The 72,089-nt window shown below is 35.5% G+C and overlaps 5 protein-coding genes across 5 annotated transcripts; 3 read left to right on the top strand and 2 right to left on the bottom strand.

The window, feature by feature from the left end:
- Positions 1-29,904: 29,904 nt before the first annotated feature.
- Positions 29,905-33,656, top strand: LOC144437619 (uncharacterized). The gene is made up of 2 exons (XM_078126600.1): positions 29,905-30,113; positions 31,529-33,656. The coding sequence occupies exons 1-2, from the start codon at positions 29,963-29,965 to the stop codon at positions 31,756-31,758; spliced, it is 381 nt and encodes a 126-aa protein (XP_077982726.1). The 5' UTR covers positions 29,905-29,962; the 3' UTR covers positions 31,759-33,656.
- Positions 33,657-35,326: 1,670 nt separating this feature from the next.
- Positions 35,327-36,505, top strand: LOC144438245 (uncharacterized). Its single transcript, XM_078127292.1, has 2 exons — positions 35,327-35,562; positions 36,133-36,505. The coding sequence occupies exons 1-2, from the start codon at positions 35,409-35,411 to the stop codon at positions 36,360-36,362; spliced, it is 384 nt and encodes a 127-aa protein (XP_077983418.1). The 5' UTR covers positions 35,327-35,408; the 3' UTR covers positions 36,363-36,505.
- Positions 36,506-37,639: 1,134 nt separating this feature from the next.
- On the top strand, positions 37,640-39,496 carry LOC144437402 (uncharacterized). The gene is made up of 2 exons (XM_078126332.1): positions 37,640-37,793; positions 38,990-39,496. The coding sequence occupies exons 1-2, from the start codon at positions 37,640-37,642 to the stop codon at positions 39,217-39,219; spliced, it is 384 nt and encodes a 127-aa protein (XP_077982458.1). The 3' UTR covers positions 39,220-39,496.
- Positions 39,497-41,041: 1,545 nt separating this feature from the next.
- On the bottom strand, positions 41,042-45,723 carry LOC144437401 (uncharacterized). The gene is made up of 2 exons (XM_078126331.1): positions 45,573-45,723; positions 41,042-41,262 (listed from the first exon to the last, which is right to left on the bottom strand). The coding sequence occupies exons 1-2, from the start codon at positions 45,721-45,723 to the stop codon at positions 41,042-41,044; spliced, it is 372 nt and encodes a 123-aa protein (XP_077982457.1).
- A 1,212-nt stretch (positions 45,724-46,935) lies between these two features.
- LOC144438257 (uncharacterized) lies at positions 46,936-49,363 on the bottom strand. The gene is made up of 2 exons (XM_078127307.1): positions 49,190-49,363; positions 46,936-47,707 (listed from the first exon to the last, which is right to left on the bottom strand). The coding sequence occupies exons 1-2, from the start codon at positions 49,338-49,340 to the stop codon at positions 47,487-47,489; spliced, it is 372 nt and encodes a 123-aa protein (XP_077983433.1). The 5' UTR covers positions 49,341-49,363; the 3' UTR covers positions 46,936-47,486.
- Positions 49,364-72,089: the final 22,726 nt, after the last annotated feature.

Raw genomic sequence — 72,089 nt, 5'->3', positions numbered from 1 at the left:
AAACAAATTCGAGTGAATTCAAAGCTCCCTACAGACAATAGCAGCTAGTTCAGTAAATCATCCACAAATCAAAGACACAATACGATCCATGCCTGCTTTTCAATCATTTTCCTAGAGCGGAGCATCACTTGATTGTCCATCATACTTCATCATGTATAACATATATTTTGCATGGATCTAATCATAGGGGTTCTAGTCAGGAAAAGCACTCACCGCTCAAAAATTACTCTTCGTTCGTGTCGGTCAGCAACTTTGAGCTGTCAACGGTTTAAAGGGGGCTGGGTAATGAATATGTTTACTATGGGATCACTACAATTCACTTTTAGTGAAAGGCAATAAATGGCCAATGCTAGCTATCTAATTTTCTGCATGGCTGCTTGGCAAAAGAAAAGATGACTTTCTCATACACTCTTGACTTTTTTATGTGATATTGCTATTGCAAAATTAGCGGTAAAAAAAAGGACTGAGTGATTATTTTCCATCAGTTTGTCGGTTTGGGATGATTCATTGTCAAAGTAGGGATGACAATAGAAAATAAACAGGGGGTGGTGAGAATGAAGATGAAAAAATTAAGAAGACCAGCAACGGGTACAAGACAGGTTTGACCTAACATATTAGTTTCATATTATTTTTAGCTTTTGAACCAGTCAGGTTAAAAAAATAACATTTTGTTGATACCTGAGGACAGATTGCTGACTGTTATTAGCGCTCACAGTACTCCAAGAACATGGCATAGATCACTGCCAGGAAACACAACCAAACAAACAAGCAAGGCACACAAAACACGATAAACAAATAAACAAAATAAAATGATATATTTGAAAATATTGTGGAACAGAAATTGTGGGTCATACTTCAACACGATGAATTGAATTCCATATCCATCAAGATCTAAAGACAAGGTATTAGCAATTTCATTTAGAGAGGAATCTGATGTGTTAACTAAACCATTTAAAATGAAACCACTTACTGGAATAAAACTAACATACATACATATACATTTAGTCTTACTCCTGCTACCCACACACAAACACAACGAGAATCTTAAATAATAACTATACGAGAACAAGATCAGGTGACATTGAGTGATGTCTCTTTCCAATAGATGGACACGCTGTTAATCACATGGGTTTGGAATTGACCAATCAGGGGGGTGGCTGTGACAGAGATTTATAGTTCTTTTGGCTGATTGGATTCTTTCAAGTGAAACTTGTTACAGTGTGATCACAAAGTAACAGAGTTGTAACAGTAGTTGTAAAGAAAACTTTTGTCTGTGTTCATGGCATCAGAACTAATGTTAGTAATAGTTTAACAACTACATGTTGACAGAAAGTGACGTTGTAACAGCAATGGGTAAAAAAATGATACTACTTTCACACATCTAAGTCATAGAATCGTGAGTTCCACAGAAAAAAAATAAAAATAGTATTTTAATATACTTTAGTATTCTGTACAAGTTATACTTGAAGTTGGGCAAATTTTATCCTCACTTACAAACAGTCATTTTTTACACTTTATTTTTGATGTTATTCATATATGATATAGTATTTTCCATAATCATATATAATATTTACATTATAATAGTAAAATTGCCTTCCTAGCATTCCCCTAACCCAAACCTGATTCAAAAACTTTTTTAAAAAAACAAATATTTTTTTTATCCATGTACTTTCCTATCACTTTTGTTCTTGAAATTCCACGTACATTCTACCCTATATCCTTGTCCTCAAGGTCTAACACTAGAAACAGCAAATAACTTTTTTTTTAATTGAAAAAAAAAGGAAAGAAGAAGCTGAAAATGTGAAATGATATAATAAAGTTTATAACAATTTAAAAAAAATACATTCTATCTTCTCTTGTCTTCATAGTCTAAGAGCAAACTATTTTTAACTGGGGAAAAAATGAAATGTCAAAATAAAGTATTAGACAGTGGATAAGCTACTGGACTTAGCTGTTCTCTATCAGCTTGCAATTTTCTACAACTACACAGACTTAGACACAAACAACATCTTGATACAAGGATTAATCTATTGGCACAACAGGAATGAATTGTGAAAATGTTTCTTGATTATTTACAAACGAGTAAGCCTACGGAATGAACACACAACACCACATCTTTGCCAGGAAAACATTCCTTGTAATTACAATTGGAATTCTACTAACGGAAGAAACGCTAACCATTTTCCACAGTTGGTTCATATTTTTGGTATATTTTGGTAAGTACACGTGTCGGTAATAAAGGGAGTGAAATTCTTGTGCCGATACTTCCTAGCCTGGGGCACCCTTTGAATTAACATTCATTCTTAATTTTCTATGGCTTTCATTTCATTACAAAATATTTTCAGCTCAGAGAAGTAATTCCTGCGAGTCAATGTAGTGAAATGGAGCTATTCTATTTACCACAGGAAATTAAGGAAAATATTAGAAACATTTACACTCAGTTAGGCAATATCTATATGCTAAAGTCTACTATCAGTGACAGTTAGTTTTTGTTTCGTATGAAAACAATTTGCTTTGAAAACACAGTGTGATTTGAATGATTTGTAAAATGCAGTGTGGATAATATGTACTCTATCTCACAGTAATACTATCAGTTGTACAGTCAATATCAGCAGATGGTTTTAATATAAGGACAAGACACATCAATTTGAATTCTGAAGGAAAGTCATAAGATGAAATTAAAGAATTGTTCTTAGCTGTATGTTTATCACTTTGTGTTTATATTACAGTATTACTAACACTAGACACTTGCAATGGCAATTATATAGAAACAATAGTATTTGATGGTTGAGGCTGGGTTTTTTCTCCAGGAGATTGAAAATGCCTAAAACTGGCGATCGTACTTCCAGCAACAAATTTGCTAAAAATACATCAAAATCAAGTGAGGGGAGGAAGAGATGGGAAAAACACATAAGGGCAATTCACAGTGTTTAGAAAATACTGAATATTTCACATACAATCGATATATGGAAGATACATCATACCATCACTCCACCAAATGCTGGTTATAAAATGTACAGACTGTGTCATTGCGAGGCAATAAGGTGGGGGAGGGGGTAGAAGACACAGAAGAAATACGGCAATTCTTCATATTACAGTGTTCATGAATACTTCACACACACACAATCAATATATGGATGATACATCATACCATCACTCCACCAAATGCTGGTTATAAAATGTACAGACAATGTCATTGCGTGTCTACTTTGCTTTTGTCAGACTTAAATGGAGGTTTGGTGTATGTAATAGAATAATGCAATAGCCTGAGGATAGCCAAACAACATAAGAGCTTACTGAAATGTGAGTTCTGTCAACAGGAACCTGAAGTAGAAAGCTGACTTACTATTGCACAGACTTTCCATCCTACGTGTCATAAGATATGAACTGACAAAACTGAAAAGTTCAACATTCAAAGTCAATTCTCGTCCCTAATTTAGCCCAGAGTCTTATCCGTAGGATTTCTCGGCTAGCTACCCTTACAACAAATAGTTGGTTAGGATCCCTAGATTAGAATACTAATGACAAATCTCTGCATTGTCCCTGCTTATGTTGAAGTTTTGAAGAAACTGCTCTGCATTTGTGTATTATCTTTGCTTTTTTACCTATATCACATAAACAATTAACAGTTGTTGAGTATTTAAGTTGACAATCCATGTAATGGTGCGATCAAAGTGCAATATATAACTAAGATGGTCTCAGTATGTTGAGGAAATTGTTTTTTAATAGATGAAACTGGAAAATGCATACTTTGTGATGTAGCCAAGTTTTATACAAAATTCACATTAGAACTATTCCAAACTGCACTGCATAAGATCATCCTCATTTAGTTTTTGTAGAAATATTTATCCCTTCATTCAGATATTGGAAACAACATTGTGAAGGCACTGCAGTGTGTAGTGTCTTGTAAAACTGTAGATTCAAAAGTTTAAATTACCCACAAATTAATGCTTAAAACTGTTTAAAACTGCACTGAAAAAAATAAGTCTCATTTAAAATTTGCAAAAGAATTCCATTCAATCTGATACTGGAAATAAAACTGAGGCAATACTGCAGTGTGCTGTGTGTATCAACAACAGCACACTTAACTTTACCAAAGTTTGAATTGTCAGCTAAACTGAGATTTTAATTAAACTTTAGAATAACAGTTGAAAGTTTCAACTTGTAAGTGGTAACTCCATGCCTGTGTAGTGTAGTCAATCCAAGGAATGCCACATAACAACACTCAAACCATGCTTGTTATTTCTTAATATTTGGATATTTAATTCCCTGTCACTACCTGCTGGCTCAATTATTCCTCAAATATGTCCGGCACATGTCCCGCGTTATCGTTAATATTCTTTATGATTTCAAGTACACACAGCCTGCTTGACATTTGATCTACAAAGCAATCTTCATGTCAAAACCAACAACTGACACTAAATCCAATTTATCCTGGCGCCATTTGTGACTTTGGTGGAATTTTCTTGAGAGATCTTGATGAATTTATGTAATATTGGTATACTGAATTGGCATCAAAGGATTTATACATGCAGCTGTACAACGTTTTTTTGTAAAAAGTGAAATTATAACATGTCTTTTATAAGATACATTATTTTTGTGATTGGCTAAGCTCTGAAAACTACAAGTGCTGTGGGGCTTTAGACTCCAAACTTACACCTCATTTCTGTGGGGCTTTAGACTCCAAACTTACACCTCATTTCTGTGGGGCTTTAGAGTCCAAACTTACACCTCATTTCTGTGGGGCTTTAGAGTCCAAACTTACACCTCATTTCTGTGGGGCTTTAGAGTCCAAACTTACACCTCATTTCTGTGGGGCTTTAGAGTCCAAACTTACACCTCATTTCTGTGGGGCTTTAGACTCCAAACTTACACCTCATTTCCGTTCTTTTCATCTTATTATCATTAAACAACAGAAGCAATTCAATTTAGATACTGACTGTTTTATTGATGGATGTCAAATTTCTTACTGGAACTTCTAAAAGTGTTCACAGTGACATAAATGTATTAACAGTAAATAAGTCTTGAATTGACTTGAATCTTTGACTAGTTTTTACTCCTTAGCAGACTTTGTCAAGAAGTTTCATTCATGTTACAATTTGAATACATTTACATGGTGTTATTCTATCGAAAACTTTAGTCTTTCATTTTTTATCTAAATAAGAACAGAAATTCTTCATAAATTTACAATTTCAGACTTATAAGTATTAATTTTGGTATTATTTCATTTCTATAAGTCTGCTAAATAATTTTTTGTTTCAAATTAATCAAAAATCTTAAGAAATTTAGAAATGTTGCAATGCCATCAATTTCGTTAAAAAGTTCATTATCTATAAATGATTAAAACTGTCTATAAATAAAAAGGAGATAGTTTTTCTAAAATTGTCGCAACTATAATCATTTCTAGAGAAATTCTTCAAATATTAAAACATTCTTTTTGAATAAAATCAAAACTTTATCATCATATGCCTAAAAATCCAAATAAAAAACTTTTTTGAAAGTTTAACATTCAAGTCACATACAACTTACAAGAAAAGATTTCCAGCTGGATATCTTGTGCAGGTAATTGTATATCAAATTCAAAACTGCCAGTAAAATCTACATCATTGAACTTGACTACTCCAGGGAAACATTTATCCTGCAAGTGACAGACGAAATCATCTGTGTCAAGATCACGGTTGATGGCTAATATGATCTCTTAATTCTGCTTTATATGCGACTGTCGTCTTTTTGTGTCCAACTTATACAGCCATTCCATTTAGCAGATCTATATAGCGTTGACCCTTCAAATTATTAACATCCCCTAGTCGGTGACACAGAGCTCATAAATCGTCATATAGTACTTTTTATAGATAATCATATTATGTTTTGCAGCAATATTGTAGTGTAGGAATAAGTAGTGTAAAGTAACCATTGAAGGCTGCAATTGATTACCTTTGTATTTGCACATCTATTAGAAGCCATCGCTAAATATTTTCAAAAGGATATCCTTAAACAAGTAAAAGTTGTCTTTAGGCTAGTAATGTTTGCACTAGGCAAAGTGAGCTCAGAATCAGTTTACTAGGTCAAACGGGGTCAACAATTTCCTTGTGATATTGTGACATTAGGCAAATACTTTAAGATCATAGCAAGCAGAGACTTCACTCACAGCGACGCTACGGTTTCCACTCTGCTTTATGAATAGCATGGCATTATCAGATATCTAACTATCAATGCTTATTGCTATGCATTGGAGAAATACATATTAAAGATTTCGCTTATTAGCTCCATATGAAAGATGCGTGTAATTTGAGAGGCTCGACAAACTGGCTGATGAAGTCTACAAATGGAGTGTCACTACTGTCATAATGCTAATAACAAATAAAGGTCTGAATAATAGCAGAAAGGCAAAATCCCGCACAAAAGATGACGCCAGCACAAAGACAGACTAATTCTGAAAAAATACATTTTCAGATCACTTCTAATCCCGTGCAGGAGAGTACCATAATTAAAACTAGGGTCGTCTTTATCACTCTTTCTCCTTCAGACGCATTACATCTGATAGTATACCTATTACAATTATTCCTTCATTTTTTTCCCCGACATCTCTATTCTGTAGAGTTATTAGATTAAAATTCAACATCAGATAAAGCTTAACATTTATCAAAAAGGTTCGCGACATAAGATTAATACATTTGTGGATGAATGAAAAGAAGTAGAGAATGTATTTTAACACCATTTTGGCATTTTTATTATTCTTTATTGAACACTGTATCTAGATTAAAACACAATGATGGCAAACTGAACTTAAGTCAACGACTTTTTTGACCTTAAGTTTAATATTTCAACACTGAATTCAACAAATGGATTGATACATTTCAAGCTGACAACTAATGACAAGATTTGAATTTTACTCTCATATCTTTTCATTGTACTAATATTTTCATTTTTAAACTTCATCTAAATTCCATTTTCAACGATCACTTCAAAATAGAAACTAATTGATAAACAAGTAGGGGCAATATCATATATTAACTCAAGATTTTCTGGAGGTTTGAATAAAAGTTGATAAAAAATTTATCCTTTTAAAGTTCAAAATGTTAGAAACTGCAAAAATTAACAATTTATGAATTTCTTTACTATTTTTTTCTATCTTTGCACAGAAAAAAATCCAACGTTACTCAAAAATAGTATACATGATGCTAGAAATAGTGAACCGTAATTATGTTTCTTTGCACTACTTCCAATTTTTATAGTTCCTTCATAAAAATTTGAGTCAAGATGATGTCAATATGTTGACTATAGTATAGTTGTCTAAAATTGAGAGTATAAAATGACAGTGTAAACATATGTAAGCTACAGCTTACAGTTATTCTGCATGCCTCTTTACTAGTCTTCATTAAGTCTTATCTGGAGGGTTTATCTTCCATGAATGATAAATGATAAAAACAAAGAAAATAGGCATATCGTTTATGAATAATACAAAGTTGCTGTAGGCATAAGGGATAAAAGCCCTGTCTACGATACGCTATAAAGCTCACGGGAGGCTATATCAAATGAAAGTATACTTATACATGTAATGCATAGTGACTACATTTTGATGGAAAACGAGCAAAACTGAACGTTCAAAATTCACCGAGTGTCTGTTATTTTAGGAAACAATTTTGTGATTACTGATCCTGTCAGGATGTTGATTTAAGTTCAAGTGATGTGGTAAAAGTATGGTTTTAGTGGCATTTTCATTCACATTTCGAAAGTGTTTTAATCTTAAACTCGAAGGTACGGTTTCCTGTATTTACAGCATTGTCATAATGTACTCTGTTTGTGCTTTGTTTCCTAATATCTCGGAAGATCTCCAAACATAAAAACAATTCAAGAGCACACAATGTAATGTACCCACCCAGGTACACACATACATGTACATACACATTTACTACAATACTAATTTTTTTTTTTTTTTTTTTTTTGCTATTTGTGATATAAAATTATAGGAATTGGGAAAACAATAAATAAATAAAAAGTAGTAATAAAAAATAAAAATTCACCACTAAAAACAAAACAAAAAGTAATTCACTAGAAATACATATTTGTTTTTTACCTTCCATTGTTTATGATAACTATAAACATTTGCATCAACACAATTTAAAAAAAAAATCAAACACACACAGATACAAACACATCAACAGATACATGCACACATACACACATGCATACACACACATATCTACATATAAACCTACGTACATACATACATAATGCATGCATGACAGACATAGACAGACAGACATAGACAGACAGACAGACAGACAGACACATAAACATATACACACATACAGACACACACATATACATACATACATACATACAGACACACACATATACATACATACATACATACATACATTATTTATACATACATACACAGTGTTTTTGCTAAGGTTTGGGAACCCCGGTAACAGAAAGGGGGAAAGAGGTAAAACTGGTAGTGCTTCGCATGCAATGTATCATAGTTTAGGTGGGGAACCCCGGTAAAATGATGTGGGAACCCCGGTAGATTTTACCTACTTACCGCCCTTAAATAAAACACTGCATACATACATACATACATTACATACATACACACACACACACACACACATACATACATACATACATACATACATACATACATACATACATACATACATACATGCATGCATGCATGCATACACACATACATACATACATACATACATACATACATACATACATACATACATACATACATACATACATACATACATACACACACACAGACATACATACATACATACATACATACATGCATGCATGCATGCATGCATGCATACATACATACATATATACATACATACATACATACATACATACACACACACACATACATACATACATACATACATACATACATACACACACACACGCGCATGCATACATACATACATACATACATACATACACACACATACATACATACATACATACATACATACATACATACATACATACACTCACACACACACACACACACACACACACACATATACAAACAGACACACAGACAAACAGACATAAGAAGCAGCATAACAACACGTAATAATCCATTAAGATATAAAGATACTGAGTGAAAAAAGGCTTTAAAGTTTGGAAGAAGTCATAAAAATCACCAGGGAAAAGAAGACAGTTTAAGTTAAGTCATTTAAGAAGTGAGAAAGGTCAGGGGATCGTACAACCTTGAAATTTAAGATGTTTCCAATCAGCACCGTGAAATGAACAAAGCAGTAATACTGGGACTTCAATAAAAAATTCCACCTTAAGTTTTCATTAGCAAGTCTGGCCGAGAGGAAGAATCAATGGTTGTATATGTACATTGCATGTTGAATCTGTGTCAGTGAGAAACAAACACCAGCCTGTTCTAGGCGGTATTCTTAATGTTCTTTTCTCTATGAAATGATAAGTAATTGGAGATCTTGGTCTATTGATATTCAGAATGCATTTGGACTGATAGCGCTGGCAAAACTCCCTGTAATGTAGCAACGACTACTTCAAATTAAATTTATGTACTGACTACATGAAAGAAAAATGTTGTATGTCATTGTACAAGGGGCAAAATCAATGTACAGCTGATTTGAAATGGAACAGGGTTTTCGTGTGTTTTTTTACATTTTACCAGAACGAGGGCCCCTGAAGACATTTGGGAGTATAAGGGAGTGTTATTAGGGGAATTTGTTTTGGGCTATGTTTTTCTGTACTATGTAAATCACAAAACTCATTTTTTTTAAAAACCCAAATACATCAATATATACCTAATAAAGATACAAAATAATAAAATAATAAGACATTTGACACTTTTTAAATTCTCACCACTGTATTCATGAATACAGTAAACTGAATGTTATTGTTAAGTAAGACTTTCCAAAAGAACAGTGATTAGCTAATCAGATTTTACAGTTTAAAGTGGCACATGTGACAACAGCCAATCAAAACTAAGCTACCAAACTTTTGAATTTCCATTCACCAATCAGCATTGTTTGAGCAGGAGATAATTTACATATTGTGATTTTGAAATAGACAATTACACCTATGGAATAAGATTTGATATGGTTTTTTTTATGTTGAAAAACAAGTACATCATGTATTGTGAAATGAATTCCAATTATGAAGGTATCAAAGTCTACATAAATCTGATGAAGTTTAGGAAAAAAATGACTTTTTGTTTTGCATTCAGTAAGAAGTACCAGTACTTTATAGTGGTTGGAAATAAAACTTGACTTAACTGTAAATGTAAAACTCTAGTTGAAATTCTTGACTGCATATCGCCATCAAACTACTAAATCTATTTAATACAGACTTCAAAAGTCATGACACTTTGGCTTTAAAATCACTGAATTTTCATCACTATGTGTCACATCAGGTTGCACGGCAACTGTTGCATGGCGACAGATACTTTACATTTTCATTCTTCACCATTAAAGTTGAGCTATCAATCATGATAAATTGTGTCTTGCCATTTATTTCACCGAAGTGGAAAAACAACACCTATTTTGAACTTGAACTGGGATTATCGGCAACAAATCTGGACACCGAGACACCTTGTCTGTATACACTTTGAATATTAGAGGGTTAAATGAGTCCTAGCTACTTGGTGACGCATGGTCAAAAACTATGACATTTTGGAAGTTTGGTGTTATTTTTTCTCATTAAAGGGAGCTTAACGGCTTGAACTGTCTTGTGTCAGCCGCTTGCTTTGAGCCCCCATCTCTGCATGGATAATTAAGTAGTCAAGTAGTATGGTGGAAGCGATTTGCTGTAAACTTTAGATACCAGTGACACAAGGGCAACAAGTCTGTAATTGGTAGATTTGTCGGTACAAACAGAAAGGTCAGTGACACTACATTGTTCAATTACAGTACATGGTAGCATTTAGCGCATATGTTTTCTCTATAGTGGTAGTGAGTGAATGAATGAACACAACAATTCACCTGGGTATTGCTGTCAATTCCCACATCTTACTCATATTTCTCATCAAACTCTGAAAAACACTTTAAAATTGCTTATTGGAAATTCGGTAAGATATATGAGATATCTAAGGCAGGTTTTTTTCAGATATGAGATATCACAACTGATGGATTCTCAGTCACGTCTTCAAGATTCATGAATGGTTTTTTTCTTCTTGAAAAATCTTCATGATCTAATTTGGTTGACAGGTGAATATGGAAACACATTAGCCAATCAGTGCTGACTTTTGATATGCAAATGGTGTTGCCATGGTAACACATTAGCCAATTAATGCATACTATATTTTTAGCAAAAAGTTGTCAAAAGACTTATGTAGACAAGCAAAGATATTGCTGCCATAAATATTGAGATTTGAATACACCGAGTCTTGTTCTTTCAAAATCTGACTATGTTCAGTTGATATACATGATGCATAGTTATTTCCAACTACAGACTTGGTTTTCAGCTTTCATAATGTTATTCTAGCTAACCAGAAGTATTGTATTTTTTCAAACTTCATGACACAAAAACATGTGTTTCTGTGTCTATCACAGGCTTTTATCCAATATTACCCAACAAAGTATCAAATCTTATATGAGTACCACTTCGTGGATATTTCTGGGGGTTTTTTTTGTCATGTTGATGTAAAGAGCAGTTTTAGTAAAAATCAATTTCAAGTTTCACTGCCAAAATACATGTATTGGAACTTTTAGTTGAAAATGATTATTATTTTCACTTTTATAAAAGCACACATACCAGAAAACATTCTTGTCAAACTCTGAAGATCTGCAGTAAACATAAATTTTCTTCATTTCAGCCTAGCTGTTTCTGCACTTCTGTTTTTGTGTTACAAAGCAAGGAAGGAGACAAAACTGAACTGCAACTTTGACCAAAAACATCCTGAGAGATATCTAATTAGCTGTAGAATTATTGGAAAATGGTATATTGATATAGTGAAATTCATTATTCTGATTTGACTTTTTTTTGCTATGGTGAAATTGACATTTTTAAAAGAATGGTATTGTATGCATATGGTGGCCCATCATACATTTGTATATGAAAATCTATCCAAAATATCAATTCCAGTCCAAAAAGTTATCAATATCGCATATACTATGGAATTAAAAGAAAACAAATTTCTCAGCAAAGAATTTCAGAAAAAATAAAGTATTTTCATGTTGCTGTAAACATTAAAACTTCATAAGAAGTATTTATATGAAATTGGAGTGATCCAGAAAGTGTGTATGGAAGTGTTTTTGTTAACCTTACATTTCTAGGACCTAGGGAAGTAAAAAATTAAATCACTATACCCCCAGAATTGCAAGTTTGTTTATGTTGTGAAATACAATTTAATCGGATATTGCTAGTGGGTGGTATATCAAAACTGATAAACTGGCACATATAATGTAAATATTCATCACAGTTGTCATGGAGATAGTTATCTTATCAGGCATTCTTGACACTGACCTTCATCATTCATCATTATTGTTCATTTCCTGTTTATGTAAATGTTGGCTAGATAAGCAACCATTGTTTATTAAATATTCCCTGGCGATACTGTGTATTTAATAAAACTTGTTTTAATCTTGAAATAGATTGCGGTACTGAGTCACACAATATCATATCCTTTACTATAGGTTTCCCAATCTTGGCTTCACAATCTAGTCTATATGGTAGCTTGAATGTGCCTTTAGAAACCAATTTTCCTGAAAATCAAAGTTACTATATAAAAATCTCTCCAAACAATATGAAAAGTCATTTCTGGTCCTTTTTAATAGAATGATAAAAGAAATTTGGATGTCCACTTATCTCGTTTTCAAAAAAAAAAATTAACAAAGTTAATTCTACAATGGTATTAATATTTGGTAGCCATTATGGATACTAAAATGGTTAACATTGTGACTATTTTTAAAAATGTGTTTCTTGAATTTAACTGAGAATGGCATGTCAGTTCTCATGAACAAATTAACAACAATAGTTTACCCTTTCTATTTCAGAGGTACGTATTATGCTAAGAGGAAATCGGGACCAATATTTCAGAAAATCATGTTTTGTGGAGAATCTGACAAATTGAAAAAGTTAAGAACAAGGATTTCAACTACTTTTAAAATGGTTGTTAACAATAATGGTCCTTGGAGACTTCACCACTTTTTCAAGAATCATCACCAGTGTATGAAATCATGATGAATATGAAAACCACTCTTATAGTGCATAAACATAATGTGAGAGATGAAGTAAAATACAAATTTATGTTTAGATTTCATCATGAAAGTCACTTTCTCAAAATCAGCTGTTTATTTGTTATGATCTTAGTTCTTCTTTTAAAAATTAGCATATCTATTGTTTGTTTGTTTGTTAAGTGTCAATTCTTTTCTCAAGTAGTTTTCTTTTGTCAATGGTTGCGATTTCCTGTCATCCCACATCTTAGGATCATCCATTTCTATGTTTCATCACTCATACATATTACAAGAAGACACTTCACAGCAGTAACTTTCTGAAGATGTTTAACTCATAAAACTTCCATGAAGTCCACCAGGAAATCTCTGATGCCTCCACTAGGACAGCGACACAGTAACAAAACGACATAAATCAAAATGTAACTTGCGCAGCATCTCTTCACTGCAATGTTGTGTTTTTGATGTGATTGGATTTAAGCTGCTATGCATGTATCAGAGGTTTTTTTATTAAAGCTCTTTCTAGATTAATCTATTTGCATTGTGACATAGCCATGTATTACTTATATTGTTCTGTTTATTAGTTGCAAAATATAGAAGTACTGTCATGTGACGGGCCATTACACATGCATTGATAGGTCCCATGGGAGAGTATAATGAGTGGCAGCTTGAGTGCGTGAAAGGCGATGTCGCTTTCCTCAATAATTTAATAAAGTATAGACTTAGTTGGCTGAGAAATCTTGCCGATTGCATACACACACCTTGAGACTGAAGAGATGGGAGATGCCATACCACCTGACGTGGTTACAACACTTGGCAATAAAATGGAAGAAAAACAAGCCATAGGAACACTAGTCTCAGCCTTTTAACCTTATTGTGATTGTCTCACCAAGTGTTACTAATTTCATTAGGTTTAATTGACACGACGCCTTGGGCTCTAACCTGCATCAGTCCGTTTCATAAATGTGCTTTTACCTCCCAGTCATATAGTCTCGAACGAGTCAACTTCAATCATTTTTCCTCGTATTTTGATTTCATAATCAGTGTTAAGATTGTCAACTGTGAGAGCTCAAAGAGCAAAAGTTCGCAAGAAAGGCCACCTCGAGTCTATAGTTTAGCAAATTACGGTCAATAGATTTACTACCTTTAGCTTTAGCTTTAAGTAGCAGGGGAAAATATATTGACCTGTTGCTACGCCAACACTTCTGGACAAGCTTCATTTTTCTTCCATCACTATAACGGAATTTTCAATCTCCTATCTTGTTTGTGTATTCAGTGCACAAGTACCGGACTTCATTTACCTATACAATGCATATCATCCCAGTCATGTCCATTATCAAGACTTGGCCTGATTTACGAGCTCCGGCCTGCCAGCCGAACATGCACAAACTACAGATTTATGGAGATGTCATTTTACCACGCCATGCCGATGTCTCTCAAATTGACTGATTAAAAAGCATTTGCCAAATCTCCATTACCCAAACTTAGCTTGTCCATCCGCACATCCAAACAGTGCCAGCAGCGTTCTGAAATATATCATAACACTTAGTCATAGATCTAATTATTGATGTCGAATATTGTACTTCATGTCTCCGCATAAGATATGAAATTTATTTCAATCATATTATCCCATTTTGAATAGCATAAAACTCTTAAGATATGTATGGGGTCCCCAAGGAGCGGGCATTAAGAAGAAAATCACGGCGTAACATCCTCATACAATGATGTGCTTAGAATATAATATTCTGTCTAATAATATTGATGGACAAGTCTGCAGACTGAGGATTTAGATGCTGTATACCGCCTTAAAGGAAAGGTTGTCTCCCATTGTCACATGTCGACTTGTCCAAGTCCATCACATTGCTTTGATATACATATCGGGATTAAATGCGGGGCTAAGTGGCTTGCCAACAAGAGGAAAAGGATAATAACGCCACTGAAAATATATTTAATGTACACATGTCTATACCGGATGCCAGTACTGTCCTTAGGAACAAAAACAAAAAATGCAATTACATGCAAAGCATAGTTGAAGAGGCCTTTGAAGGCTTATATTACAAGCCTGTAGGATAGGAGGTGAAAGCCTACATACAACTTGGTAATTTCATAACTCTGACTACCCTTCAGCCATACATGGAGACTCGCACGGTGCTGATTGAACGACAACCGAGTCTGAATTTATACTCAATACAATCACGGCAATTTAGCTGCCAAAAGGTCAATTGTTAATTGTTGCCTGATGGTGGATTAATGGAATCATTCATACAATTCTTTCTACATCAGGGAGCTAGACACAGAAGACCCCCAACCTGAATACAGAATTACAAAACTTGCATTCATAAGATTTAATCATTACTCCCAGAGCAGAATTATGACAAGCGCCCTCTAGAGCCAGAGTATGGAACTAATTAGAGTTCAATAAAAGTGGATGAGTAATTTCCTCATAATCATTGGTCTATTTTAATTGTCCTATTAGCATGATTTGATGGACGACTGAAAACAAATTCATTAGCGTGATCAATTTATGACTTGCAAAATCATACAAAGAATTAGCTGATATTTTAATGTCTGTTTATAATGTTGGGGTGAACCAACCCGAGATAATCAGCCAATTATTACACACGTTTCAAGAAACTAGATATATGAGTATTTTGTTGGACCATAACTCAACTTGACCTCCTAAAAATTTAATCCGCTACAGTAGAAATATGCATCTATAGTGGATAAATGTATTATAATGTCAGTAACGAAGCAATGCTGCACCTATTAAAGTATAACTATTATCCAGAAATGAAAAGCACTCAAGCAGAAAACTAGAAGTGTACTATCGCCATCCATTTTGGACATGCAATTTTCCACTTTTACCTGTGCAATATGATGGAATTATTGTAAAAATCATGATGGGGGAATAGACGATGTATTGGATCATGTCTCCTGGGACATACAAAATGTCATATATTAAACTCAATTCTTCCACTTGCTCCAGCCGTTCTGATGGTATGTATTTTGTGCGTCCCTAGGGTTTTCACTTTATTCATCTGCCATCGTGTAATCATAAGCACTACAGGTCAACTGTTTGAACTTAAAAATGTATTTTCATTATGCCAGGTTCGTTTTTCATTCCCTTCAAGTTTCTATCTAAGGCTGTATCAATATTACATGTCTGTGACAAAGGTTTCTGATTTATCTGACTCTCAGTCGTTTATAAAGATTGAACGCTTTCTCTTTACACACTTAGTAGTACAGGGGTGGTTTACACACGACAATGTTTCCCTACCTCACACACTCTTCTCTGTGTTCTCAACCAATGCAACAATCATCTAACATGTATATTCTATGTTATCAATAACCTGTTTTCTCACCTCTACAGTTAATTAATCTAATTGTTAATAAACATACTAATTAAGAAAACTTTCCTATTTTCTTTAATTTTTTTCCTTCATAAAAATGGAATCAATTTTAATCATTTAATTTGAACTTAAGAAAGAATTTCAGAGTTTAATTTTATGATTTTAATTTCCATACTTGCTTGCTATAATAAATATTACATTTCCAGGTTCCTTTCAGTAAAATTTTAATATTTCAAAAAATTATTTTCTGTTCAAATATTTTAATTTGAAAACATAAAAGGCATAAATTTCTGCTTGACTTTTAGATTGCAAATATGGATCTTTTTTGCCTTCAAATTTTTTTCAATTCTATATATTTTTTTGACCATTTAAATTTTCTTTAGTGAGAATTCAGGGGATGAAAAACTTAATACAAATGTCTTTTGTGTACCCTTTTTCCAACTTAATTTTAAATATTGAATTTGGGATTAAAGTTTGTATTTTTGTGGGTTTTCTCCTATTATGGCAATTCTGTGTTAATTTAAACTGCCTATGATTAATTCAAATTTGAAATTCAAACTTGACATAGAGTTGAATGTTGATGTGGTCAATAATTTCTTTATCTTTGTTCTTCCAATGAATCACTTTGACTTGAATTTTCTTAGATTTACTGTGATTATTTATAGTTAAGCCATCATCAATTTCCTTTCATAAACTTTTATTGTAGATGTAAAGTTGAAAGTTGGATGTTTTTAAAAGGTGATTATGTTGAATTTATACTTACATACTTAAAATTTCTCTTCAATTATAAAACTATTTCAAATCTTTTCTGTGGTACAATTCCTTTAACTAAACAGTGGCTATGATTTGAATTAGAATCTCTTACTACTGGCTATGATTTGAATTAGAATCTCTTACTACTGGCTATGATTAAATCTCAAAATTCAAAAAATCCAAAGATTCTTTCTCCAGTATTCTTTGATTCTGTTGATCGTACAGGTCAAGACTTTGTTTGATATCCTACACAGTATCTTTGACATAATCAATACACATGAAATGCAAAATATACACATATCTTGTTCTCATTTTGTTGGTAGATTTTTGTTTCTACACACTCAATCGAATATAATGTAGATGTCTGTGGGGGTCGATGGTCTAACTTCTAAAAAAATATTCTCAAGTGACATGTTTTGGTTCATTCTTGCATTAGAATGATATCTTTCAACTTTTGAACTATTTTTAAAAACATTTAGGCATGTCAATTCCATAGGATAATATATATTGTTGTTGTTTTTCATTTAGACATGTGACTGCTGAGTTTGGTGACACTGACATCATGGCCATCATATTCAACATGTACAATATACCTCTATACCAAATATGAATATCAATAATCATGACAATATACAAATTACAATGTACTATGTAGTGTGAATGTGAGCATGACAAAATATCACATTTGTGTCTATTAGATATCAAGTATAATACTGCTTGTGCAGAAAGTGTGTCTGACTGTAAGTGAATGTGTGTATGTATGTATGTGTGTGTGTGTGTGTGTGTGTGTGTGTGTGTGTGTGTGTGTGTGTGTGTGTGTGATGGTCTGTATGTCAGTGTATCACTATGTGACTGACTGTCAGTGTGTGTGTCAGTGTGTATGTATGTATGTATGTATGTATGTATGTATGTATGTATGTATGTATGTATGTATGTTTATGACTGAGTGTCCGTATGTGTATATGTATATGTGTGAGTGTGTGTGTGTGTGTATGTGTGAGTGTGTGTGTGTGTGTGTGTGTATATGTATGTATGTATGTATGTATGTGTGAGTGAGTGTGACAGTATGTGTGAGTGTGACAGAGTATGTGTGAGTGTGGCAGTGTGTGTGTGTGTGTGTGTGTGTGTGTGTGTGTGTGAATGTGTGTGTATGTGTGAGTGTGACAAAGTATGTGTCAGTATGACAGAGTATGTGTATGTATTTGTGCATATTTGTGTTTAACACCATGCTGCTTCAAGGCTTAGCCACAAATACCAAAGTCTTCATTTCCAGACATAATCTTTTTCTTTGTGAAATTCTTGATTTCAACTGATTACATGTGAATAGACTATAATGTAATGTATGGAAATAAATGTGTACAATTCTGTTGTTTTAGGTTTTCAATATGTATATCATAGATGTGTTTTGTAGAGTGTTTTGTTGAAAGTCTGGGAGTGTAACTTGTACATGTAAGTCTTGAACGCAGCATGTTGTGGAAGGCAAAGAGTAGCAGCTAGTATTTCAAAACATTGAATATATTCATATATTATTAAAATCATAGCCAAAATTGAAAGTTAGGTTTTTGTTCGGATGATGAGAAAAAATACTGCCAATGATGCTGAAAAAGCTTGAAATTTACGCTTTGCATATATTTTTGATAATGATAAAACAGAATTAAAACTGTAGTACAGAGATCAACATCATAAAGCTTAGCAATTAAGATCTGTGTGATAGTGAAGCTGCAAATCTTAAATAATGAAGGTAGCTATACTTAAATTTACATGTAGTTAAATTGGGAGGTGATAGAGGATGCTGTTGTAGATGCTGGAGTGGTAGTCCTGGCAACAGTAGTTTGAGGTGCAGTAACTGCTACATGTATTCTAGTTGGTACATGTGTACTTGTTGTAGGTGGTCGGAGTGCTAAACCAGGTCCTCGATTCAACACAGCCCATGCTGGGTTTGGTACAATAGTCTGTGGTGCAAGTCCACTAGCTGAAGGCTGACCAGCTACAACTGTAAAATTTGGAGGTGCTGTGTTTGTTGTCATGGATTCCATTCTTTGGCCAATACTTGTCTGAACACCAGTCATGTTGAAGTTCTGTCTGACTTGAATCGGTTGCTGCGTACCTGACTGCAACTGACCGATGGGTGTAGCATGTAGTCGTATAGGTATTGGACCTTGTTGTTGAATGATGACAGGCTGGCCTGTTCCTAGACTTGTGACTTGAATCTGAGTGGTGTTTTGGTCTAACAGCATAGATGTTGGGATTGTTATCACTTGAGGAACACCAGTGTGGTGTTGTTGTTGATCTGATTGCTGCTGCTGCTGTTGTTGTTGTTGCAATGCACTGTTTGAAATCACCCGTTGCAGTGTTTGATCAGACTGCGACTCGACAATACCTCCTGTCGTTTGATTGGCTTGTTGTTCCTGTTGTTGTTGTTGTTGTTGTTGTTGTTGTTGTGCTACTGCTAATCCTTCTAGGGAAGCTGTGTGTAAGAGCTGAGTCACATGTCCAGACGACACAGTTACTGATTGAGGAAAATTTGAGGAAGTGCTAGCAGTACTAACCACATTGGACTCTTCTACAAGGTCTATTGTACTGTTAGGTTGTTGATGCTGTTGAGTATTAGTGTGTAATACTACTGTCTCAGTCCTCTCTGTTGCAGTTGGCGTTTCTACTACTATGGTTACAGTACCTTCTTCTCCTTTCTCATGTTCGTGTTCTCCACTCACAGCTTGCGCGATAGCCATTTCAACAGCATGTTCTACTGGTATATTGGCATTAACGATACCGCTGGCGTTTACAATTTCGGTCTGCGAGGCATTCATTTCAGCATTCTGTACTGGTTGTTGTAGCTGCAGCACAGCTAGCGCTGTACTCTCCAGTGACTTCTCAATTGTAGTATGTTGTCGTTTGTGACTACGCAACGAATCTAATCGTACGAATGACGCATCACACATGTCACACTGTAAAGGTTTCTTCAACATACTGGGTAATTTGATCAGATCTGTTCGTTTACTATCAAACTTCTTCATCAGTCTACCATCCTTATCTTTCTCATTCTTTTTCATTCTCTTTGCTTCTCTATCTCTTGTTTTATCGCCATGTTTTTTTTTCATGTGTGAGCGTACATTTCCTGGTTGTTTAGAATCATATTTGCAATAAGGACAGCTGAATGGCCTTTCATCACTGTGAATTCTTTCATGGGCTTTAAGCGCAGCTTTGCTGGCACACGAATAATTACATTCAAGACATTTGATTGGTTTCTCTGGCTGGTGCATCTTGGAATGTAATTTGAGCTGACGTTTACTTGTACAAACAAAATCACATTCATCACATTGTATCTTGCTGTGTGGATTATGATTAATACGCATATGAGCTTTGAGATTTCCTCGCATAGCACACCGATAGTCGCACAGTTCACACTTGTATGGTTTCTCACCTGTATGAATCCGCATGTGCCGTTTCAAGTCAGAATTTATTTTGAATTTCGCATCACATTGCTGGCACTGAAAGGGACAGTCCCCGGTGTGAGAGCGTAAGTGTACAACAAGCTGGCTTGAGTTACGACTGGCATAACTACAAATTTGACATCGAAATGGTCGTTCATCTGTGTGTATCCTGATATGTTTCTTCAAACTGCTACCGTCAGCAGCGCCATAATTGCAGTACTCACACTTGTATGGTTTCTCCCCACTGTGCGATCTTTGGTGAACTTTGAGTTTGTCTCTCCGATTAAATGCTTTGTTACACATTTCACAAGTAAATGGTTTTTCTCCTGTGTGTGTTCTGTAATGGCGTTCTAAGTCCTTATTGTATGCAGATACAAAATGACAGCCTGGCTGATCACATCTGAAACGTTTCTCGGGTGTACTCTTTGCCTTGGGGCTCTTGGAACCTGTCATCACTTTTGTTGTTACAGCAACTGGTGTAGCATGTGTTGCAGCTGAAGTTGTAACTGCAACACATACACCTGCATTCTGATTCTGCTCATTCAAAGTATCAGGTGCTATGGTTAAGATGTGGGGGACAATGTAATCATGATGCTGTATAGGTGCTGCAGTTTGTGAGTGCCTCTGCTGCTGAACTTGCTGTTGTTGTTGCTGCTGCTGTTGTTGCTGGACCTGTTGAGTTGATACTGGAACCTGATTCTGTTGACTTGGCTGTGCTGCAACGCTAACAGGAATACTATTCAAAAATTGACTGTCAGGTCCTGAAGGTGCAGTTTGCGCTGACGCTACTGAAATGACAGATGATGTTGATGTCTGTGGTGCACTGGGGCATCCCCCTCTTTTATGAGCTAGGAAACCTTCAACGGTTGTAAACTGTAGCTTACAGGCTCCACATATATGTATGTCTGGCAGTGGATCTGCCTGATCTGTTAACCAAACAGAAAACATAGACAGAATTAGTATTCTTTTCAGGATATCTGGTGGAAATTACAATGGCATTCTCTTTGTCTAGTACTATGTTATAATAATGGGATGTTGTGGTACAAAAGACATCAACAACGCACACTTTCTTAAACACACCGTAATTAGTATATAGCTTTTTGTGGTTCTATCTATGACTGAGATTAAAAATAAGCATCACTAAAAAACTAAATTAGGTTCCACATTATCAAAATATTAAATCATAAAAAGTAATTAATCTGTAAATTGGCAGACTTAGAAGCCAATTTTTACAACAAATCTTAGCTACAGAAAGGAGAAAGACGACATGTTCTTTAATAGCTTGGCACAATATTTTGAGGACGAATGATATTAAAATAAATAAATATATGTGTTTGTGTGGCAATGAATGGTCATGATAAAAACATTAATTTCTATAAAGTTGAAGAAAATACAATTGTAGTTTTCATCATTATCATGAAACTATCATTCCTTTACCTATTAAAAGCTGATGAAAATACAATTGTTGTTTTCATTTGTTTGCTGTCATCAAAGAAAGACATTCCTTCCTTTTTTCAATGAGTACTTCTCACTTTAGAAACCATTTGAGATCCACATATTTATTAGTATCACAGCATTTTGAGTTTTTCTGTACTGTCAAGTTCCATGTGAGTGATACCAACACAACATACATACATACACACACATAAACAAACAAACACACACACACACACACACACACACACACACACACACACACACACACACACACACACACACACACACACATGTGCATGTATACCCAACTCTAGATTTGTTGAAAACATAGGTAAATCCCAGAGTCAAGAACACAACTCTAGATTTGTTGAAAACTCATCAAACATAGGTAAAACACGGAGTCAAGAACACAACTCTAGATTTGTTGAAAACATAGGTAAAACACAGAGTCAAGAACACAACTCTAGATTTGTTGAAAACTCATCAAACATAGGTATAACCCAGAGTTAAGAAAACAACTCTAGATTTGTTGAAAACTCATCAAACATAGGTAAAACACGGAGTCAAGAACACAACTCTAGATTTGTTGAAAACATAGGTAAAACACAGAGTCAAGAACACAACTCTAGATTTGTTGAAAACTCATCAAACATAGGTATAACCCAGAGTTAAGAACAAGAACACAACAGCTCTATTGTCAGAAACTTTTGCCAAACCATAAATCAAAGTCACATGAAAACTGTTGAAGCAACACATCAGGATCACCAAATGTGTGAAAAACTGCAGACGCAGAGAGATTTATCTCATAAAAGTAGATATAGCCTAGGATGTTAAAAGGGGTTGAAATAAGTTTACAATTCATTTTCCCATCTGACAACTCACAGAAATGGATACTGGCAAAAAGTAATGACATAAATGCACAAGAACATCCACACGAGAGAGGCAATTTAACAGATATACAATCACCAGAGTCAGTAAGTTACTAGTTTTGACAGTTCAAGTGATATATGGATTTCTTTTGGACAGAAAGGAAGAGAAACCAGGAAGCTGTACACCTTTGAAGTGTAGAGTTTGTGTGGATTTATCATGCCACTGGGTGTGTTTCACGCGTATAAATATTTAGGGACCTAATTGTCGCTGACATGAAGGAAATTAAGGAAATATCCCAGAACATGTTCAACATGCAAAATTGATATTCTGTTCAGTCTTTTGTCCATCGATTGGCGTTGTTGAGGCCGTGATTGACTTCCCGTGGCCTTGCAGGAAGGAAGATAAATCAGAAACAACAATATTCATTTGTGAGTTAAAAATGTCATTGGAGTAATATCCATCCAAGTATAGAAGATACCATCAATTACAAGGTAAACATTGACAAAACAGGTGTTATAATGTCCATACTTTCCATACTTAGAATCAATATTGACAACAAATTAGGCTCACCTCATCCTGAAATTTCTCACCTTTATTCACAAATAGTCTCAAGAAAATTACATAGGTCACTACATTAATATAAACAAATTCTGAACACATTTGATTTTTATTTAACAATAGGTTGGGTTTTTTTTGTCATCAGAAAAATTACATGGATGATCATTATCAATAGCCATCTTAACATTTTATTAATGTTTTGGTGAAAAAAAATCTTTTAATTTACAATAATTATAAAGAAAATGTATTATTTTCACAACTAGGCATCATTTGGGAGATTCTGAATATGTAATTAATTTCTGGACAAACATTTTGGCCTTGACATCAGTACTCATTTATTTTAGCATGACCTTGAGAAGATGTATCTGGAGTTTAAAAAACAAAACTACAGCAGAATACATATTTGATTTGGGACACAAGTTTGGGACTCATGCCAAAAAGAAAGCAATCTGACCTAACCCTACATCCACCACTAGAGGGCGCCATTGATATTTATGTCGTCTGCAATTCTGTACAGGTATAATATCAATCATTCAACAAAGAAAAGAAAAAACATTTAGATTTTTCTTTTAAGTAAAGATAGTGCAACATCAACAAAAATAAGCTGCACAACATCTGAAATACATCATGAAAATCTTTGGTTTCCTCAAGTGGAAAGAATCACATTGTGGTTTTTTGTGCTCAAACTGTATTATGTCTCAAGACAGAAATCTAAGACTTTGATACCTTGCCATTCCCATTGTAAATATCATTTATGAAATGAACCATGAATACTACTTTTGTACACTTTATGATCTTGTACAATATACAAAGAAAGGTATATTTCAGATTCTAATTCTTTAAATGTATAGAAAATTCAAATTGTGACAAACAGGAACATTTCATAAAAAAATAAAAAACAGAAATAGCAAATCCTCTCCCGAGATGAAGGTGTCCTAAAACTGTTCAAGATTGTGTTTTAAGCAGTAATGCTTGGGAGAATACATCTTTAATACGAAGTGGATTATCGGTGAAATCCAGATCCAAGCATGACACTACCTATTGGGAAATATGTAATCATCCACCAACATGCATGTTTTATTGGAGAGCTGTCCCCAATTAGCCCAAAGGGCACAGTGATAAACGTAGGCCAAATGCACAATAATTTGAAAACTGAATAAACAGAAAATCAATTACAGCTATAACAGGTTATTGAAGTCGTCTGAACAGGTGCACGGTAAAAATATTACATGCTGAAAAGCCTGTTGGAGGGCAAATGACATTGGTAAATGTAATCACAGAATTGTACCAAAAGTTTTGCAGCGGTGATTAGCTCTTGTCTGTTTCCTCCAAGGGTTACTGAATTATACTATAAATGGAGATAGCGATCAGGAATAATCCCCGGAATCAAAATCCCACATATGGAATAAATGACAGTGGAAAAATGAAAAAGGAACAGATAAGGATCGGTCCATATATTCTCAATATGATCAACGTTAATGGAAAATCTACAGAGTATTTGGTTCGACTCCCTCTGGGCAGCTTGACCTTGTTATTCTTGGGATAATGAAGGAATTTCATGTGACCCCAGACAAATTTTAATCATATACTGTATCATCAGATCAAATGGAATACTGCTACATCAGAGCAGAGGTTATACTTTTTAATATGCTGACTGATTGCTGTGTGTCAAACTAAATAGGGACACTCGTCGCTTCCTGGCTGTGATTGGCAGTTCACAAACTGCCTTGTCTTGTTTTATATGAAAGAAACACAGGGGAAAAAGACTTGTGGCTTATTTTGGGTCAAATAAAATTATATACATCAATTCTCTAGTTGTTTCTGACTAATAGGATAGATTTAGGACTTTGACAAGTCAACAATTTTTATCACTCCCGATCAAATGAATGTAAAGTATGTTATTGCCATTTCCAACCATTGCTTGATGTGCTGAAAATGGGTTACAGTGCACTATAAGTATGCTACCATATTACTTTCTTGCGTTTTCTCTCTCTCTCTCTCTCTCTCTCTCTCTCTCTCTCTCTCTCTCTCTCTCTCTCTCTCTCTCTCTCTCTCTCTCTCTCTCTCTCTCTCTCTCTCTCTCTCTCTCTCTCTCTCTCTCTCTCTCTCTCTCTCTCTCTTTCTCTCTCCCTCTCTTTCTCTCTCTTTCTCTCTCTCTCTCTCTCACTCATTCACTCTCTTTCACTCATTCTCTCTCTCACTCTTATTTCATGTAAGATGTAGTATAAATACTTTGGTGTGTGGAAAAAATATTTTCTTTACTTTTTATGTTACAGAATAATTTTAAAATTCTGAAGCCATTAGTACAGGGCAATATTCCTTTACAGCATTGAAAGCTTTAACTTTGCCTGTCTCTCTCTGTGTCTGTGAGTGTGTCTGTATGTCTGTGTATGTGTTTATATGTATGTGTATGTGTATATATGTGTGTATGTATATATATATGTGTGTGTGTGTGTGTGTATGTATGTATGTGTGTGTGTGTGTGTGTGTGTGTGTGTGTGTGTGTGTGTGTATGTGTGGTTTCATTTGGTTTTGTTTAGTCATCTACAGCTCTACTTACATCATCTTTTATTCTCCCCTTGATGTAACCCATGACTACAGAGGTATATAAATATGATGAACTTGAATGTGTACTAGTGAACATGTATATATACATCGTAGTTGGAGTTACAGCACCCGAATGTTTATCATAATACAAGATGTTGCAATGCACTATGGGATACACTACAGTTGCTATGACGTCATTCTACATCAATTTGTAGTTGATGAGTTTTGTGTAGCTGCAGGTTGTTTTGGATAACTTCTCACCAGCCATCCAAGTCATCATTGTACATTTATTGAGTACAGGGTGTGTGTCTCTCTGTCTCTCTGCCTGTCTGTATGTCTGTCTGTCTCTCTCTGTGTCTCTCTCTCTGTCTCTGTCTCTCTCTCTGTGTCTCTCTCTGTCTCTGTCTCTGTCTCTCTCTCTCTTTGTCTCTCTCTGTCTCTGTCTCTGTCTCTGTCTCTGTCTCTCTCTCTCTCTTTGTCTCTCTCTCTGTCTCTGTCTCTCTCTTAGTCTTGTTCTATTCTTAGTATTGTTTATGCTATGTTTTATGAGAGTAAAATCTAACCAAGAACTCCTTTTCATACGTTTTTTTAAATCACTAAGGTGCACACAGTATACATATATCTAACAAGGTTTCAAACTATAATACCACAGAAAAAAATTGTCAATACCTGTATGGATTTAAAACCACAGAAACTTTATCTTTCTACATATTTTTTCATCATTTTTGCTTAAAAGAAACTTATTTTTATTGCTAAAGAAATCATGCGTAATTGCCAAGAAATACAGCCTGATATACAAGCTACAAGCTACAAGATTCAGGTATGTATAGAGTATTTTATGGTAAAATGGAGTTTAAAGTCTGTATCTAAAAGTTTATAAACATGCATGGTAAACTAATACACAGAGCTAGTGAAAGAACATATTGAAATTACCTAGATTGAAATGGCACTAAACTGAACAATAAATTATTTGTTGTGAACAAAAAGTTGGGGGGGGGGGGGGGGGGGTTTAGCATTGAACTTTAACTGCATTTTTACAAAGAGGCAAAAACTTACAGCAAGTCAGCAACTCTGGTTTTATGCTTAATTTTAAGTTAACTTTTTGGTTTTAATTTTTAGGTGAAATACATAAGTTGTAAAAAAAGCTGGCCATTGTAAAAATAAATAAATAAATAAATAACTTCACTTATCTTGAGAAGATAAATCTAGAAAGAGAGGGAACTAACATTTTATTTTAGGATAATGTAAAGTGGCAAAATTTGTACTTTGGAAAGTATAAACCAATCAACTCATCATGCTGCAACTTGCATTTTCTGCCACTAGAGGGAGCTATATACTCAGATTGAATACTGACAAGTTACACTTGATACCAAGTCTGTATATGGCCGTGGACTGATCTGGTCTAAAGTCTGAAGCTATGACAAAGCAATTCTTTTTTCCTGTAATTCATATTATCATATGATCCTTTTTCTGTCTTCTCTTTTCAGATTAGATTTATCTACATGAATAATTCATAGAATAATACATATTTCTTTAAAAAACCTGGTAAAAAATATACATATCATTACATATATTTGTACAAATCTCCGTCAATGATATTTGCTTTGCACGTCATCAAATTCATCATTGTACCTCCTGAGCTCCTAATCATCTAATGAACTTACTATGCATTGTTTGATAATTCAGAGTCATTTTTATAACTAATACTTTAACACGACATACAATACAAAAATAACAAAAACCACCCTCATCCCCCGCCAAAAAAAACACAAAAAAAAAACATCAAAAACTTTTTTTTTAACCAATTGCGAAACCAGAGTCAGTAAGTGTAGTTGCAAAAGGTCAAACTTGAATACTTGTCCTATATTGATCATACCATTCATCCCCCACATCTATTTTTAATCTAGTACCTAATATTTTTAAATATCTGTTATCTACTTCATTTTTGGAAGAATGTGACTGATATCATCTGGGGAAAAAAATTGCAAAAAAACACATTACTGCGACCATACATGTTCATTGGCTAGGTAGATCAAATGATTTACATAGGTTATAATGCACAAACAGTTTGAAATGTTTAGCATTAATTGAGCTTTCAATCTGTCTTGTCAATCAATGATCCTCATCAGAATGACAAATTTCATAGTTACAGCTGGCCACTAGGTGGCAGTATGATCTGATGATTGATCAGCTACAGAGCAAAAGCTCAATGGTAAAAAACTTTGAACTGCTTGTGCATTATGACCTATCTAAATAAAACATTACTGTGGCAAAGTAATGTAATTTCTAGAGTCTATGTGCAATATCAAAGCTGGTGGTGGTGTGACCACCCAATGTACAGCTTGTGTAAGCATAGATGTATCTCCCCCTAATACATCAATGGTGTAAGATTTGTGTTTGAAGCCATAAGCGTAATCAGAACCACTATTTTATTTATTTATATATCAGTTTGTATTCAATGAATATACAAAAAAAATTGCAATGTTTTAAATTTGTGAAGTAAACAAATGCTTAATTTGATGAAATAAAACAGTTTTTGTTCGTAACAGTTACACATTTCTAAGTTTGTAAATATAGAAGTAAAATCACCTACACAATGGGGAATAAAGCCTTCATTTCAAAACATTACTGGACAATAATTACTGAAAATGTTGACAACAAAATGAACTTTGCCTGGCTGACAACTTTACCCTAAAAAGAAAGATTTCATTTCAAAATATACAAGGCATTTCTGCCGACAACATAACAAAAAAATGTCATCCCACTATATTTTTATTGTCTTTAGTTCAGTTATGCTCATCCATGTTCGAGGCCAAACAGGTGGTGCATCCCAAAATTTTCACTGTTAACATTTTGTTTCTCATTCAGTAGACTCCAATGAACAAAAAATACCTATGTTGGAGGTTTGTGGGAGGGGGGGTGCACGGTAACCCCCTCTGGCCCTGGACTATTATTTTTTACATGTTAAAATATCAAACTGCCGAAATTAAGGTACAGGTTTTTTTTTAATATTGATAATTTGAATGGCACCAAAATACATGCTGGAAGGACAGAACTAATACAAATGTAAGCTTCAACTAAAAGATTACTGCCACATATTTTCCTAATGTCAAAATTAATGCGAATTTCAATGTATTGTCTACAGTGGTTGGTTGGCAGGATCATCATGGAAGAATAATGGCAGCATGCACTACTATACTGTATATATACTGTCTACATGTTGTTGTTCTTGGCGCAGAGAGATAATATCCAGGTCGCACATTGAAAACATGACACACTTTCGAAGTATGCATATTGCATACATTTCGCTGTGACGAATTTCTAGATGAGTGCATGTCTAGGGTATTTGTAAAGTACCACTACAGTAAGTGTAAACATAATATTGTGCTCAACTCATGGTGTGGCCATTCATCCGACCACATTATTACCCTAGGTCTGGGGCCAGATTTGCATTATAAACGTAAACATGGCCCGTGACCATGAAGTTTGTGATCGTGAACGATACATTTGTTGGTGAAAACACTATGTAATACAATAATGTACAGTATAAAATAAATACTTACAGTTTGCAGGGAAGGTCTGATTCTGCACAGCTAGATTCATTCTTTTATATCGTTGGAAATATTTTAAAATAATAGGCTATTTTTTTTAAATTCACTTTAGACAAAATGGCGGGCCTATTTCTCGGACATGCGCACAAAAATCAATATCCAAATATGGCATAAAGTGGTGAATGTAATTTACATGTCAAATTCATCGCGCAGACGTCTGGGGGCTGTCTGGCACAGCGACTAGTACAAAATAGTGGTCAGCTATTACTAGGTAGATTTACGCTTTACGAAAAATGGCAGAGGATTTGAAGGATTTTTGCCAAAAACTACAAGAGGGACCAGTAAAGCGGTACAAAGGAGGAGACTTCAAAGGGTTGTCTGAGTTATACACACCAGACTGCAAATTAATGCCAAGTGGAACAAATGTACTGTTTGGGCGAGAAGGTACATCTTTATTTATATTTAGTAATTTACTATTTTCATTAGTCATTGTAAACGTCAGTGTTTCTTTTGGTATATTTCCTTGCCAATGTCACTTCTTGTGTTCACGTCTTAATAAATAAATAAATAAATAAAATATACTTCAGGGACCGTACTCGCTGTGTGGCTGTGGCGAAATCTGAAGAGTTCTAACAATCGATCGAAAGAATTTGTCTATACTATCATAAAATTATAGCGTCAAAATCCAACACGTGTAACTTTCTATCTCAGACCACTGTAAAGAGTGGGCTGAGGTTCTATGGCGCTGAACAGGAACAATAGTAGATTATTGTAAAAAATCACATTACCGAAAGTTCACTAGAAATCAATTGAGTGTTAAATTATCAACACATTCAATGTTACATTTAGTCTTGTTCTTGACGGACCGGTGACCTATTACGTGTGTACATTGTAGTTTATCACTATGGGATAGTGACGAAGTACTCACGTAATACGGTCCATGTCAGGAACTTACACTAGGAGACATTCAAAGGTGACTTCCATGGAGGTGTACTGTAAAATCTCCTGTGTAAAGGCCCAGTTACACGATGCAACTCGACGAGCAACGCACCACGCAATTCGTCGCATGCGACGAATTGCATCGTGTACTCGCTCCGTCGCAGGGTCTTGCGACGTCGCAAGGAAATCGACATGTCGGTTTTTCTGCGACTCGTCGTCGCAAGTTGCTTCATGAGTTGCACTGTATAACCACCTCGTCGCGTCGAAAGTAATAACCTTTGACAATATATACCTTCGTGTCAAATGACGTTCAATGTTAATGGCCGTCATGTTTTTTAGTAAAAATATTCTATGTCGGCAAGTATTGTTGATATAATTTCGATTTATCACCACGATTACCACTTACCAATAGTATACAACGTCTATGAATGCTTGATCTCCGCTGAATATCATTTTATTTCTAACTTGAATACAAGTAGCGACGTCGGAAAGATCATCATCGCCCTAAGCGAACTTTGAATTGAATATAGTTTTACTATCGATACCTCAACAAATTTTCAGTAATTTTATTGGTAAATATTAGCAATTTTATAGCATTTCTGCCAAATTCCTGCCGCTAGAAGACTTGACCTCTATGACCTGTAACTGTTATATATATACACATGACATGTGCAACAGTGAGTTCTTGCAACTCGCCATGCAACTAGTTGCTTCGTGTACGCGCTCCGTCGCAGTTGCTAGCCTCGTCGCATGCGACGAATTGCTTCATGAGTTGCATCGTGTAACTGGGCCATAAAGTGTAGTGTCTATGGTGCTTATCATGCTTTCATTCAAGAGCACTTGGAATTATATATTGTTTTACTCAGATTTGTGCCTTTTTTGTCTTTCTTTTTTCCTCTTATTTTACTTTGTCTTATCAGCGGTTGAAAATGCCTTTCGAAACTTCTACAACACTGGAGCAAAGAGTTCAAGTTTGCATACCGATGAAGCTGGCCAAGTACGTGGAGACGACTGCTTGTATGAACGTGGACACTACCAATTTTACAATGAAGATGAAAGTGTGAGAGAAGAAGGCAAGTATGTGGTGATCTGGAAGAAAGTAAATGGGGAGTATCTCATTGATATTGATATATGGAATGCCAATCACTGATATAGACTCATCAATCCTGAAGCAAAACATCCACACTGCAGAACTTTGAATTAAGCATAAAACAAAACATACACACTTCATAAATTTGAATTAAGCATAAAACAAAACATCCACACTTCATAACTTTGAATTAAGCATAAAACAAAACATACACACTGCAGAACTTTGAATTAAGCATAAAACAAAACATCCACACTGCAGAACTTTGAATTAAGCATAAAACAAAACATACACACTGCAGAACTTTGAATTAAGCATAAAACAAAACATACACACTTCATAACTTTGAATTAAGCATAAAACAAAACATACACACTGCATAACTTTGAACTAAGCATAAAACAAAACATACACACTGCAGAAATTTGAATTAAACATAGAACCATCTGTATCTGTATCTGTATAGTTACGATGTAGGTCCTGGGTAAGGAATAACACACTGGGGGAGAGTATTTAGTCAGAATGGTTTTTGACAGTGACTGCCATTTTAAAGGCGTCACAAGATTTAGCGCACACAGTACTATTGTCCAGATGATTCCAATCTACTAGTGTTTTTGCAAAGAATGACTGTTTGTATTGAGCAGTTTTACAATTGTCAATTTCAAAGCACTTTGAGTTGTTAGTAATTCTTTGTTCAACAATGTTAGATGAGATACAGTCGGCAAAGTTCCTAGCTTTTATAGATCTTTTGGGTCTTATGGGTTTAAGATAGTCCACTGGTTGAACTGCAGGTACTAGGCCCTCAACCACCCTGTATAGAAAGATTAGCCTGTTTGCTGTGTGTCTATTCTGGAGTGATGTAAGTTCGAGAATAAAACATCCATACCTTGAATTAAACATGAAACAAAACATCCACACAACAGACACCTGTAAGAGAAATATATGGTAGTTTTAAAATGAAGTGTGGAAGAAAACATATACATGTACATAGACGAAATATAGCAGTTTAGAAATAAATAATTACTTGGGATATATCAACAAACTATTGCTGAAATGAAAGTTTATTTTGTATTGTGTTTCTGTTTTCAATATTATGTCATTTTAACCATATTTTTGCAATCTTTTTGCATTCTTTAGAACTGAAATGGTAAAAGATGAAATTTTCTTACAAATAGAGCACACACCATTCCAGTTATTATGTGAAATCCTCTGTGTTGATGTATACTAATTATGAAGTATTGATGTACATTTGACCTTTATGAAATTTAGATTAAACTTTCCAGCGGCTCTTCAGAGGGGAACAATCCCGGTGGTTTGAGGCCTGGGACAACTGTTTTTGTGATATTTTGTCAGGCTCCTCTTTTTGACGATGATTGGTCTGACAAACCTGTGTACTGGGAAAAACCAATAATAAGAGAGGGATACAATCATGTGGTTTGAAAATTCCCAGAGTCCAACTCTTTGCACAAGTGAAAACCTTAGCTATTTAGCAGTCGCAAGAATTGTAAAACAAAAAAATAAGACCACTAGATTTGATTTGGCTGCAGGACCACTGGACCTTTTCAGTCTTTGATCTGGGAACCACAAGAAAGCAGATGCATGTACTCATGCCATTTCTTCGAAAAAAGCTGCACTTTTCTCAGTCACTGTAAAAGCTATTATTCATAGAGTCTGATAAACATTTGATAACAGATTGTATGTGTATAGTTTTAAGCTAAATTGCTTGCCATTGTGTCATGACTCATAGTGGTGCAGGTAAAATTAAATAATTTAGTGATTTACCTAGGTTATAATGTACAAGCAGTTCAAGTGAAAATCGTCGACAAGACAGATTGAAAGCTCAATGTTATTAGAACTTTGAACTGCTTGTGTGTTATGACATATGTAAATCATTTGATCCAAGCTAATGAACATTTTGGGTTGAATTATTTATTGTAAGAAATTATAATGCTATTGGAATAAATGGTGATAAATGACAACTTTTAGTATGTGTGTGTTTTCAGTATACAGGGTACATTTTGCTTTTCAGTAACACAGAATTTCTATGAGTGTCTTTATAAAAAAACACAGGTTTGCTCTCCTTTGTTCACTGGATTGCAGACAGACCATGGCATGAATAGACGATACGATGGGGCCACCTTTGATATGAATAGAACACTCAGCAAAGGTCAGATTTGGGCATTAGCCCTGGAGGAGAAATAGTTTGTAAATGTGTGGTATTTGGTTGTAAATATCTTATGCCAGGGACTATTCTGTAATCCAAACTATTGGACAGCTGCTGAGATTCTTTTTAGCACAATTAAGCTGAGGTTCAGTTGTGCTACTATAAGCTTGGTAAATTTCTGTCTGTGTGTGTGTGTGTGTGTGTGTGTGTGTGTGTGTGTGTGTGTGAGAGAGAGCAACATTAAAAAAACACCAGACCAATTACCTTGGTATTTGATGGAGACAGTACTTAGGGTGTGTAAATACGAAATATTGGGACATGCATGTATTATTATGATAACTGACATACTTACTTCCCCTGTACACTTGGAATAGCAACACGTTTTATTTGAAGAAATGTCTTAAATAACATAAATGAATTTCCCCGTATTGAATTACTGCTTTATAGTACAAGCACTACTAGTATAATATTGTTGTACTTACCTTTCACAGAGCGCCCTCTGTAGTTCCTTAATCTGAATCCCCCGTCCATGCGTCATTCACCGAGTTATAGAGAGACCCAGCGTGCTTGCCATAAATGGTTATTATGCCTTAAAAATAAGACTGATTTGTGTTTAAGTACTTTTCATATATTTATTTTGATTGTGTAATTTCTCAATTCAATTGGTACACTTTGTCTTTGCCACGGTACAGACCATTTTACTAGTCCTCATGTATAGCCTTTAGTTGATAGCATTCATTTGCATGTACAGGTTTAAGATATTCGCTAATTTTTATAAATGTTCTATGGAAGTGAAACATTTATCATTCTTCAACTGACGACAAGTTTGAATTATAATTTACAATAACTCAGAAATATTTATAATAAGCGGGGGGGGGGGGGGGGGGGCTAATCATTGATCCAAAGACAATACAACAGCTCTAGAATTAATCCTTTTAAAGGACAACTCTCCAAAATGATGTCTTTAAATTGATTTTTTTTTCAAACTGCCAACAATAACATGTATCAGAAAGAATAAATTATAGTGGTGTACTAACCAGCAAGAGACCATTGGTATGTGTACCTGTACTCTAAATTTCAGATTATTTCTGGCACATGAAAACTCATCCCAAGCAATTTTGCACATTTTAAATATAGACCACGTAAAAGTAAGAAATCAACAATTTTTTGGTCTTGTTGAAGTTGATTCATCATTTCAGTGACCAACAGTTCAAGTACTCTGCAACCGCCACAATTAGAACAAAGGAAGAAAAATAATGGTATTATGGTTGTTTAACTTTACCTCCTTCCTAGTAAATTCTGCTCGTTTTCTTATACGCCAATACTTTATTCTGTTATTCTGTTTACTGACAAAACTGGAGTATAAACCTGTATTACTTTGCTATATAGCGCGCCCTCTAGGGAGAATTGCATGTACGAGATGCTCAGGTTGAATCTGCAGAAGTGCCTGTTGACCCCGGACAAATGACCTTGGGTTGGACACATGTGATCTATTCTTCAGTGTGGTCTGAGGTTCTTTTAATACAGAAGTCAATATTGCACCAACATGGCCGACTCGGGACTTAAAACTGTTATAGCTGAGCGCAACGACAAGTTCATGGCGTTGTTCGCGGCTGGCGATATGAAAGGACTTTCCGAAGTCTACACAGAAGACTGCAAATTAATGCCACAAGGCACTGTGACCAAAACTGGTCGTCAAAGTAAGTAGATTGATGTGGGCGTATATGATCACAACCTATCTCCCCAAATACATCCGTGGACTGAGTGACCTGGTTTACGTTAAACCAGGGACGTCACCGGAACCATGCATTGACAATATTTACAGGTACAAGATGTATGTAAAACAAGTGTATGCACATGAGTATTATACGGTGGCAGTGTTCTCCTAGTTTGTGGAGTCACTCTATTACGTCGCATAACTGTAACTATGTAATAGACTTCACTACACTCATAGCAGCAGAGCATATAGGTCATGTGCTAGATACATGTCGCTCTCGGGACAAAGTAACGCCCTGATGTAAACCTTAGACAAGTATGAAGGTCTGAGTATAAACGTACAAACTGTCTCTAAATTACTGACAATGATATTTTTAATAGCTACTTGACTTCGCAATCTGTGTATGTGTCTGTCTGTCCAAGCAGATTTCCTCCATAGTGTGTCTGTCTCAGTGTGTGTCTCTGTGTTTTTGTGTCGTGTTCTGTGCCTGTGTCTGTGTGTAAGATGTTTAAAACATTGCATGTTCACAATGTTGTCTCTGTTACTACACTAGGTGTCGAAGAAATCTTTAGTGCGGTGAGGTCTTCAGGTGTTGCCAAGGTGTCTCTATCAACTGATGAGGTTGGTGGAGTAGAAGGTGGCGATACAGTATTTGAACGTGGTCACTATGAGATGCTGAAAGAGGATGGATCGACAGCAGATGTTGGCAAATATGTCGTCATTTGGAAGAAAGTCAACGGTGTTTACCACATGGATGTTGACTGTTTTAATAGCGATAAATGATCAGTCACACCAAACACTTTTCTCAATTTTGTACAAGTTAACGAGATTAAAGCTGTAGAAAGTGTGTTCTTTTCCATATTACATAGGATGGTCGCTCTATTTGTATTTGGAATTGATTGACAACTGAAACGAATTAAACATATCTCCCATAATCATATACTTGTCATTTCTTGATTTCCATATTTATGCAATGAATATCGATAAGTCAAATATTCTGAGACAGTATAGTCAAACATAAATGATGCCACAGATAGGCGGGTGTCGTATTAAATTTAGAAGATAGCAAGTCATTTTCGTTTCGGCAATATGTGAAAGCCCTGAGCCCTATAATAGTGGCATTTGTCGTCTCTCAGTGAACCGCCAAACCAATATTGGTCACTGTTGACATGCACTATTAAATGACCGAATAGGCCTGTGACTTTCCCCACAATGCATCTCGTATCCCCAGCTGAGCATTTGGGTGGCAAATTAACGACGACAGTTCCTATAGTATTTTTTTACATTATTGTATGTATTAACTATCATTAGCTACTGGAAGAATACTATACAAACAGATATTCTTCCAGTAGAACAAACTGCACGATTTAATGACGTCATTTATTATACAAATAAAAGTCGAGGAAACCATCAACCGTAACAAAGCAAAACAACACCCCTACAACTTATCAAAACAAGCCTTGGGTTGGGTTCAAACCAGAGGCATTTTTTTCAAATGCCTTCACTAGAATATTTTAGTCAAAGTGTTATAGAAGTACTTTCACCACAGGGAGCTCAGGCTCAGTTATTTTTGTTTACAAATGCAAAGAAACAAACAAACCGATAAATGAGTAAATACATGAGTAAATAAAAAATAAAACACAAACACTACCCCCCCCCCCCCAAATAGTCACCAATGGCGATACCCCTACTCATTTATCGGTTTATTTGTTTATACGTTTGTGTTTTGTTTGTTTGTTTGTTTGTGTTTTGTTTTGTTCTGTTTGTTTGTATTTGTAAACAAAACTAACTGGGCCTGAGCTCCCTGTGCTGTACTGGGTCTCCCTAATGCCTTGTAGTGCCTAACTCAGTACAATCAAACTGTAGCTGGCCAAAATTGTTCATTCAGCTTGGTAGATCAAATGTACATCATTCTGATCAGGCTCGTCGACCAGACAGATCGAAACTTCTTTGAAGTGGTTGTGCATTTTAACCTATGTAAATCACAATGTAGTTTGTATTGTGCAAGGATTGACCCTGGAACTATTGGTCCATGCCCTGATTTATAGCCCAAATCGAATATGGCGGACTCTGGACCAAGAGGTGTCATTTCTGAACGCAACGTAAAGTTCATGGAACTGTTCATATCTGATGATATGAAAGCTCTTTCCGAACTGTACACCGAGGATTGTAAATTCATGGGTCCTGGTAACGATACACAAGTCGGTCGGAAGTGTAAGTGTGTAAGATATGGTATGGTAGGCGTTTCTCATGTTAGACAAACTTAAGGTCTTTTACAGCCTGTAGTAGTCCGAGTATGCAACGCTTCAAATCACTACCACAAGTGATTTGTCTAGGCACACTAACATTGCTCAAAGGATATATATAAAGTAACACATAGAAGTTCGCTATGTATACATTTTATCAGTTTTCCAATGAACTAAGAAGATTTAGAGTTACACCACCAGAGGAACAAAGTGGAAATGAATAATGTATTTCCACCTTCTACTGTCTCCTACTGTAACTTCAGAATCTACGCTATTCAAATCTCATTAAAGCCTGTTCAGCAACTGGATGATTGTGCTACCAATAAAACACGTGGTGACCTCCATACTTTTTATTCTACGATCGATGTGCAATTAAACAAATATAATTCAAGCATGTTATTTTATTCAATGGCATCCTTGAATTGCTGTAATGTTGGAAGTTTTATGACGAAATCAGATAGTTCATCCCATTATAGTGTCCTTGGGGGAAAATTTAAACTATATGGGATAGAGTCACTGCTTGTATGTAGTCTTGTGTAACGTTGCACAATGCTGGTTTCTAGTTTTTTCTACTTCTTGGTTAAATGTACTTCTAAAGTGGTATAGCAATTTGATGGTTTACGATTTTAGTCTTAGCTTTATTCAAAATAACATGACATGATTGCTATACAGCTACTGCCAGCTATCCCGTCGTTTACTATGTAATAGTATGAAACCAAGTCGGGTTGGGTATCGTTTCAGTCAACGACCCTCTTCATGACAAAATTACATATCGCTATTTATATAAGTATTAGATTTACTACGACCATAATACCATGACAACCAATTGAGTAGAAACAAAACGTCGTCTTGCTGATTGGCTGATTGAAAATCTTACTACGATTCAATCTACTATATTTCATCGTCTGGTATCAACAATCATCCTACCGTTAGCCTAGAAATTTAGCTTTCTTGCTTGGCATATATTTGGCTCGACATTACATTGCCAAACTAGATAACCAAGTCTCTGGACTAGCTTACAGTTCAATGACGACGACGACGACGACGACGACTACGAAGACGACGACGACGACGACCGACCAACCAACCAACTATGGACTTTGTTTTTCAAACAAGTAATAGAAACAAACAATTTTCAATTTCACACATTTCCTTTGATCCCAGGTGTGGAAGAAGCCTTCAGTGGGATAAAGGCTTCGGGCGTTACCAGGCTTTCGTTAGAATCGGAAGAGGTCGGCGGAGTTGACGGTGGAGATACATTGTTTGAACGTGGTCAGTACCAACAGTATAGAGATGATGGAACAGTCAACGAAAGTGGCAAATACGTCGTCATTTGGAAGAAAGTGGACGGAGAGTATTACCTTGGTATTGACTGTTTTAACACTAATGAATAAAACACCATGATGCACACAAACGAAATTTGATAGTCTGGAAAATGAACTTCTGTTAATTAGTACTAGTCTAGTTCCTATACAGTATCGTTACGATTTATACCTTCACTCACAGTATGTAGTTAGACCACAGTTGGTCTCCAGACTACTTTTAGTATAGGCATGTAGTAAGCTTATAGTCATTGATCTACAATATAGGAGGTTTTCATGAAGTGATTTAACCATCGTTATTTTAATGATGTTGTATCTCAACTTACATATCAATACCACAATCTACTTTTACACATGGACATTGTATTATCATGTATATTATCAAATACTCTAATACACAGAGAAATGTACACATTCTCTGTATTGCTATTTTCTTATTCATAATGTTTCTGTAGTGTAATATATACTGTATGTTTGTAGGGCAGTGCTTACTGAATAAATAAAACTCAAGTTATCATGTTTTGTTTAATATTTGTTTTAATGACATGATCTTCTTTCTTAAATGATTTGCACAGGGTGATAACAGACATACAAATTTTCGGTCCTCGTTTTTGCAAATGTCTATATAAAGGTATTCTAGTTCCTATACATTTACACCGCCACTCGATCACATGTTGTTTATTTAGAAATCACGTTTTGGCATCCAGACTAACATGCTATAATGACCAGGTTGGTTGGTACCACTTGTTCCATCGTAACATGTCCTGCATCTCACAAGGTAGTTTTCATGACCTCCAAAACTTCAGGTTCCAAAGGAAGGAAACCGTTTCGCACAAATTATATTCAAAATAAGACTTTTAGATTGCAGGTCGAAGAGATACGCCATACTGCATATCTTGTATCAAGACGAAATGTATACGTCTTTCTCCTGCGCTATTTTCCTGGCAAATATTCTCTCTGTCCCTTCTTCCCGGAGCGGTATTACCATCATCAAAGAAGCAAATGGCTTTATTGACAACATGTTGTAGGTACATGCCAATTAATTCGTCAAAATATTCGTCAAATTGTGAGGAGTGTGCTCACTTGCTACCCTGTGACAGGGGTTTGGGTAGTCTCATTATCTGGAAATTTGTACTTCCGATTTCGAACTGAATGATCATGTTCGTACACTTTGATAGATTGGTTTTGCGACAATTATCAGGAAATTCAACACACAGATATAGATGAGGTTTTTTATCACACGAATATTTATATTTCAATATATAACGTGGATATCTTGAGATGTGAAATATGGTTTGGTGACTTTTTATATATATATATATCTAACGAAAGATATGAAATGACGACTTCACCATTTTTCATGTCGTATTTTGGACTGATTATTAAGCGAATCCGGGCAACAAAAAGATCGACGATAGAGTTGAAAGGTTCTAGTAATAACTGGGATGGTGCTTTGGCTCTAGTTGGATGGTTCGGTTGAAAATTTATAACTTAGTATACAGTAATCATTGCTAAAGCCAAAGAGGGTTTGCAATGTATGACGGAAACATGTGAATTGAATTATAATGTTCTATGTATGATTAAACGGAGACTGTCATTTTCTTAACCCAACAGTTACATGTGTGTAGCAAACGTCCGATGGTAAATGTTGCATTTGCCTCAATAATAAATACGAAATACGCGAAAATAAATGTCCAGCTGTTAACTGACACAAGCACATACATCCCACATTGTGTTGAATGTGAAATTCTGGTAAAATGGAAATTCCAACTATTAGAGGATAAATTTCTTAAAACATTCTGATCTGTCAGAAAGCAATACTGATTCAACAAATTCTACACATGTAGACACACATTTAAATTAAAAGCTTCTTCTAGAAATTGAACAAAACTCATTAGTTGGACACTTCGACTTGTACCAAGTAGTTTCCACCAATTTTCTTCCACACGATGACACTGTTAGATATCTCAGCACTAGCACCGTCAGCTGTTGTTGTATGTACACGAGCGACTTGATAGGCTACATCTCCATCTGGTGAACCGCTGACATCGGTGATGTCACACTTGCCAATTTTAATGCCACCTTCCTTCATTTCCTTAACTACTGCCTCCAGTGCTGAAACAGAAAATAGACGCATAGAAGAAATAATGTATGTATGTATGTATGTATGTATGTATGTATGTATGTATGTATGTATGTATGTATGTATGTATGCATGCATGTATGTGTGTGTGTGTGTGTATGTATGTATGTATGTATGTATGTATGTACATACATACTTTCAAATTACTTTCTCTCAAACTTAAAGTTAAAAGATAGCATCATTAGTTTTATCATTAGAGGCAGACTACAACTTTTACAGTGCAACAGTCTCCTGTCATTACACTACCCCACTCAATACAATAAACAATGCACTTTGTGCAATCACCCTACTGACACTGTATCACATGTACTGAATGGGTGTACAAAATACCAAAGACTGTATCAAGACAGGCACAATAGGATCGTTAATTTGATATTTCAGCAAATTCCTGTCAAAGATGTCTATCATCTCGTCATAGAAGACACTATTTTAACTCCACACATGTTTGGAGCAGATTTAGAATCATTCACAACTACAGCAATAAGACCTGACATAACCATTATTGATACAACTAGCCATGAAGTTTTCCTAGTTGAAGTTTCAGTTCCATTTGATGGTCACATCGACAGGTGTTATACAGAGAAATTTGATAAATATATACCACTCTCTCTTGAAATTAATAACCTAGGGTTCTTTTGTAGAATCGTTGTCATAGTGATCGGCAGTTTAGGATCAGTTCACAAACGTGTAATACCTGGTTTTAAGTTGATTGGCATCCCGCATCAAACCAAGAAGTGGTTAGCACAATACCTGAGTGTCAGTGCCGCTATAGGCTCTTTCAGAACATGGCAAAGAAGATGTAAGGACATGAATGTGTAAATTTTCTGTCCAGTCAATTTTTGGGGGATAAACATTGTGATTTGTATAATGTTTATCTTGAATCCTGAATAAATAACTGTTGATATGTTATGTATGTATGTTATGTGTGTATGTATGTATGTATGTATGTATGTATGTATGTATGTATGTATGTATGTATGTATGTATGTAAGTATGTATGTATGTATGTATGTATGGTATGTATGTATGTATGTATGTATGTATGTATGTATGTATGTATGTATGTATGTATGGAACATGTAATATTGATTCGAAACGTCGGATTGCATTTATTTATCGGGGCTGTTTCACTCGTTCCTTTTGCCCCTCTATGTATGTGTATGCAATTATGTGTATGTGTGTATGTGTCTGTGTGCGTGTATGTGTGTCTGTGTGTGTGTGTGTGTGTGTGTGTGTACATGTATGTAAGCTTTATGTACATGTATTGAATATAATATATATATATATCGATAACTCGCCAAAATTTAACTATTTCATTAATTTTAATTTGAAAGTTCATCATATCAGCGGTCACAATAAATGAATTTTACCTACTAGTTAGGGTTAACTTCGACTACGTTACTTTCGTACACTCTATCACCGAAACCGTTTGCGTTATTAAAACATGGCGACAGTTTATACTCCGTGTCATGCAGAGAATAAATTTTGAATTAATGTCAGACAAACAATCTGAATTGAGTATTGTTCCATTCAACTTACTACAGTAACGTTGTTTAACGTTGTAAATAATGTAATCGACCATGTTTACCGTTAAAACAATGTTTTAAAGCAGGTGTTCCTATACTTTACAATAATATATACTAATGTTAATGCAGTTTTCCTTTACTTCACAATAATATAATATATATTCTGTTAATTTCATAGAAGATAGTTACGACGACACCAAACAAACACACCTACGTTGTGATATCCTCTTAACAAGTATTTTGTAAATTTGGAATAGAGGAGAATGCTGATGACGTCATAATATCCCGGGTCTCGTTTGCGTTTCTGATCAAAACATTTATGGTAACTATGTACACTTGTAATTAATCTAAAGAGTCGGATAAAGGGTTCAAACATGCTATGAAAACTTAACAGACCAGACAATATTGATTTTAATGTAAATTTCCATAGCAGACTTTGACCAGTGTACTTTGTACACGAAACCCTATACATTTTAAATTCTCTAGACACGAAAATATGCAACCAGATGTGCAAGTACGTCTATTTGGTAAATCGCTCTTTTAGTTTTACCTTCATGATGAAATTCTTATACTAACTTACTAAGTATCATCACTGTTTCCATGGACCCAAACGGTAGCTGTCATCCCCGTCCCTTACATAAGAACGTACGTGTATCCCTATCAGCTATTTCAGAGTTTATTGATTTGTCTAGACCAAAGCCAGAAGAAAAAAATTCTAGGTCATCGGAGCGTTTTAGGCGACGTCACTGTGAAGTTTCATCCACCAGCGTCCCGATTTTCTAACTATAGTATACTTAGGGACCGGTCAGTTTCTTCGGCCTGGGGGGGGGGGGTCCGGTGGATTGGTAGGGGGTCACCCTGTTTTTGAAATTGGCAGTAGGGGGGGGGGTCATGCTGTTTTGAAAATTGTGGATGGGGGCGGTCATTGTGTTTTAAATTGTGATGGAAGAAAAAAATCTTTTCTACAATGGCATATAGCCTTGTCTGAAATGTGGTACATGTCAATATTTGTTCTTTTCCCTGTTTCTTACATGAATTCTTTAATATTACTTATTAGTTCAAACATAACTATACATATACATATACATGTATTACCTAGCCACCACACTAGTTACAGAACATGTCATGTAAATGCTTGGCTGTTTCACAATCAATGCTTCACTTATATTGCAGTTTGGGGCAAAAGTGAAATTGTGACTTGAAGGTTTCGTAGTGGCAATTTTCATAGATAGTTTATAAATGAAGTTAATCTAAATTGTTCTTCTCGTCATGTTATTGACACTACAAATCACCACATCTCATCAGATTCCAGTTTCTATTATACACTAGGTATGACCACCTAAAGTTCTCTAACATACCGGTGACTTTATTACATATATTAATGCCCCTATAATAATGTTACATGTCTATTTTATGTGATATAGGAAACTCATACATTTAGGTTAGCTTTTCGAAGCTTGGAAATATTACCTCAAAGGTTATGAATAACCTAAACATTGCCTTAGTATCTCAAGCAAAAAACTCCATATCTGCCAGGGGAAAACCCCAAAGACTTCCTCACCCCCAGAGGTCACTCATGCATTCAACCAACAATCAGATGCACCAACAGCCTTTTTACTGTCATAATGGTATTAAACTTTTCTTAAATATGTTCACCCTATTCTCATTTGAGATGATATTGTCTTTTCAAGATGTGAAATGTTTGCCAAGATAGTCTAAAATTGCCTTAATCTCCACATCTCCCCTACCAATGATACTACCATTAGATGTGCTGACCTTTACTACATGTATATAATGATGCCATTTAACTTTTTAAGAACATATTTCAACCCTTAGTGTAAAGTTATAAAGAATAGTTTCTGATACTTGCTGTCTTGTAAAGCATGGATTAAGTTATTGCTTGAAGGGTCTAAATAGCGTAAATATTGGCTATAAGAGTAAAAATCCGTCAGGGCTTCTAGAGGGAGACCCCCTCAGACCCCGCATGAGGTGGACATATCCCAGTCTCAAGCTCTTCCCCTCTTACTGTCAAGATGCTATCAAAGTATATTTCAAAAGTATTTCAACCCTATGTAGTTGTTTTTTACATGTTGGTGTTGTCTTGTAAGGCTTGGAAATTATTGTCTGAAAGGGTCTGAATACTGAGTTTTCAGAGTTAAAAACCTCCTGGGCTTCTAGGGGGAGACCCCCTAGGACCCCCCATGACAGCTGTACATATTCCCTTCTCAAGCTTTCCCCCTACCTTTCACTGTCAAGATGCTATTAAACTCCTTTTCAAATATATGTACCCTGTGTAGTCAATAATTATAATTATGATAGTGCTAACCCGGGATCTTATAAAGTAGATGCAAGACAGTCAAGCAGTCAACACTGAGTCACGATCAAAAAATACCTGTCACTCATGCGAATATCATATATGGGGGGGGGGGGGTCATCATGTTTTAGAATTAAGTGATAGGGGGTCAGCCTGTTTTGGGTTTTACAGATAGGGGGGTCAGTGACTTTTTGTCGGCCCGATTTAAGAATCCACCCCCCCCCCCATGCTGGAGAAACTGACCGGTTCCTTATAGGATAGTATAGTTCACAACTACCCATTTTGCTTATTCACTGACTGTGCTTCAAAGGTGAAATACATGGCCCGCCAGTAGAGAGGTGAAGAAGGGATACTAGTTCACTCTACGTAATATTACTAGGTAATTTCTAGGTATCGAGCAGTGCGATTCCAGACAAAGTAAAAGTGGAATATAACAACTTACTGGCTCGTCCAACCCGAGGCTCTCCGCCTGGGAAAACCATTTTACAATCCTCAGCGTAGAATGCAGACACCGCCTTGCCATCGCCGGAATTGTAGGCTTCGTTCATTTCCTCGAATCGAGCTGTGATAATAGATTTCAAATCGGACGCCATGATATAGTGTACTGTACTACTCAGGTAAAAGGTCTGTGAACTATGAAGAGCACAAAGCAAAGCTAGTCACAGGTAGATCTAGATCGTAAACCTAGGAATTCTGGGATTGAGTACTAGGTACTCGGACGGTAGCGTCTAGACAGCCACCTACTGTCTGGTACGTGGGTTTTTAGCAGTTCATTGGTCAACCATTTTGCACAATATTTATTCTGACGCTTGTTAGATGATGGCGTGCATCTGTAGTCATGGTAACGTTTTCAGTGCTACAGCCTAAACCTAATTAAACTGATGTGATAAAGCCTTCAAAACATGTGTGACGATTTTACCAGTTAGATTATAAGTTACTCTAGATTATTTAGTTCATTTTAATTTTTTATGTATTTTGTATACATTGGAAAGACGCGTACTAGCCGCTAACGACTTGTTTATATTTGCGGTTTTATTATAGTTTACGGTAATGTACAGTGTTATGACTTGCGGTTAAAAATGTCTACGTGACTATATTCAACCATTTTACATGTAGCATGCAGCATTAATTATTTGTATGCATGAGATAATTGCATATGTGATATTGCAACATTGTAGATATTGTATTTAGATAGGGCGATTTGCCAAGAAAGTAACTGTAGGTGTTTCCTACGACGTTCGCATATTAGGATGTGTACCCAGATTTTCCCCAGCTCAGTGAGCAGTCCCCCTTTTCTTGCCATACTGCAGCATATCTTGTATCAAGACGAAATGTATACGTCTTTCTCCTGCGCTATTTCCCTGGCAAATATTCTCCTCTCTGTCCCTTCTTCCCGGAGCGGTATTACCATCATCAAAGAAGCAAATGGCTTTATTGACAACATGTTGTAGGTACATGCCAATTAATTCGTCAAAATATTCGTCAAATTGTGACTTGAAAGTCGGAGTGTACTCACTTGCTACCCTGTGACAGGGGTTTGGGTAGTCTCATTATCTGGAAATTTGTACTTCCGATTTCGAACTGAATGATCATGTTCGAACACTTTGATAGATTGGTTTTGCGACAATGATCAGGAAATTCAACACACAGATATAGATGAGGTTTTTATCACACGAATATTTTTATTTCAATATATCACGTGGAGATCTTGAGATATGAAATAAGGTCATGTGACTTATATATATATATATATATATATATATATATATATATATATCTAACGAAAGATATGAAATGACGACTTCACCATTTTTCATGTCGTATTTTGGACTGATTATTAAGCGAATCCGAGCAACAAAAAGATCGACGATAGAGTTGAAAGGTTCTAGTAATTTAGAACTGGGATGGTGCTTTGGCTGTAGTTGGATGGTTCGGTTGAAAATTAATGTATAACTTAGTATACAGTAATCATTGCTAAAGCCAAAGAGGGTTTGCAATGTAGGACGGAAACATGTTCTATTGCATTATAATGTTCTATGTTATTAAATGGAGACTGTCATTTTCTTAACCCAACAGTTACATGTATGTAGCAAACGTCCGATGGTAAATGTTGCATTTGCCTCAATAATAAATACGAAATACGCGAAAATAAATGTCCAGCTGTTAACTGACACAAGCACATACATCCCACATTGTGGTGAATGTGAAATTCTGGTAAAATGGAAATTCCAACTATTAGAGGATAAATTTCTTAAAACATTCTGATCTGTCAGAAAGCAATACTGGTTCAACAAATTCTACACATGTAGACACACATTTAAATTAAAAGCTTCTTCTAGAAATTGAACAAAACTCATTAGTTGGACACTTCGACTTGTACCAAGTAGTTTCCACCAATTTTCTTCCACACCATGACACTGTTAGATATCTCAGCAGTAGCACCGTCAGCTGTTGTTGTATGTACACGAGCGACTTGATAGGCTACATCTCCATCTGGTGAACCGCTGACATCGGTGATGTCACACTTGCCAATTTTAATGCCACCTTCCTTCATTTCCTTAACTGCTGCCTCCAGTGCTGAAACAGAAAATAGACGCATAGAAGAAATGAATAGCTGTGTATGTATGTATGTATGTATGTATGTATGTATGTATGTATGTATGTATGTAACATGCAATATTGATTCGAAACGTCGGATTGCATTTATTTATCGGGGCTGTTTCACTCGTTCCTTTTGCACTTCTATGTATGGGTATGCAATTATGTGTATGTATGTATGTGTCTGTGTGCGTGTGTGTGTGTGTACATGTATGTAAGCTTTATGTACATGTATTGAATAATATATATATATCGATAACTCGCCAAAATTTAACTATTTCATTAATTTTAATTTGAAAGTTCATCATATCAGCGGTCACAATAAATGAATTTTACCTACTAGTTAGGGTTAACTTCGACTACGTTACTTTCTTACACTCTATCACCGAAACCGTTTGCATTATTAAAACATGGCGACAGTTTATACTCTGTGTCATGCAGAGAATAAATTTTGAATTAATGTCAGACAAACAATCTGAATTGAGCATTGTTCCATTCAACTTACTATAGTAACATTGTTATAACTTTTAAATAATGTAATCAACCATGTTTACCGTTAAAACAATGTTAAAGCAGGTGTTCCTATACTTTACAATAATATATACTAATGTTAATGCAGGTTTCCTATACTTTACAATAATATATATTCTGTTAATTTTATAGAAGATAGTTACGACGACACCAAACAAACACACCTACGTTGTGATATCCTCTTACAAGTATTTTGTAAATTTGGAATAGAGGAGAATGCTGATGACGTCATAACATCCCGGGTCTCGTTTGCGTTTCTGATCAAAACATTTACGGTAACTATGTAGACTTGTAATTAATCTGAAGAGTCGGATAAAGGGTTCAAACATGCTATGAAAACTTAAGAGACCTGACAATATTGATTTTAATGTAAATTTCCATAGCAAACTTTGACCAGCGTACTTTGAACACGAAAGTGTGCAACCAGATGTGCAAGTACACCTATTTGGTAAATCGCTCGTTTAGCTTCTTGATAAAATTCTTATACATAATATACCATCACTGTTTCCCTGGACCCAGACGATAGCTGTCATCCCCCGTGCCTTACATAAGAACGTACGTGTAAACTGTATATCCATATCAGCTATTTGAGAGTTTATTGATTTGTAAACCGAGAGTGTTATATTGTTTTGTCTGGACCGAAGCCAGAAAAAAAATCAAGGTCATCGGAGCCTTTTAGGTGACGTCACGGTGAAGTTTCATCCACCAGCGTCCCGATTTTCTAACGAGTATAAGGCTTATAGAATCTTATACTCCTAGTTCACAACTACCCATTTTGCTTATTCGCTATGCTTCAAAGGTGAAATACATGGCCAGTAGAGAGGTGAAGAAGGAGCACTAGTTCACTCTACGTAATATTAGGTAATTTCTAGGTATCGAGCAGCGCGAGCGCGATTCCAGACAAAGTAAAAGTGGAATATAACAACTTACTGGCTCGTCCAACCCGGGGCTCTCCGCCTGGGAAAACCAGTTTACAATCCTCAGCGTAGAATGCAGACACGGCCTTGCCATCGCCAGAATTGTAGGTTTCGTTCAATTCCTTGAATCGAGCTGTGATAATAGATTTCAAATCGGACGCCATGATAGTGCACTGTACTACTCAGGTAAAAGGTCTGTGAACTGTGAAGAGCACAAAGCTAGTCACTAGGTAGAGCTAGGTAAACCTAGGAATTCTGGGATTGAGTAATAGGTACTGGGACGGTCTATAGCGTCTAGACAGCCACCTACGGTGTGGTACGTGGGTTTTTAGCAGTTCATTGGTCAACCATTTTGCACAATATTTATTCTGACGCTTGTTAGATGATGGCGTGCATTTGTAGTCATGGCAACGTTTTCAGTGCTACAACCTAAACCTAATTAAACTGATGTGATATAGCCTTCAAAACTTGTGTGACAATTTTACCAGTTACTAGAGTTAGATTATAAGTTACTCTAGATTATTTAGTTCATTTTTATGTATTCTGTATCCATTGGAAAGACGCGTACTAGCCGCTAACGACTTGTTTATATTTGCGGTTTTATTTAGTTTACGCATGGAAGTGGGTTATACTTCCATGGTTTACGGTAATGACTAATGTACAATGTTATGACTTGCGGTTAAAAATGTCTACGTGACTATATTCAACCATTTTACATGTAGCAACATTAATTATTTGTATGCATGATATATTTGCATATGTGATATTACATTGTAGATGGATTTTGTATTTAGATAGGGCGATTTGCCAACAAAGTAACTGTAGATGTTTCCTATGACGTTCGCATTTTAGGATGTGTAACTGGGATCCGGCCCAGGGTATAAATAGCCCAGATTTTCCCCAGCTCAGTGAGCAGTCCCCTTTATAGCCGAAGACTGTCTTAGTTTGCATGCTGAGATTCTGGTTCCCACATCGTAACCACAGGGGCGTTTATTATTGCTTAGATTTCCGTTTTCTTAGGATAATATCATTCGAATCTTGCTGCTACAAATGTAGCGATCTATAGTACTACGTATACTATATGAGCTTTCCCTATACAGGTAGGAATATATATTCAAAAGGTTGTTATATTTAGTCTGTAGACCTGGAAAACAACAATCTATGCAGTATTACACGCCCCTAGCCCTGTGATCGTAACAATTCAGTTTGCCTACTGAATTGCAATTGAATCTTAGTTTGAGTGCTAAGATTTCTATACCTGTTAGTGTTATCATAGTAGTTCAGCTTGCCTGCTGAACGGTATCGTTCGATTGTAGTGTCTCGGTTAGCGTGCCCGGCTGGACTGTACGTGACGGACACTCGATTAGCGTGTCGAGTAAGTGTTACCCCTAGATCGAACGTCCCTTTGCCCTCCCCCTTTTTTATACGTCGTACAACATATTATGATTATTGTTGTTATTTTAATTTCAGAGAGAATAAATATTTACCGGTTGGCTTTATGCTTTATTTCTTGTGTGCTCGCATATATTAATTTGGTTAATTACACCCCTTTATCTACCGCAAATAGAATACGAGACATCACTGTCACACTTGTTTTTACCGTATGCCATGTTATTATCTATAAACGGCAACATTTTGGATCGCTTTATCGGAGTGCTTTGTTGCAATGAGGTAAAAACAGATTACATAAGTTTATTTAAAATTAATGTAAATAATGTCTGTAGGATTAACATTTTAATTTGACAAGGTGGATATTGTTCCAAATTGTAGGCGTCGGGGCCCAACGTTGAGCTATGAGCAAAGCACTTACATTTATTTTGGTAAATGTAAATTTTTGCGGTGGGCAAATTTTCCATCAAGCTCATCATACATGTGAAAGAGTACAATCTCTGAATCCTTACTCGAAAGGAAACTGTATAAATGCATTCCTACATGCGAACTTTGAAATTTTGTTTTATAGTGTTACCATAGCTACCGCGATTGCGCAGATCTGTCAAAATGAGACGACGTCCAATGCACCCATAAACATCGATAACAATTTATTAAATTCAAAATGTCCCCAATATATAATTAGGCCTAGTAATAAAATATTAATTTCATCAAGAAATTCATTACGTAAATGCCGTGGGAAATTAAGTGGATGGATAAATAAGTATTTCACAATGAAGGTTATAGAGACTCATAGTTTAACAACGATGAACGCTTCATGTTGAATTTTCATCTCAGTTGCTTATTGTTTCAAGATATATGATACGAACGGGGTACGGTGGGGTTTCCATTCATCTCCATCAGTGAAAATGGCAGACTTTTTTGTACTTAATTAATTTTTTATTGTTTTTTTTTAGAATGACAATGTGTTAGTACATCAAACAAAGGAATGCACGTGACATCGTTTATGTAATATCGTTGGCGGCGCTCTACATCTCAACATTATACATGTTATAAAAATGCCAGAGTACTTATAAAAGTAAAGTGTCAGCTTGAAACATGGTGGCATTGTAACGAACGGACAGTGACCTCAACCAATCAAACAAACACATTTCTATAGCGCCGATTTCCAGCGCAATGACTGTTCAGTTGCGCTGAATGGCTAAAGTATACCATAGGTAAACTTAGAAATAAGTCTGTTTTGTTTTGCAAACATTACAGGCAGGAGGCGTGGCGAATATCAAGTGGCAAAGAGTTCCATAGTTTACTGTTTTGGGCGACATATGAGAATGAGTGACCTCCCTAAGGTGACTTGTCTGTAATTTGTTGTTGCAAGCAGATTCTTGTTTGTAGAACGTAGAGTGCGACTCGATGTGTATGGCTGGAGAAGATCACAAATGTACTCTGGAGGAAATATGAGGAAAGCCTATACATGTATGTCAACAGTAAGATTTTGTAATCAATCCTGAAACGAACTGGTAACCAATGCAGGCTGAGAATAGCTGGAGTAATGTGTTCTCAATTCATATAAAATCTGAATTTGAATTTGAAATAAAGTAAAATGATGTTTTCAATTAATTTGAATAATAAAGTGAGTTATGAGCCCCGAGGACCAGCCTAGTGCACCCCTGTACATCACACATGTGGTACTCGGGGGCGCAGTTCTTTACAGGCGCTCTTCGGCAAATCGGCTTTGCTAGGCAACCTTTGAATGTCCCGACACCTACACTTCTGGTCGCCTATGTCAATACACGTGAATGTTTCTTCCGAACAGTTTAATTTGTAACAAATAAGATAAACGCAAGTTTTAAGCTCATATAATTATGGAGGTGGGAAATTTAAATATGTACAGTATCTTTCCAGAGCAAAATTACAAGAGATGTCTACAAGTGAAAATGGGAAAGAAACATTCCTGTGTATATTAGCATAGCCGACCGGAAGTGTAGTTGTCGACATTAGAACGCGTTGTCGCGCGACTTCGTTCCATTTGACTCCGCAGTGCAGTGATGTGGATTGTATTGCAGATAGTGAGAATTCAGCCAGAAAACACATACACAGGTTTCACTCTTGGCTATCAGGTGAACACATTTAAAGATTAAGAGCTACTGCAAATAGTGTTTGAGGGCAGACTTCATTGGATATCATCTTGTACAATTTCGACTGTCAAGACGCAGGCGACGGAGAATTCGACCGTCAGTTGCAGCTGAGAAACAACAAAATAGGTAAAATGTTTGCGTTCGATGTAGTTTCTATTATTTGCATGGCTTGAAATAGTTTTATGATATCAAACATTAAAATAAACCGCCTGTTGAAGATAGTGAGACAGTACGCTTACATCAATGTTATACTCACATACTCACTGAACTTGTCCGAAAAGAGAGTTCACATGATAAACATAATTAGTAGTTGTAAATAAATACCAAACTTCTGAACATTTGCTCACCTAAAGGGTTCCAACTTAAATTAGTTTCTTTGGATTATGATGTGGTAAAATGTACCTTACTGAGGTTGACCCCACTCACGACATGAATGAGGTATGAAAAGTAATAAAGAAAGACAAATTTACAGATTTTCCCTTCTGTTGATAGAGTTCTATAACAAAACACCCCTCACAACGGTTACGAAAAAAAAGAACAAAGTCTAATCAAACACTCGAAAATTCGTTCTTTGGAACATTAACCGTGATATTCATATATTTACAAAACAAACGCCCAGGTGCGAAAATATATAGTTCGAAATTGGAACCAAGAAACCCAAACACTAAGCTTATGAAAATAAAACTCGAGAACAATTTGGTAATGAGAATCAGAAATAAATAGGGTAACCCTAATATCATGGACGTTGTGATATGTTATGTAAGGTGTTACTTTTTGTAGTCGCTGGCAGTTATACATGTATTTCTGGCAATAGACACATGAATCAGATCTAAATTCGGTATTCCCATTGAGTCCAACGACGTCCAAATACTGTTTGATACGAACGTACAATCACTATAGAAGTAATTCCTACACAATCTTACCACGTTCTCTTACTCCATTTGGTATTTTCAGGCTTACATTCACTTTGACGGATTTGGAAAACTAAAAAGAAAAATATGGATAGTAAAGTTATATACCAGTTTGCAGGTAGTATACAATTTTATACCATAGTTTGACTTACTCTGGGTGATTAGGTTTGGAGGGGGGGGGGCACGGACTTCTTAACTTATTGGATCATGCTTACAGAATGAAGAAATATATGGCCGTGGTTGGGCAGGTTATCACGCTGCCCTTACTGTGTTTAGCAAGTTTCATTAGAACTGATGCAGTAGTTTTTGAGATATCATGTTTACAGACAGACACGCGCTTGCTTGCACGCACACGTATACACACACACAAACACACACACACACACACAGAGAGAGAGAGAGAGATACAGAAAGATTGCTAGATAGACAGACAGCCAGAGAAGCATGCATACATACATACATATACATACATACATACGTACGTACGTACGTACGTGCGTGCGTGCGTACACACACACACACACACACACATGGCAGACAGGCAAAAGCATTCACACCACCCTTCCATATGAAAGGTAATACAACGAAATAATTCATATTTACGTCGATCTCTCTTATCAACAGTTTTGTTGCTGACTGTCTCTTCGACACTGGCATTAAAGTGTTATCAATGTCATAACAACAATCCACTTTCTGATGCCACATGTATAGAAGAATTCAAAGGCATTGATCAAAACAAGGCAACTTGTACTTCAGGAGATAATGCGTGTATGGTAAGAAAATTAGGCAAACTAGACAGAACGTATTGTTAATGTTTGACAGAACTGTTACATCTGAGATATCTTTTCAGCCTGGGGTTGAAGTTTAGTCATATTCTCCTTAGTCTAGTTTCACGACGGACAATATACACACTTGTACCGTCTAGTCAAGTGTGTATACTGTCCGTCATGGAACTTGACTATATTCTCCTCTTGCCGTTCCAGTTTTGTCATATATAGGTGCTGTGTATCTTTCATTTATCTCTATGGCAGTATCGCCCATTGCATTTCTCTGCCAATTGATACTCAAGTACTCAGTCCTGCGTCATCATAGGCAGATCGACACGTGAGCGCAGGGATGTTATTTGTTAAATCAACCTTTCCTATGTAAACCATATACATACACCCTGGGCATTGTCGATGGTCCGTAGGTTACAATGTACAGAAAGTGAACTCTCAGACGAAGTGACTAATTTATGCACTGTCATGCCTGCTTTTCCCCCATGACTCCTAAGTACGTCTTTCCTTCAGATATAGATAGTTAGGTGTTTCCGTTTATGCTCCCTCCTCTTTCTGAGGAAAATATTGTTGTTTTCTGTACCAACACGTCTTTATTTTCAGGTTTATCATACAAGCTATTGGTCCGGAGCTCAAGCTGCTTTCGGTCGATCATGTGTACACACGAGCGAGTGTGTGAATGGCTGCGGACCACTCAGTTGGGAACATCGATTGTGTAAGTGACAATGAGTGTACATAAATGCATGTATATGTATGTACCTTACTAGCCACGACAATCAAAGCACATGTGCGTGTACATGTATGTACGTTCTTGTACATGTAACCTTTTACAATAAAAGTATGTACATTCTAAATCAGATGAAAGATAAACAAGAGCCTTGTGCCAGTTTTTCAAAGATATGGAATCATGTCCGTCGCTGCACCTTTCCCTTCCCTTCTTACCACTCACAGCTGTCATACAAGTTGCCCGTTGACAAACTGGATATTTTCCCTACCCACTGACCAGCACAAAAAAAAACATTCCACTGAAAAATAGTGTAGGAACAGCATTTTTGCACGAATAACTTCGTTGGCTCCACCAGTTATTTGTTGGAACCCTGTAAATATCATTTGACATGCAGTTTCGTGATCATGCTTTACTAAGAACCCAACAACAAGTAAATGAATTCCAAAAAACCGAATTCAAAATAAAATCTCCAAAACATACTAGGACAACCATAAATAAGCAGGAGTGTTAAATATGAAACAGTTCAGGGATTAAAACACTTTACTTGGTCAAGTCTATAAAAATGTTTACCCCGGGATGTTTTCATGTACTAACAACACACAATCTGATTAAAATCCGATGTAGATGTCGGCTTTTGCTATTTTACCTTCGTTATTTTGCTTGAATTGACCTTCGTGGTACATGTTTACGTTTTTATCTTGATCGCCTCCTAAAAACGTAAACATGTACCACGAAGGTCAATTCGAGCAAAATAACGAAGGTAAAATAGCAATAAATGATTAGCCGACATCTACATCGGATTTTAATCAGAATGTAACAACGCACCATTGCATAAAGTCTACAATGTAAATGATAGAAAAGAACCTAAAACCAGGGATGCCAAAGAAGGCTTAGAAAAATTATTATCTCAGTGTATAGAATATTGGCATTGAAATTCTTGTAATTTGTCATTTGCTATCAAACACTGTTCCAACATTCGAGAACTGTTTCTTACTCATTTCCAAAAACGAGTGGTAAAATGGCTGTTTTATTAATCTCAATATTTCAATACATTTATTTCAGTTATAATTGGTGACTATGGATGCAGTGACTGTTGTTTCACAGATTACTGCAACACTGGTAGCGATGGTAACCTGGTCAAACAAAGTGTCATGGTTGTCAGCATCACTGTAATGTTTGCAATGAACTACATCATATGAGATCCACAGTCCCGTCACGTGATGATTGTGGTATGTCATCATTACACCAAGCATATATTTCATGTAAAATTCATACGCGATTATTTTTCTGCAATAAATGCGTCGTATCAGTTCAACAGAAGGTATTTGATTGTTGTGTTTGTTTTCGTCTATCCGATTTCGATTTTTCGATGAGGGTATTTTTACTACTTTATTGTACTAGCTTGTTTTTGTGATTTTCTGTGATGATTTATCATCACTCTTGATGTTACCGACCGTGACATGTTCTCAATTTGAACAAACTCTTTTTTTCTGCACTAAAAAAATTCGTTTTGATCGCACCATTAAAGGTGTCATTGTATGTGGCTTTAATAGTCATGATAAATTACTACAGGTTACGTAATGAAAAAAAGAGATCTTTTCAGTCTAACACGAACACTTGTTTATTTTGTAGCAGTTGGTACAGACGCAACAAATTGACAACGATTTCCAGTGAGGAAATAAAGCTATTACTTGAACGTTTATCCTAAAAAATAACAGCAATGTGTAGTCTACAACATGGTTGAATAATTGTTCAAGTATCACAACTTATAGGTTCCATATATCAATATGTACGTAGTAGTTTCCGTCGATTTTCTTCCATAGGAGCATGTTATTAACATATCCAACACTGGATCCATCTGCTTTCACCAAATGTGATCGATTCAGTTGGTATGCCATACTTCCATCGGCCGATCCAGTGATATCTATGACGTCATAGTGGTCAACTGTGACACTCTTCTCCTTCATCTCATCACAGGCATTCTGTAACGCTGAAACAAAGACAGGGTGTACTAATCTTAGAAGTGATACAAGAAGCCGAAAGTTGTCAGGTTTTAGAACACATAAATTGAACCATGGGGATGTCTACCATCCCGGTCCATTTGGAACTTGGCTAGTGTTACTTGTCTTCTACACTGGACTCTAGTCGCGGTGTCACTATCTAAAGCAGAATTCGTAACACAACATGACTTTTACCCTTTTCAGCACAGAGGGAGTATTAAAACGAAATCAGAACGTTTTAGCTAGAAAGAGCTTTCTATCCATCTGTGATTCGCATATTTTCGTGTTAGTTTTATGTTATTTGTTGATTTTTTTCTCCAGTCCTTAGTTTTCATTTATATTCACCTCTTTTTATGAGTGTACGTGGAAGTAATTTCCAATGCAATTTAATGGAAATGGCAACACAGCACTCATTATTATATTAGTAGTATGGTCTTTTATTCTGTACATCCAAGGCCATCGGCCCAAAATACAAATGTAGTTGCTTGATTTTTGAAGACAGTATTAACTGAAATGTAAATACAGCAAAGCATTGAAGAAAATTATGTACATTATCTGAGGTCACGTGTCTAGCGGTCAAATGGACATGTTGTGAGTCAAGTAGTCTCTCTCTCTCTCTCTCACTCTCAGAAAATTTGAAACATTAGAAGGAGAGGGTACGAACCGATCATGACAATCAAGGACAAGGTTTTGGAAATGAATTAATAACATGCATTTACTCCATACTTGCAGAGTTTGTTTGACCGATCATGTAGTCGCCATTTAGCTCAACACAAAGTACGACATTAGATTTATCTTACTCAAGTGTACGGTGTAATGTCTTTAGTCGGAAACAGTTCTTAAGATCAATGCTGTGACACCTTTCTTGCAGATGATGGTTTAGAATAGACAGTGGTGAAAACTTGTTGTTTATGTTCTTGTGAGAGCGGGCACAAAATTGTACTTGTAAGCCACATTCTCATTTATACAGATAGGACTAACCTACATTTTCACTGTTTAGAAATACTAAGAATCGGTGATGCATAGATACTCAATATGTTGACCTAGATTCATCTAGTAAAGTAAATATGAGTGAAACATACACCATTTAAGCCGTCCATCTTGTTTCGTCCCTTATCGTCGCAAATCATGTCCCCATTACCAATGTTCTTCGACCGACACTTGAAAAATAAAATTATGTACAAACTGTATCCTCAGTTGGTTATTTTTCTGTAAGACCTACCATCTCGACCACTCTGTGGTTCTTTTCCAGGACCCACTAGTTTACAATCTTTGGTATAATACCCAGTAATGGTATCCAAATCACCTGACTTGAATACTTCGTCCAGCTTTTTGTATCTCTCCGTGATAACAGATTTCAAATCACAAGCCATTGCAGTAACTCCAGTGTAAAGCATTCGAACAAAATAAAGTATAAGCCAAAGTGGCAGGAAGTGGACCTACATTGAATGCTGGGACTTTAGTTACCATGGTTACAGCAGATATATCATTTGTCAGTCCATTTGCTCTGACGACTGTGATCATATTCATATGTTAGTCGGGACTGCGTTCCTCTGTGTCAATTGGAGTGTGTAGGCGTCTTTTGTACAAAGGCACGACGTCCAAACACTTAAAGTTAGACATGAAAGATGCAAAGCCGATTTGACCTGTGACATATATATTGTCAGAAATCTCGACTGATATATTGACAATATTGAAATATTGAAATATTGACAATAACGGCAAAAGTAGATTATTGTGATGGATTTTAGATTCTACATAACAAAAATATATTGACTTTCAAAAGACATTCCTGAATAATTCGACACCGCAATTATTTTTCCAGTGAAAACTTAAGCCATGGAAAAAATTTCTATGCCATACAATACAATACAATACAATACAATACAATACAATACAATACAATACAATACAATACAATACATTACAATACAATACAATACAATATAATACAATAAAACTTTATTTACCGTTCACAGGCAATTTCAATGTAACAACAATTAAAACGAGTACATACAACATTTAAAACAAATTTACAGACATAATCAGAATAAACAATAACCCGAAAAGCATGGACTTTTAAAAGTAGTGGACACAGCTTAAAATATGAGAATGTAAAGGCTGAAGTCCAGGTCTGTATGTATGTATGTATGTATGTATGTATGTATGTATGTGTGTCTGTCTGTCTGTCTGTATGTATGTATGTATGTATGTATGTATGTATGTATGTATGTATGTATGTATGTATGTTGGGTGTGTAATTTAATTACTGCTGGGATGAAAGATTGCTTATAGCGTGTTGTCTCAGTCTGTCGCGTCTATCTATTCGTCGACTGTCAAGTTCTGGCCTAAGTGGATGTGTCGTCAGTTTGTCCGTTAAGTGTCTGTTGTCTGTCCGTTAAGTGTCTGTTGTATATGTTGTCAATGTTATTTTGCTTTATCGAAATTATATTATGTTGACTGAATACCGCCCCATAGACCGATTTCCTGTACTTTTTGACTTGGACACCTTAGTTTTTTTTTGCGATTTTTCGAAGAATATCGGTACATGTAATGTAACGAGGATGATTCGGAGACTACATTAGAGTTCGTGCATCCTTAAAGCCATTTTTATTTTTATCTTCCTCGTGACCCGACTGAAACGAAAATATGTCTACAAATTGTTTCAGAAAAGGATTGTCAGTAATGGCACGATGAAAACACCTACTGTACTTTTCTTGGCGGAAATTGTCATTTATCGTTAAAATGTAGGGCCTTTCATAAAACAACTTGTTCGTAAGTACTACAAATTATCAGCAATGTACATATTTTTCATCCGCTTAGAGCTTATCAAAATGGTTCCAAATGGTGCCAAATTCAAATGGTTCATAGTTTCCTTTTGAATTTAATCGTCATATCTAAGGCATCCAGAAGTTACAACCACAATTATGAATTGAAAGTATGATTGACATGTACATACACAGTCGATTTCAAGGTATACAACCTTCCACGAAATCGTTCATACTATCGTGGAATAACACAAATTCGAAAAAATGAAATACATTGGTAGAAAAAAGGACATAACATTTTTAAAACTAATTCTATGATAATCTAATTTTATCGAACATTGAAATTTCGTACTATTTCATTTTAGCCTGAAATTATCTTGTATTCATTTACATAGCAAAGCTCTTTACACTCAATACAAAATGATCATGCCATAGTAGAAACATGGAGGTATTAGGGGAGAAAGGAGTCATTGTTCTTTAAATGTTATCTAAATACAATGCCCCCCCCCACACACACACACACTGCTACTCCTACGAATCACAGACAGTACTTGATTATGTACGAATCAGTCGCTTTCCCTAGGCCGAAAACTTGTACAGTGGTCTCTTCAGTATGTTTATTATTTTCCCATGAACATTGTTGTAAGATAGCCACATACAGACGACATTTCAAGATTTCAAAATTTTATACACTTTTAAATGATACAATTAAGAAAAACACTTTAAACGGCTAACAATCGACCGATTTAAAAGTTCACATTTAAATAGTAGACAAAGGCAAATTAACTAAATGGAGTTATGAATACAGGTATCATATAATCAAAAATCTTGAATATTGATTTAGGGGTGTATTACCTTTGTACGTCAACCTCCAAAACAGTTGACACGCCCATTCTCTTACAGCCAATCAAATTCAATAACTGTTTTAATAGTCATGATAAATTACTACAGGTTACGTAATGAAAAAAAAGAGATCTTTTCAGTCTAACACGAACACGAGCAGTTGGTACAGACGCAACAAATTGACAACGATTTCCAGTCAGGAAATAAAGCTATTACTTAAACGTTTATCCTAAAAAATAACAGCAATGTATAGTCTACAACATGGTTGAATAATTGTTCCAAGTATCACAACTTATAGGTTCCATATATCAATATGTACGTAGTAGTTTCCGTCGATTTTCTTCCATAGGAGCATGTTATTAACATATCCAACACTGGATCCATCTGCTTTCACCAAATGTGATCGATTCAGTTGGTATGCCATACTTCCATCGGTCGATCCAGTGATATCTATGACGTCATAGTGGTCAACTGTGACACTCTTCTCCTTCATCTCATCACAGGCATTCTGTAACGCTGAAACAAAGACAGGGTGTACTAATCTTAGAAGTGATACCAGAAGCCGAAAGTTGTCAGGTTTTAGAAAACATAAATTGATCCATGGGAATGTCTACCATCCCGGTCCATTTGGAACTTGGCTAGTGTTACATGTATTCTATACTGGACTCTAGTCACGGTGTCACTAGTTAAAGCAGAATTCGTAACACAACATGACTTTTACCGTTTTCAACACAGAGGGAGTATTAAAACGAAATCAGAACGTTTTAGCTAGAAAGACCTTTCTATCCATCTGTGATTCGCATATTTTCGTGTTAGTTTTATGTTATTTGTTGATTTTTTCTCCAATCCTTAGTTTTCATTTATATTCACCTCTTTTTATGAGTGTACGTGGAAGTAATTTAATGGAAATGGCAACACAGCACTCATTATTATATTTAGTAGTGTGGTCTTCTATTCTGTACATCCAAGGCCATCGGCCCAAAATACAAATGTAGTTGCTTGATTTTTGAAGACAGTATTAACTACGAAAAAATTTAGTGGAAATGTTACAAAATTAATGAAATTATGATAAATTTACATAAAGCTCTCTACGTAATTTCACAGCATGAAATGTAAATACAGCAAAGCATTGAAGAAAATTATGTACATTATCTGAGGTCACGTGTCTAGCGGTCAAATGGACATGTTGTGAATTAAGTACTCTCTCTCTCTCTCTCACTCTCTCTCTCTCTCTCTCACTCTCTCTCTCTCTCTCTCTCACTCTCTCTCTCTCACTCTCTCTCTCTCTCTCTCACTCTCTCTCCCTCTCTCTCTCTCTCTCTCTCTCTCAGAAAATTTGAAACATTAGAAGGAGAGGGTACGAACCGATCATGTTAGACTATCAAGGCCAAGGTTTTGGAAATGAATTAATAACATGCATTTACTCCATACTTGCAGAGTTTGTTTGACCGATCATGTAGTCGCCATTTAGCTCAACACAAAGTACGACATTAGATTTATCTTACTCAAGTGCACGGTGTAATGTCTTTAGTCGAAAACCGTTCTTAAGATTTAGGTCAATGCTGTGACACCTTTCTTGCAGATGATGGTTTAGAATAGACAGTGGTGAAAACTTGTTGTTTATGTTCTTGTGAGAGCGGGCACAAAATTGTACTTGTAAGCCACATTCTCATTTATACAGATAGGACTAACCTACATTTTCACTGTTTAGAAATACTAAGAATCGGTGATGCATAGATACTCAATATGTTGACCTAGATTCATCTAGTAAAGTAAATATGAGTGAAACATACAACATTTAAGCCGTCCATCTTGTTTCGTCCCTTATCGTCGCAAATCATGTCCCCATTACCAATGTTCTTCGACCGACACTTGAAAAATAAAATTATGTACAAACTGTATCCTCAGTTGGTTATTTTTCTGTAAGACCTACCATCTCGGCCACTCTGTGGTTCTTTTCCAGGACCTACTAGTTTACAATCTTTGGTATAATACCCAGTAATGGTATCCAAATCACCTGACTTGAATACTTCGTCCAGCTTTTTGTATCTCTCCGTGATAACAGATTTCAAATCACAAGCCATTGCAGTAACTCCAGTGTAAAGCATTCGAACAAAATAAAGTATAAGCCAAAGTGGCGGGAAGTAGACCTACATTGAATGCTGGGACTTTAGTTACCATGGTTACAGCAGATATATCATTTGTCAGTCCATTTGCGCTGACGACTGTGATCATATTCATAAGTTAGTCGGGACTGCGTTCCTCTGTGTCAATTGGCGTATGTAGGTGTCTTTTGTACAAAGGCACGACGTCCAAACACTTAAAGTTAGACATGAAAGATGCAAAGTCGATTTGACCTGTGACATATATATTGTCAGAAATCTCGACTGATATATTGACAATATTGAAATGTTGAAATATTGACAATAACGGCAAAAGTAGATTATTGTGATGGATTTTAGATTCTACATAACAAAAATATATTGACTTTCAAAAGACATTCCTGAATGAGTCGACACCGCAATTATTTTTCCAGTGAAAACATTTCTATGCCATACAATACAATACAATACAATACAATACAATACAATACAATACAATACAATACAATACAATATAATACAATAAAACTCTATTTCCCTTTCACAGGCAATTTCAATGGCTACCAGTAACAACAATTAAAACGAGTATATACAATACAAGACTTTTACAATCAAATTTACAGACATAATCAGAATAAACAATAACCCGAAAAGCATGGACTTTTAAAAGTAGTGGACACAGCTTAAAATATGAGAATGTAAAGGCTGAAGTCCAGGTCTGTCTGTCTGTCTGTCTGTCTGTCTGTCTGTCTGTCTGTCTTTGGTCTGTCTGTCTGTCTGTCTGTAGGGTGTGTAATTTAATTACTGCTGTGATGAATGATTGCTTATAGCGTGTTGTCTCAGTCTGCCGCTTCTATCTACTCGTCGACTGTCAAGTTCTGGCCTAAGTGGATGTGTCGTCAGTCTGTTGTATATGTTGTCAATGTTATTTTGCTTTATCGAAATTATATTATGTTGACTGAATACCGCCCCATAGACCGATTTCCTGTACTTTTTGACTTGGACACCTTAGTTTATTTTTGCGATTTTTCGAAGAATATTGGTACATGTAATGTAACGAGGATGATTCAGAGACTGCATTAGAGTTCGTGCATCCTTAAAGCCATTTTTATTTTTATCTTCCTCGTGACCCGACGGAAACGAAAATATGTCTACAAACTGTTTCAGAAAAGGATTGTCAGTAATGGCACGATGAAAACAACTACTGTACTTTTCTTGGCGGAAATTGTCATTTATCGTTAAAATGTAGGGCCTTTCATAAAACAACTTGTTCGTAAGTACTACAAATTTTCAGCAATGCACATATATTTTTCATCGACTTAGAGCTTATTAAAATGGTTCCAAATGGTGCCAAATTCAAATGGTTCATAGTTTCCTTTTGAATTTAATCGTCATATCTAAGGCATCCAGAAGTTACAACCACAATTATGAATTGAAAGTATGATTGACATGTACATACACAGTCGATTTCAAGGTATACAACCTTCCACGAAATCGTTCATACTATCGTGGAATAACACACATTCGAAAAAAATGAAATACATTGGTAGAAAAAAAGGACATAACATTTTTAAAACTAATTCTATAATAATCTAATTTTATCGAACATTGAAATTTCGTACTATTTCATTTTAGCCTGAAATTATCTTGTATTCATTTACATAGCAAAGCCCTTTACACTCAATACAAAATGATCATGCCATAGTAGAAACATGGAGGTATTAGGAGAGAAAGGAGTCATTGTTCTTTAAATGTTATCTAAATACAATGCCCCCCCCCCCCCCAACACACACACACACACACACACACACTGCTACTCCTACGAATCACAGACAGTACTTGATTGTGTACGAATCAATCGGTTTCCCTAGGCCGAAAACTTGTACATTGGTCTCTTCAGTATGTTTATTATTTTCCCATGAACATTGTTGTAAGAAAGCCACATACAGACAACATTTCAAGATTTCAAAATTTTATACACTTTTAAATGATACAATTAAGAAAAATACTTTAAACGGCTAACAATCGACCGATTTAAAAGTTCACATTTAAATAGTAGACAAAGGCAAATTAAATGAATTGAATTATAAATACAGGTATCATATAATCAAAAATCTTGAATATTGATTTCGGGGTGTATTACCTTTGTACGTCAACCAACCTCTAAAACAGTTGACACGCCCATTCTCTTTCAGCCAATCAAATTCAATAACTGTTTTACTAGTGGTGTCAAGTCCCTTATAGTATACAAACATCATTATAATCAACATTTTCTGTGCTGTAGCTAGGCGTGGGTCACTATTGTCACTACCGGTTATACATCCTTGCGTAACAACAGTAGGTATAAGTGTGTTAAGCTCTCTGTAAATAGAAAGATATTTGACTACTTTTAGTATCCGTGTAACTGTACTTGCAGTTACATCGTTAGAGTCAGTGGTATTTACATGTAGCGATCCCCATCGGCCTTCGGATGTTCAATCTGTCTACTCCTTGGCCACACTCGTTCTTCAATATCCGAGCATAGATACCGATCTACAGAGTAGACGGGCTACACGCTACCAAGGTAAACTTTTAAAGACCATATTACAGAAGTTTGTAAGATAACATTGACAAGGTAAGAGATCTCCATTGAAGTATTGTGAAGGTCATTTCGCTATATTAAACGTAGAGAATCGAAAGTACTGAATTGTTACGTCATATTGTGTAATAGAAGGTGCCATCTATTTATATGTACAGCAATAACGTAGGAGTTTATTACTAAGTTTTAGTTTTTCGTTTCCCTATGGTCTGACTATTTTTACTGTTTATGTACCCTGCAATGTCACTAACGATTTCCATCGATTTGGATGATTTTCACCTCGATATATTTTGACAAATTAGTTTTCCATAAATCTCCAGGTGAGATACTTCGCATTTTGATATGTTCACTCAATGCATACATTCGAGTATTCCCTTATTGTATCATATGTATGTATGTACGAGTAGTCACTTGTAGTCTTGTCAAAACTGCTGTGATACTGCATTCATTGTATTATATACCCCTGTAAAAGCCACATACCTAGGACAAGGTTGTGCACATAGCTCTACCAGCTCAGTGGAGCCACGGGGACTGTACCAGCTATGTGTACAATATCCCTGTAACAGCTCTGGCCAACACACTAGGTGTAAACTACCTAGATTTGACAGATGTGTAACTGGTATGCCAACATCAATGTAACATGGATGTGAAAAAAGGCAATGTAGCATAGGTTTTTTCAACATCCATGTACAAGAGCTTTTTCCCACAGCCATGTACCACCTATGTTAGCATAGCTGTAATATAGGTATTTCCCACAGCCATGTACCAGCTATGTGAGCAATGCTAGTCAGATATGAACAAAAGGGTTACTACAGGGTATTATTCCACCATAGCTGTTACAAGTGTGCACAACTGTGTGCTAGGTATCCAGCACACAGCTGGGGTACTGGGATGTGCAAAATAGTAGCGGCACAGGGGCGGTATTCCACATCCATGCAACAGGCATATTTTTCACAACCATGTACCAAGGCTGTGGAAAAATATACCCTGAAACGGGACTGTGAGGCTGGTACATAGCTGTGCTCTTCTTCCTAGCACTAGGATGTGGCCACATCCAAATTCTAGGATGTGCACATCCTAGTGCTAGGATGTACAAGGTTCCATGTGTAATTTATTATTTATTTATACGATATACGAGTTTTGCCAGTGGATGGTGTTTTTTTTAGACGAGTGATAATGAATGGTAAAATATAAGTAACCTTTTTATTTGGGGAACAAAAATGACGAGAAATACTTACAAGTTGCAGGCCATGTGTCTTTAAAATTTTCATTTTGCAGTTTTTTGTCACCGTGTTCACATTGACGATATCTGCTGAAGACGGTCAAGATGAGAAGTGGTAATATTATCTCCATCATTACAGGTAAAATCTGATTGCCACATTCAAAATATATATATATATATATATATATATATATATATATATATATATATATATATATATATATATATATATATATATATATATATATATATATATATATATCTATATTATATTATGTGCCGTAACTTTGAGATAAAGGCATGCATCCATCCATCCACACGCACACACACACACACACACACACACACACACACAAATGCATACATACACACACACATGCATGCATGCACGCACGCACGCAGACACACACACATACATACATACATACATACATACATACATACATACATACATACATACATACATACATACATACATAGTATTACATACATACATACATACATACATACATACATACATATTTTGTTGTTTATTGTTGCATCTAGTTCTTTGCATATTTTCATATGGTATATAATCGGCAAGTGCATGGTGTCAGAAGTTATATTTGGTTATTTTTTTCTTTTCCATCCTCAGTCTTATTTCTGACTGTGTCTGCAGTTCACGGTTTGAAATGTTATTCATGTCATAACGACTACCCTACATTGAGTTCCTATTGCCTTGAAGATTTTGAGGGCGAAGAAGCCAATTGCACTGGTGAACAATATGCGTGTTGGGTACGTGTAGTTACAGGGTGCAGACACCATTGGTATTTTTGTAGTCTGATACTATTGTGAAACTGTAGATAGGACATTTTAAGAAATGTTAAGAATTTGTACCTTCTGATACCCTTTGTATAGCGTTCATGTGATATAACACGACTGACATAGAACGCATGCGTACACAATGTTTTAACTGCTCTAATGATTAACATCAATTATGATTCTTTTAATTTTTTATTTATGTCTTTGATTTCATAGTATTATTTATTAATTATTTGCTATCACACAAGTCTACGTGCTATCATTGGCTTCAAATCTCTTCTCACGTCTAGCCCAATGAGGTCCTAAGATGACATCTCAAATTCAAATTAAACCACCCACACAATGATGACAGGTAACATCATGTCTTTGTTAATCAATCATAGAATTCTGCCAAATAATAAGTGTTCATTGGGGCAGTTACATAGTGTCCAAAAAGGTGGTACATCTATCATATCAGGATGCTAATTATACACTGTTTACATCGTTGTGACTGTTGGGGGTTTTCTCATTTGCATTTTTGGTTCATGATTTCTTATTAGCTAGACGGGATGAAAAGAGATCTCGAGATTCGAATCCATGGATAGCGTCTGGATTACCAATACTATCATATTGTTGGAATATAAATGTAATATAAATTTAATATAATTTGTTTCATTAAAAAAATAAGCAATAAACATGGGGATGGTATACCCCGAGGTTTTGACCACTTGTCGATGTATATGCCTGAGTGTCAGTGAATGCATATATGGAGACAACTGATCAGAACCAAGGAGTGTATTATATGTATCTTGTTTTATTGACCAGTGTATCAAAATTTGCAACAAAACCTTTTAAAAAACAGGACTACTAAAACGAGACTAACTTAATGTAAAAAAGACCCCATATGTGTAGAAATTGTAAGAGAAATGATTATAACCTGGATTTGGAGAATAAAATCACCAAGGTTGATGTAAACGTCTTGACAGTTTTGAATGGGTCTAAGCTTAATTATCAAGGAGGTATAAAAACGAGTCTTGAAGGAGACTTAGTAAGTATAAAACTCGCTAACATGTCCGTACCTTTTGATGACTTGTACTTTTCAGGTATATCACACAGAATACAACGACGGGACACCGGCAGCCTTCGGTCGAAGCTGTGTAAATCCACGAGATTGTGTAAATGCCTGCGGAAAACTGACTTGGCTACACCACGTCTGTAAGTGACAATATATGAGAACTAGAAATTAATATTCACATGATGATGACCAAAACTAAATCGGTTCTTGCAAGGAAGATGTGTATCATCATGTTTCACTAGAATTGATGTAGTAGTTTCTGAGATTTCTAGCCTTGCTTATCCAGACTCTCACCGCTGAGGGCTCTAGTACGAGTGTCCCACAGCAGTGCATTTTCTAACAAGGCAAGATCTAGATGAACGATACATGTTCCCTTTGTGGCAGGTTTGCATGTCTCAAGTGACCAATGCACCTACGTGTAATTAAGAAGAAGTTTTTTTTCGTATTTATCCACTGAATATCGATTTTCATCAGTTCAGATATCAATATTTTGTTGATGGAGATATAGTAATCCTGTAAATTTGTCAACAGACTATCTTAAAATATATACATAATATCTGCAATGTAATGAAAATATTAACACCGTTATAACGTTATCAAAGATATTGATATCTCTCAGAAAGGTATAACAAAATTATTTGACATCTATGCAGACAGTTGGTGATTACTTGACATTGAAAATTATCTTATTCAAAGCGCATGGTTAATTTATTTGATGTACACTTTTATGTGAAATTTGCAACTATCCTTTTTAATCGTACTTTTGGTACATATTATTCAAATTGTAATTAGTATGCTTAACATATTTAGAAATGTTGGTGATGGAGGAAGTTATAAAATGAGGAACATCAAAGCATACAAATCAGAGAGAATTGTGGGTAAACTATCGTGTATTTTCATTTGTGTTATAATTTAGAATGAATATATTATTAATTTTTAAACTCATCCCATTTCAGTCATCAAAGGAACGTATGGATGCAGTGAATGCTGTTTCGAAAGTATGTGCAACTTTGGTAGCGATGGCAACCTGATCCAGCAAAGTTTCATGGTACTCATCATGGCAGTTATATTTGTTATGACCTTCATTGTGGTCTAATGAAGGTCAAAGGTTAGATTCAATGATACAGACAAGTTAAATCTGCAATTTAAATTTTGATGAAAGTGAACATTTTCTGTGTTCATATGTTCGAACTGAGTAGTGAGTTGGATATGAAAGTATTGTCACTGGGGTTGTTTGGTCTCGTTGGACTCAGTGTGTCGTAATCTAATCTGTATTAACTTTTACATTATTTATAGTATTAGGAGTGATATATATATATATATATATATATATATATATATATATATATATATATATATATATATAATTGACTGGATGTAGATAAAACCACATAAAAGTGCTCAATACGGGTAGTAGAGCGAATTATATACAGGTTTTGAAAATTTGAACCAAATATATGCTATAGACCCTACAGAACTGTTTCGTGAGGTGCGTAGTCCTCACTCATCAGGGGTAGAAACCATATTCATATTCTACCCCTGATGAGTGAGGACTACGCACCTCACGAAACAGTTCTGTAGGGTCTATAGCATATATTTGGTTCAAATTTTCAAAACCTGTATATATATATATATATATATATATATATATATATATATATATATATATATATATATATATATATATATATATATATATATATATATATATATATATATATACAATGTACTTCTAACTTGTATTCAACTCAGGGTGAACGCCCATGGGTGCTTAATAGAATGTTGATTTCCATTGTGTTACTCCATGACACGCTTATCATTTTACTATCATTTTACTACAGTATTTTATTATCATACTAAATCTGTTTGCAGTCTTTATATTTAGGTTATAAATTATAAAGGAAACGTTTTTAGTGTTTCCAATAAAAGATTCATAAATGAATGTTATATGGTTTATTACATACATAGACCTCATATTTCCAGGGTATTGACATCCAAGTACAATAATATGAAATTCATATATTTTATATTACTATACTTCTGACGTCAGAAGTATGGTAATATTGCTGGAACTACGTGGAATTGTTTGTAAACAAACCTTTTGTTACGATGTTGTTGTTAAAATATGTAAATCATAAGTTTGTAAAAATAAACATTTGGTTTTACAAATAAGACACCTGTGAATATGGTTTCTTTTTTAATTTGTGAATATTGGACATGGTAATCAAAATAAACAGTGAACAAAAACTACTCACTGTCAGACACATCGCCTGCTATCTCAAAACATGTCATCATCATCATTATCATCATCATCATCATCATCATCATCAACAACAACAACAACAACAACAGCAACAACAACAACATTGCTACTACGGTACACATGCATCATGTACATCATGTTGAAACTTGAAAACCTTCGTACATTTAGCCTGCATCAAGTAGACTTGCTGTGGCAACCATAAATGATAAAACGTGTCTGAAAATATGGTTTCATGTTCAATCCATGGATATCGATTACCGAACATCGATCGTAACCAATCATCAGTGAACAAATACAACTCGTTTGGACACATCGCCTTTCGTACAGCCACTAAACATAAACATCTCTAAACGTCGTAAGAAAAAGTACATTTGTGGTAGTTACATCGCAGTGAAATTGTTGATAGAATCTTTGAATGCTTTCGTGATTTGGAATATTTCACCATATTTTGTGTTACCTTCGTTGTAAAGCTATTTCTACAAGAGAGGAATGTTTCTTCCTGGTTTGAATACCACAGCACCTGTTCAGACCACAAAAACAGATCCGAAAAATGTTCATTTGGAACGTTATGTTGGTACACTCAAAGTGTGCGGGTTTTAATATAACGTAGATTTACTCATTTCTCGGCAATATATAACTCCATAATGTATACAGAACGATTTTGTTGTGTGTTTAATTCTATAATTCGAGTACAAGGTCTTTATTATCAGAGTTCCAGTCGTTATTGGGGTTGAGTTGACAGTAACTATGAGGTCACTGGTAAGGTTTGGCAAGAGATTACAGTTACCATTTATGTTGATTTGTATACATTAATACGGCAAGTTAACAGAACAAAGCAAGTTTTGAAGCTAGGAGATATATAGGAGAATACCGAGGGGTCCTAATCATTAGGTTTGCGTGTTACACAAAAATGACAGTGTCCATAGGTTGTTTCTTTACCCTACTATGTATATCATAAACTGCCGTACATATACATTCATTAACTTATTAACAAAACTATCTATGGAGATTTTATACCTATTACGGAACTTTTACTTTTGTCCTCTAGCACAAGTTAGACATAAATTGAAACACCGATTGTGAAAACGTCCGCAGTGTGCGTAATAAGTGATCTCGTCTGTTTAGTCTGCTAAATACGCGGTTACTGTGTTCCTTTACATCTACATGTCGGCCGTCTGATTGAACGTTTCTGTACACATGGTTATGAGTCACCAACACTTGAAACTTGAAAGTGAAATTTGTATATCGACTTACAATTAGGAGTACACCATTTGATACCTTGGGAGGGGAAGGGGCTGGAGGATTTTAAGTTAAAAAAATATCGCAGGCCAAAAGAAAACAATG

This window comes from Glandiceps talaboti, chromosome 7 (assembly GCF_964340395.1).
Source record: "Glandiceps talaboti chromosome 7, keGlaTala1.1, whole genome shotgun sequence".
In the NCBI taxonomy this organism is placed as follows: Eukaryota; Metazoa; Hemichordata; class Enteropneusta; family Spengelidae; genus Glandiceps; species Glandiceps talaboti.
Note: the sequence above shows the minus strand (reverse complement) of the source record. Positions and strands in the feature narration are given on the sequence as shown.

Coding starts and splice junctions, on each gene's coding strand:
- LOC144438257 (XM_078127307.1), bottom strand. CDS start 49,340: ATGGCGTCCGATTTGAAATCTATTATCACAGCTCGATTCAAGGAATTG. Junction 47,708..49,189: donor GCCCCGGGTTGGACGAGCCA/GTAAGTTGTTAT, acceptor TTTCTGTTTCAG/CACTGGAGGCAGCAGTTAAG.
- LOC144437401 (XM_078126331.1), bottom strand. CDS start 45,723: ATGGCGTCCGATTTGAAATCTATTATCACAGCTCGATTCGAGGAAATG. Junction 41,263..45,572: donor GCCTCGGGTTGGACGAGCCA/GTAAGTTGTTAT, acceptor TTTCTGTTTCAG/CACTGGAGGCAGTAGTTAAG.
- LOC144437619 (XM_078126600.1), top strand. CDS start 29,963: ATGGCAGAGGATTTGAAGGATTTTTGCCAAAAACTACAAGAGGGACCA. Junction 30,114..31,528: donor TGTACTGTTTGGGCGAGAAG/GTACATCTTTAT, acceptor TTGTCTTATCAG/CGGTTGAAAATGCCTTTCGA.
- LOC144437402 (XM_078126332.1), top strand. CDS start 37,640: ATGGCGGACTCTGGACCAAGAGGTGTCATTTCTGAACGCAACGTAAAG. Junction 37,794..38,989: donor TACACAAGTCGGTCGGAAGT/GTAAGTGTGTAA, acceptor CTTTGATCCCAG/GTGTGGAAGAAGCCTTCAGT.
- LOC144438245 (XM_078127292.1), top strand. CDS start 35,409: ATGGCCGACTCGGGACTTAAAACTGTTATAGCTGAGCGCAACGACAAG. Junction 35,563..36,132: donor GACCAAAACTGGTCGTCAAA/GTAAGTAGATTG, acceptor TTACTACACTAG/GTGTCGAAGAAATCTTTAGT.